Source organism: Mustela lutreola, chromosome 2 (assembly GCF_030435805.1).
Source record: "Mustela lutreola isolate mMusLut2 chromosome 2, mMusLut2.pri, whole genome shotgun sequence".
Classification (NCBI taxonomy): domain Eukaryota; kingdom Metazoa; phylum Chordata; class Mammalia; order Carnivora; family Mustelidae; genus Mustela; species Mustela lutreola.
The window spans coordinates 199,831,807-199,892,754 of NC_081291.1; the positions used below are offsets into that span (position 1 = coordinate 199,831,807).

At 37.1% G+C, this 60,948-nt stretch overlaps 1 protein-coding gene across 2 annotated transcripts; it reads left to right on the forward strand.

Annotated features, from left to right (window-relative positions):
* The first annotated feature begins 31,191 nt into the window (after window positions 1-31,191).
* CHODL (chondrolectin) lies at window positions 31,192-59,864 on the forward strand. Of its 2 annotated transcripts, XM_059165274.1 has the most exons (7): window positions 31,192-31,444; window positions 41,045-41,354; window positions 41,666-41,823; window positions 53,282-53,368; window positions 55,258-55,360; window positions 57,038-57,116; window positions 58,417-58,504. In XM_059165274.1, exons 1-7 carry the CDS (start codon window positions 31,366-31,368, stop codon window positions 58,417-58,419), a joined length of 819 nt encoding a protein of 272 aa, XP_059021257.1. In that variant the 5' UTR covers window positions 31,192-31,365; the 3' UTR covers window positions 58,420-58,504. The 2 variants fall into 2 exon arrangements, with proteins under 2 accessions (XP_059021257.1, XP_059021256.1); XM_059165273.1 differs by lacking the exon at window positions 57,038-57,116 and having other exon boundaries at window positions 58,417-59,864.
* The last annotated feature ends 1,084 nt before the right edge of the window (window positions 59,865-60,948 follow it).

Here is a 60,948-nt window from a genome sequence, read left to right on the forward strand (position 1 = left end):
CATCCATTTTGAATGTCAGTCTTGCTGGATAAAGTATCTTGGCTGCATGTTCTTCTCATTAGTGCCCTGAATACATCTTGCCAGCCCTTTCTGGCTTGCCATGTTTCTGCGGACATGTCTGAGATTATTCTGATGGGCTTTCCTCTGTACATAAGGAACTTCTTTGTCCTAGCTGCTTTCAAGAGGTCCTGTCCACAATTATGATTCATCATTCTCACTATCAGGTTTCTTGCTGTCTTTCTAGATTCAATAATCTTGGGAGGAGACCATTCTGCCTCTAGTATATGAATGCTGGTTCCATTTGCAAGATTAGGAAAATTTTCATGGAGAATTTGTTCAACTATATCTTCTAGTCTTCTTTCTTTCTCCTCCCCCTTAGGTATTCCAATAATTCTGACATTGGAATGTTTCATGGAGTCATTTATTTCCCTAATTTTGTTTTTGTGGCTTCTAAGTTGTTTGTTCCAGGCTTCCTCCTCATCCTTTCTCTCTGTTTGTTCTCCAGATCACTAATTCTATCTTCTGTCTCAGTTACCCTAGCTTTTAGAGAATTTAGATTAGATTGGAACTCATTGAGAACATTGTGAACATCATCCCTGGTGGCTTTCACTTCTGCCCTAATCATTTTGTCATCCATGGCTTTCTCCAACCTAGCTATTGCCTGGATAATTGTTAGCCTGAATTCCCTTTCCGACATATTGTCTATATCCATGGCCATTAGCTCTGTTGCAGAAGGCCCACCCTCTGAATTTTTCTTCTGTTGGGCATTCCTCCTCTTAGTCATGTTGGTGAGAGATGGCAGAATGGATGCAGCTGAATGTATCGACAATGGTGCAGGCAAGGTGCACCCTGGAATGCTTCTGGGCAACCAAGAGTCCCCTCCCAAATGAAAGAAAAAGAAAGTAAAATAAATTTAAATGAATGAATGAATGAATGAATGAATAAATAAAATAAAAAGAGAGAGAGAGACAAGAATAAAAAGAAAGATAAAATAAAAGAGAAGGCCTAGCCCAAACGGGCTAGGATAAGATTTGTGATGTGTACAAAGAAAAACAGACAAACAAAAAGATTGATAAAAGTAGATGACAAGAGAAAAAAAGAGATAAAAACAAAACAAAACAAAACAACAACAACAACAAAAAGAACCCCGTCAAAAAGAACTCCAAGTAAAGATTTATATACTACCAGGACAAAAACAAATGCACAGAAACACTGGTGGGAGAAAAAGATGGAAGAGTGGTTATAAATTCTCAGTGTGGGCAAGGAAGGTTATTTGATTCTTCCTGGATGTATCTTGATATCTTTGTTAAAGGACTCAACTTTCCTAAGATAAAGGGGGATTAAAAACTGGTTTACCTCTAGGGGTAGCATAGATCGGGGAAAGGGGATTACCTTGAAGTTTAACCCTATGTGAATATTAAAAAATAAAAATAAAAAAAGAATAAACTCAACTAAAATTAAATTAAAAAAATAAAATAATAGAAAAGCAAAGGAAAAACACAGGTGTATGTATCAAAAAGTTCATGTTAAAATGTTATTATGGAATTTGATGTACTGGATATCTCACTGTGATGGTAAATAGGTTAAAAAATGATTTATTAAAATAATGAACCAGAATAGTGGGAACAAATTAAAAATAAGAGTTGTATCTATGAAGTAGTGGTCATTGTTCTTTTGTCTTTTTGTTGTTGTTGTTTTTGTTGTTTGTGGTGATAGTTTTCTTGGGGAAGGGCCTGCCGTGTGGTTTTTCAGGCACTGTTTCCTGAGTTAAGTCCTCCTGCCCCCATCAAGGGCATGGACTCTGAGGAAACCAGTTTTTCAGGCTTTTGTTCTCTGGAGGGTTTTTTGTTTGTTTGTTCATTTGTTTTCTTTTGCCTTGGCAACTTTTGATGGGTTTTGGAGGTTTAGAGGAAAGCAAACTGCCTCCAGACCTCCCTCTAAGAGAGACGGTTCAGTCTGTTCCCCTCTGGGTGTTCCAGAGCACATAAATTCCCCCTCGGCTGCTGACAGAGCATGCTCCCAGTCAGGGTTTCTGGGGACACAGGAACTCCTGCTTGTACCCAAACCACAGTAGCTGTGGCTGTCTGAGCAGCTTCAGACTGCCAGAGAGGTTCAAAGCAGTGATAGCGCACTGAGATTTTCCTGCTGGCTCAGGCTGGGAGTGCTCAGACTCTCCCCGTTGGAAGCACCTTCACACATTTCTGCCAGGGTCGGGTGGGGGTGGGACTCAGACTCTGGTAGCATGGCACGGAGAGTGCAAAAGGCTGTGGTTCTGCCTGATGGCACCTGCATGCACCTCTCTCAAGGGGGGCGTGTGGGGCGTGACTCAGACTCTGGTTTGAGAGAGAGCAAGTAAACAGGAGGAAGAACGGGAGAGAATCTGAAGCAGACTCTATGTTGAATGCAGAGCCCTATGCAGGGCTCCATCCCACAACTGTGAGATCATGACTTGAGCCAAAAACAAGAGTTGGATCCTTACTGCACTGAGCCACCCAAGTGCTTCTCATCTGGAATCTTTGTAGAATTAAGGCACTGGAACAATAACTGAGCCTAGGCAGTGGGAAATGGGCCAGGTCAAAATGAACATATTCATCTTGGCAGGGTTCAGGCAGGGCAGTATTCCCACCCTGTAAATGGTGCACTGGACTGAGAAAGTTGGAAGAATAGAGAGGCCCACCATAACTGAGTTAGCTAGTTATTCCTTCTCCACTGGGAGGTTTCAAGCTAGAAATTCTCAATTTTATGGAGAGCTATGGCAAGTATCTCCTCAAAAAGGTCAAAGAGACTACTATTACTGAAATATTTTTTTCTGTCTGTGGAATCTAATAAATTTGTGATGCCAACTTTTTCATCACTTATTTTCTCTGCATATCCAATTTCTTAAAACTTTCACTGGTTTGAATTATAACTTGTATTATTACATTAGCCCAGCATTCTCCCTTCTTTGTCTCTGAAAGTCATATTTATCCATTAAGGGGATATTAAAAATCATCTCATTTTTAAAGGACTTTATGAGGTGTGTTCATCATAATGAATCACATCTTCTTCTGAACTTCCTGTTACTTTACCTCTGAGTAGTACTTTACTTCATACTCTGTTTCAGTTTGTTTCCACACTTTTCCAATTAGGTTGAATGCTTAGGGTGAATAGGAATAGTGTATTATCTATCTCTGTGGGTTCTAGAAGAATGGTTTGCAAATAGTAAGCATCTATAAATGTATATTCAATCAAGTTACATGATATTAATTCAAACTCTAAGCCCGACCTAATGAATCAGCTATTATTCTCCAGTAGGTTACTTAGCCTGTCATGCTCTTAGTTCTTTCAATTGTAAATGGAGGGGGACAATCTGCTCACTGAATTTGTAGATTAATTTTATAGTGAAGGAATTCCTATAAGAATCAGGAAAGACCATCATTGACTCAATGCATTTTTGCTGAATATCTAAGTTTGCCATGCACTCTTCTAGGCATCATTAATCTCTAGAGGAATCTCTGTAGGACCAATGCAGTGCAGAAAGTATCTGAACTTTGTCCTGTATCACACCTGAGACATGTACTATCTCTGATTTACAGAATAGACCAACCTCAGTTTTGTTTGACAGATACTTTATTTTTTAATTTTTTAATTTTACTTTTTCTATTTTACTTTGCTGTGAAGTTGTTTTTATTTTTTATTATGTTCTGTTATTCACCATACAGTACATCATTAATTTTTAATGTAGTGTTCCATGATTCATTGTTTGCATATGAAAATATGGAAATAGCAAAAATGTAAAATTATCAACCTATGTAACATAAGAGGTTAAAAAGTAGAATCCAAAAGGATAAAGAAGGTAAATTGAAATTATATTAAATAGGAGTGTCAGTTTGTTTAAGCATCTGACTCTTGGTTTCAGTTCAGCTCATGATCTTAGGGTTGTGAGATCAAGCCCTGCATTGTGCTCTGTGCTGGGCATGAGCACGCTTGTTTCTCTCTCTGCCGCTCTCTCTGCAACCTCCCCCCACACCCCACAGCCCCCCACACTTTCTCTTTCTCTCTCTTTCTTTCTCTCCCTCTTTCTCTCTCTCTCAAAAAAAAAAAAATCATATTTGGGCACCTGGGTGGCTCAGTTGATTAAGCGACTGCCTTCAGGTCAGGTCATGATCCCAGAGTCCTAGGATCGAGTCCCACATCCCAGCTCCATTGGAAGTCTGCTTCTCCCTCTGACCTCCCCTCTCATGCTTTCTCACTCTATCTGTCTCTCTCTCAAATAAATAAATAAATAAAATCTTTTTAAAAAATCATATTAAATAGGAACATATAAGCAAAGATAGTCATGATTAAACAACCACAATAAGCCCAAGAAAAATTAAACATAATTTTGACAAAGAAGGTGCTGTGTTCAGTCATTCTACAATAATTTTGCTCAGTTTAGGTAGGGCTTACCCTCCTACCTACCAACCTCCACCTTGGGGCAATTGGTCTTCACCAGCTCTTTTGCAGTAATAATCAGGATTTCAAGCACTTATATCATGTGAAAAGAAATGTCTGAGAATGAGGATGAGAAGAGAGGTATATAGAGTGGCATGGTCTTGATACACTTTGAATCCCTGCATCCAGCTGTGCTCTGAGTTAGTTCAATTACTTGACTTGCCAGTTATATTGCCTCTTGCCTTAAGTTAATCTGAGTTGATATATATGTGTATACAATGTATAAATATATATTGTATTTTATTTACAGCTGAGATAATCCAGTTTAATATGTTCTTTTTAGTGTAATATTTAGGATATTCAGTTTAGCCCCAAGTCAACTGCAATTCAGAGGCCAATTTAATTCTTGATTTTGCCCCCTGGTTTGGGTTTCTTCCTACAGGATTTGATTGGTTCTGGAATCTTGGAGTCCATACTATTTTTTTTTTTTAAGATTTTATTTATTTGAGAAAGATAGAGTGTATGCATGTGCATACAAGTAGGGAAGGGGCAGGGGTAGAGGGAGAGGAGAAGCAGCCTCCCCGCTGTGCAAAGATATCAATCACTGAGGCTCAATTCCAGGACCCTGGGATCATGACCTGAGCCAAAGGCCGAAGCTTAGCAACTGAGCCAACCAGGTGACCCCATGAACCCCCTACTGTTGTCAAACACTTGTTTATCAGGAATCCTCTGGATCAACACTGAAACAGAGCAAATAAGGTATCCTGTTGAATGTCTGAAAGAGAAAAATCCTGAAGAAGCAAACATCTAAAAAACTCACCATTTCTAGTCTACATGTATATACCCTCAAACATCTCTTGGAGTCTCAACTAAAGTAGTCTCTGCACAAGGAGGGAAGGGTAGTATTCTCATCGGGGGAAATTATTATTAAATTCCACTTAAGTAACTAACAATGAGATATTTTTAGTATTATTCAGCTTTGGAAATACAGTTAAATAATGAGTTTTGAATGCAACCAGGTAAGATGAAACTTTTGGGGACCCAATAAATACAGGGACATAAGGAGACTCAGTGCCATTAAAATTCTGTATTAGTGGTTTGGAACTATTATAATATTTTATTTGAAGAGGAATTAAAAAGAAAAAAATATTAAAAAGTAAAAAAAAAAAACCAGTGACTAGAAGGTATGTAAACCACATAAGAGGGAGAAAATGATCAGAAAAGACAGAATATTAATCAGTAATAACATGGAAATTTAGAATCAAAGTTGTTGGTTAGAAGAGCTCAATCAGTATATTTTCTGGACTGTTCTATCTCCAGCACCTATAAAGTTCTATCACTGTCACCAGAAGAAAATCTTAGGAAATATTTTTTTCTTGCATTATGAAATTAATTCAAATTGAAATATGTTTATTTTTTTAGAATGTTTTTTGAAAAAATTAAAACATGGTGTTTGTTTCAGTTTGCTTTGTTTTAGAACAGACGGTTATGTCCACGCCGGTATATCAACAACAATCCCTACCAGAAATACAACTTGTAAAAGGGCTTAGACACTTCCCAGAAGAAATAGCCAATGAAATTTGAGACTCAGAGTTGAACAACCAGAATGCAAAGAACAATACTCCAGAACAAGGAAAGGTAACAGGAATTTCTATAATTTCTGAAAAGTAAGCTGCATGTGTTGAGCAAATATGATTCACCAAATACCCATGTGTAGCATTATAGTTCTCAGCTTCCTTTGCAATTAGGATTTCAGCAGTGAAGTTCAGCCTAAGTCAGCCTAACTCCTAGGCTGAAGCAGTTCTCAGTAGGTGTGCTTCTTCCATTTCTCTGTCAGTGTTCCATGGTAACCACCAATGTCAGATGACATAACTAGACATTAAAGTCTACCCACATTAGAGTTTATGATCATAAAATAAACTTATTGTCTAAAGCCATTGAAATATACATATTAATATATTTGTATATTATTATTAATATAGTGATACAAGAAAGCGAGGAACTCTTTTCTCAGATAGGAGACAATATATCTCTGAGACTTGTGGGAATAATACTTCACTGGCAAGGCCAGTGGAACTAAAAGAAGCCTATCATTACCAAGAGGCCAGTGTTAGAGATTGACTGAGAGAATACTCATTGCTGGAAGAAAATGGCCTCAGATTTGGAGATTCTCTAAACTGTCCATGTTACTATGTTAGAGGGGATCACAGTGAAGGAGCTGAGGAAAGACCCAACACTAATATGAGAAATCTCCTTGGACTTTAAATGGTGACTGGACTCCAGGTCCCTGAGTGATTGTGTCTGGAGTCCTACTATAACCTGCTGTCTAATTGGCTGCAGTCCCTCATATGCTCCATTACTTATTGACAAGCTGATTCCTAGACTCTTTCAGAGACTCATTCTGAGTCATTGTGATGCTAGACATAGCCTGACTGGCTTTGACCCTGTCTCTCATACTTCCAAGCTGGATGACCCACTCTACCTTATTGTGATCACACTAGCTCCTCTCTAGTTTGCCCAACTTTAAAATGGGGGCAGTTATATTTACCTCTTGAGTTGTTATGAAGATTCAGTGAGATATTTATGTAAGGTGTTTAGAATAGTTTATATCACACTGAAACACTCAGTAATGGTTATCTTTCCACATTGTTATTAACACTGCTTGGATGACTAAAAGATGCTGAAAGCTGGTATGTACTAGAAACCCTCCATTTCGGATTTAATCTTTGATATTTCAATTTTAGACACAAATTCATATAGAGTTTATTATATTCTCTTGGGATTGGGAACTTGGACTTTTTTACCTTTTTTCAGAATGAAGCACTCTTTAAACTTGCATGTTTCTCTGATTTTTATAGCATTTGGTATGAAACCTGGGAGGGTAGGAGGGTATGGACAATGATATAGAGGAGTTATTATTTTCAGAAGCTTAATAATTTTTCTTCAACTTCTTCTTCTTCTTCTTCTTTTTTTTTCTTAAAGAGGAGAAAGAAGCAGAGGAAGAGAGAGAACCTTAAGCAGGCTCCACATGTAGGGTGGAGCCTGACTTGGGGTCCCATCTCATGACCCTGAGTTCATAACCTGAGCTGAAACCAAGAGTCAGTCACAACCAAATGGGCCACCCAGGTGCTTTTTTCTTCAGCTTCCCATAAGAGGTATCTGTTCTTCTGTTTTCAGTCTGGATAATAAGTCTCTATGCTCTTTTCATGGAGGGTGGCTTCAAGGATTCTGGTAAATATTCCATTTCTTTATTAGGATACTGGTTATTTAGGGGTGTTCACTTTGTGAAAATACATAGACTGGACATTTATGATCTGTGCATGTCTTAAATTTTACATTTAAAAATTATTGGTTAGAAGTTCAGTCTAGTGTTCTTTATATTCTGTTAGATGGAAAATTCTTACACACATGCTCCTTTTATGATTTGTGGCATTGCATAAAAAAGTTAATTCTGTAATAATCCTAAACACACAGTTATTAAGAAATGATATATTTCATTTGAGTCAAACACATATGTTCACTAAAAACACATTATTCTTTAGAAAATGGCTCTTTTGTTTACTTCTAAATGTGTATCTGATGTGTTTGATCTTGTATTGAAGGATAATGGCTTATTACCCTTTAAATGTTACCTTATAGACTCATAGTTGCCCACCAGTGGAAAAAAATCTGGTGACTGATTATGTAACTTGATTATGTATTATGATTCTCTTTAATTAAGTTACACTTAGAACCATACATTCTTATATTAGTATAAATCATATTTTAACAATTTAAAAGATGAATTTCCTATGTAGTTGAATGAATACAAAATTGTCAAAATACATTGTGAATTTTAAAAATAGGCAACATAAAAAGCATGTGTTTGTCATTTTACTATCTGAGTAGAAAACAATGAGGAAGAAGAGAGACTGTGTAATTATTTTTCTTATATATGCTTAAAATATACCTGAAAGAAAACAGGAGACTAATAAAAGTGACATTTTTGGTAAGATATGGGGCAACCAGGAAAATATGCAAAAAAAAAAAAAAGGAAATGAGAAGACACTTCATAGTAAATACCTTTATGATTTTAAGTTAATGAAAAATATAGATAACCTACACAAAATTAAATAAATGATATACAAGCATACAACTTTCCTAAGACAGTAATTATTTAGGTTTTAGGGCATTTATCCTCAAGACCCATATAAAACACACAGACATACACAGGCAATACACTCCATCTGGAGGGATGATACTCTTAACAAGAGATGCTAACACATTCTATAAAAGAGGCAAAAAGAGAGGAGAGGTAGGAAGAGTCTTGAGATGTGGGACAGGAGCCAAAGGTAAACTCTGCTGCCTTGTAAGGTAGGTCTTTTTAATGACTAGGAGGGCTGCCAACTTTCAGGGAAAATGAAGTACATCATTTTCACAAAGATTCTTCCCCTTCATGCTTGGAAAGATAAATTGCTCATTACTCCCAGACTTTCTTTAGATGAATTCATTATTTTAAGTGAAATGAGTAGAGATTGAAAGAAAATGTCCTGCATTTTATATACTAAATAGATGACACTGTTCCTGTCTCTTAGCAATACTCATTGAAGTGTTGCTATAATATCTTTTTTTAATATAAGTTGATTTTTTTATTACAGTCTTCTTGAATGTCTTATGCTTCCTGCCATTTATAATGAAACACATACATGGATTCACATATTTAAAGTCGTTGTTCAAAGTTTATTTTAAAGCAGTTAAACTTATCTTGCTGGAGAGAGAGGGAGAGAAAGTAGGTGAGAGAAGAAGAAATGATGGTTACTGCTCCATGAAAAATGTTCAAACCTTTTATACCTAAAACCTTTTAAAAATTCTTCGGTTAGTCAGTTTTTCTTATCTGCATCTTCCTGACAAACAGATTTCATGAAAAATAATTGATCTAAATAATGTGTTTTTTAAAAAATATTTAAATTCAATTAGTTAACATAATAGTGTATCATTACTTTCAGATGTAGAGTTCAGTTATTCATTTGTTGCCTATAACACCCAGTTCTCATTATATCATGTACCTTCCTTAATGCCCATCACCCAGTTCCCCATCTGCCACCCTCCTCCCCTCCAACAACCCTTAGTTTGTTTCTTATAGTTAAGAGTTCCTTGTGGTTTGTCTCCCTCTCTAATTTTGTCTTATTTTATTTTTCTCTCCCTTCCCCTATGATCCTCTGTTTTGTTTCTAAATTCCTCATATGAGTGGAATCATATGATAACTGTCTTTCTCTGATTGATTTATTTCCCTTAGCATAATACCCTCCAGTTCCAACCATGTCATAACAAATAGTAAGATTTTATCTCTTTTGATGGTTGATTAATATTCCATTTTAAATACACACACACACACACACACACACACATGCACGCATGCACACACACGCACACACACGCACACACATCATGTCTTCCTTATCCATTCATCTGTCGATGGACAACTGATTTCTTTCCATAATTTGGCTATTGTGGACATTGCTGCTATAAAAACTGGGGTCCAGTGCCCCTTTGGATCACAACATTTGTGTAAATACCTTTGGGTAAATACCTAGTAGTATAATTGTTAGGCTGTCAGGTAACTCTTTTTTTAACTTCTTGAGGAACCTCCATACTGTTTTACAGAGGCTGCACCAGCTTGGATTCCCATCAACAGTGTAAGAGGGTTCCCCTTTCTCTGCATCCTCACCAACATTTGTTGTTTCCTGACTTTTAATTTTAGCCATTCTGACCCATGTGAGGTCTTATCTCCTGGTGGTTTTGATTTGTATTTCCCTGATGCCAAGTGATCTTGAGGATTTTTTCACGTGTCTGTTAGCCATTTGTATGTTTTCTTTGGAGAAATGTCTGTTCACATCTTCTTCCCATTTCTTGACTGGATTATTTGTTCTTTGGGTATTGAGTTTGATAAGTTCTTAATAGATCTTGAATATTAGACCTTTATTTGATAAGACATTTGCAGATATCTTCTTCCATTCTGTCATTTGTATATTGGTTGTGTTGACTGTTTCCATTGCTTTGTGAAAGCTTTTTATCTTGATGAAATCACAATAGTTCATTTTTGCTTTTGTTTCCCTTGAACTTGGAGATGTGTCTAGCAAGATGTTACTACAGCTGAGGTCAGTCACAGAGGTTTCTCCTTGTGTTCTCCTCTAGGATTTTGATGGATTCTTGTCTCATATTTAGGTCTTTCATTATTTGTGAGTTATTTTTGTGTATGGCATAAGAAAATGTTCCAGTTTCATTGTTGTACCTTGGCTGTCCAATTTTCCCAACACCATTTGTTGGAAGACATTTTTAAAAAATATTTTACTTATTTTATTTGACAGACAGAGATCACAAGTAGCCAGAGAGGCAGGCAGAGAGAGGGGGGAAGAAGACTCCCTGCTGAGCAGAGAGCCCTATGCGGGGCTGAATGTGGTGCTCCATCCCAGGACCCTGCAGTTATGATCTGAGCTGGGATTATGACCTAAAACCGAAGAGGCTTTAATCCACTGAGCCAACCAGTCACTCAAAATTGTCTTTTTTCTATTGGATATTGTTTCCTGCTTTGTCAAAGATTAGTTGACCATAGAGTTGAGGGTCAGTTTCTGGGTTCACTGTTCTGTTCCACTGATCATCACTGATCTATGTGTCTGTTTTTGTGCCAGTACCATACTGTCTTGATGATTACAGCTTTGTAATAGAACTTGAAGTCTGGCATTGTGATGCCACCAGTTTGGTTTTGGTTTTCTTTTTCAACATTCCTCTTGCTATTCAGGATCTTTTCTGGCATACAAATTTTAAGATTATTTGTTATAGGAGGCGCCTGGGTGGCTCAGTGGGTTAAAGCCTCTGCCTTTGGCTTGGGTCATGATCCCAGGGTCCTGGGATCGACCCCCGCATCAGGCTTTCTGCTCAGCAGGGAGCCTGCTTCCCCCCTCTCTCTGTCTTCCTCTCTGCCTTCTTGTGATCGCTGTCTGTCAAATAAATAAATAAAATCTTTAAAAAAAATTATTTGTTATAACTCTGTGAAAAATGCCAATGCTATTTTTTTAAATTTAATTTAATTTTATTTTATTTTTCAGTATTGCAAGTTCATTGTTTATGCACCACACCCCGTCCTCCATACAATACATGCTCTCCTTAATACCCACCACCAGGGGGCGCCTGGGTGGCTCAGTGGGTTAGGCTCCGGTCATGATCTCAGGGTCCTGGAATCGAGCCCTACATCCAACTCTCTGCTCGGCGGGGGGGCCTGCTTCCTCCTCTCTCGCTGCCTGCCTCTCTGCCTGCTTGTGATCTCTCTCTGTCAAATGAATAAATAAAATCTTAAAAAAAAAAAAAAAAAACCCACCACAGGCTCACCCAACTCCTACCCCCACCACTCCAAAACCCTCAGTTTGTTTCTCAGAGACCACAGTCTCTCATGGTTCATCTCCCCCTCAGTTTTCCCCCAACTCACTTCTTTCCCACTCCCTATGTCCTTCGTGTTATTCTTTATGCTCTACAAGTAAGTGAAACCATATGATAATTGACTCTCTCTGCTTGACTTATTTCACTCAGCATAATCTCCTACAGTCCCATCCATGTTGATACTAGAGTGGGTATTCATCTTTTCTGATGGAGGCATAATATTTCATTGTATATATGGACCATATCTTCTTTATCCATTCATTTGCTGAAGGGCATCTTGGCTCTTTACACAGTTTGGCAACTGTGGCCATTGCTGCTATGAACACTGGGGTATACATGGCCCTTTTTTTCACCAAATATGTACACTGTTTGTGGGAATGCAATTTGGTGCAGCCACTTTGGAAAGTAGTGTGGAGATTCCTTAAGAAATTAAAAGTTGAGCTGCACTATGGCCCTGCAATTGCACTACTGGTCATTTACCTCAATGGTATTTTAATAGGGTTGCTCTGGGCAGCATAGACCTAAATATAAAATTTTCAAGTTGTGATAAATGTCAAAATAATTTTGCTATGAAATCAAAATTCTTCAAATGAAAATTGTGAGGATTTTCAGTGTCTGATATTTACTTTTAAAAATATTGTTAAAAATTATACAAGTGCACCTAGGTGGCAGAGTTGGTTAAGTGTCCAACTCTTGATTTTGACTTAGGTCATGATCTCAGGCATTGTGAGATCAAGCCCTGCGTTGGGCTCCACACTCAGCTTTGGAGTATTCATAAGATTCTCTTTTCCTCTCCCTCTGGCCCTCCCACTTGTGCTGACTCATTCTCTCTCTCTAAAATAAATAAATGAATCTTTAAAAAATAAAATTATATAGCATATTTGTAAGCTTTTGTCCTATCAATGTGTAATAATTACACGAAGAGGGAAAACAATAATTTAACTAGTATATAAAATCACTTTTTATGGCAAAGTCAATTTGATTTGTATTGAGAAAATCTAGTTTCAAGTCTAGACTCTTCTGATTATTAGCTGTGAAGTCGGGACATACTTCATTCCATGTCTTAAGTGTCTCATGGCTAAATGCAGATGGTAGTATATGATACATTGGGGGGCAAATAGAATCAAATATGAAATTGTATAAAAATATTTTCTAAATTTTGGTGACCTATAAAACATTGTTATTTCACCTATTTGAGAGAGAGCAAAAGAGAGAGAATGAAGTTGGGGAGGGTCAGAGGAAGAAGCAGACTCCCCGTCGAGCAGGGAGCCTGATGTCAGGCTCTATCCTGGGACTCCTGGAGCTGAGTGCAGACTATTAACCATCTGAATCACCCAGGTGCCCCTACACTTACAGAGTAACTGGAAAATTTATAAATGTCCACAATGCATCACTGTGCAGAGATAGATCTAAAAAGCAAAAGATAGTAACAACACCATATGAAAATATGACTTTGTTATAAAAGCAGATGTTTTCTCCAAGATCTAACTTTCTATAACTTTTCTGTTGAAGTCATTATTATAAGTATAATATGAATGATAAGTTGGCTGTGGCTGGTTTTTACTATTTTTTAGTTGTGTATCTTTTCATTTGCTAGAAACAAATTCAGCCATTCTGTATGGTAGTGCCATTTGTGCATGATTTTTGAAAACTATTGCTATTAATCCTTCTTCAAGCCTTCTTACACCTCAGATCAACATTTCACACTAGTAAGTTAATTTGATGGCTTCCTGCTCCCAATAGTTTAATTTCTCAAACTGTTGGGGTCACATACAGAATGTGTGGATGTTGTAACATAAGATAGCATTATGATAGTTTCTAATTTATGGAAGTGTACTCATTAGGGTGTGTCTGCTCATCAAAAACACCCTTATGTAAATTTCTTTCCGTGCCATGTTTTTTCCTTAATGCACATCTATAGTACAAAATGGTGGATGAATAAGCCAACAGATGGTTTATCTCAGTGGCTGCATCATGGGATGCATCATTAGTTTCATGTCTGTGCTACACTAGGAATGCTGGCTTTACTGTGGGCATCTGGCTGGCAGTTCCTACGGGGGTTGTCACACACACATAACCCAAGCATCCCAGCTGTGTTTTCAGCTCCCTGGTGTTTAGTCTGGCATGAAAAGGTGTTCATGAGCCAAACTAATCCCCTTGTTAATTCTGTGAGCAGTTAGAGGAGAGCTCTTAAATCCTAAACCCCTAATAGCTATCCTGACTTCCTTCATTAAAAATGGTTGATTTGTCAAAGTTGTTTTTTTTTTAAATTTTTTCCTTTAGCTTTGATCAATGAGATCAGGATTATTGCAAAACAGGTATTTCATTTCAACAAAAACATTAATATAATGAAATAAACATATAGGGCAATTAAACAATGAGACCACCACTAGATAAATTACAAAGGTTTTGTTATTTTGTGTTTAGCTCACCAAATAAAAGTAATGGTTAATGCAGTTTTTAGCAGGGCCTTTCTAATTTACCATACAAAACCAACCCTCTCAAATTAAATGTCTATTAAAATATATTTAGGAAAATAACAAGGTTGAGTTCATGATCTCAACAGTTTATTTATGAATCTCCTGAAGCTTCTTGAATGTCCTACAAAAGTATGGCTAAAAACCAGACATCAATGAAAAAGTATCTTTGTAATATGATGGAGCAGAACTGTAATTAAATAATATAAATTACACATATAAAATATATAAGAATGGGAGAAAGGGAGAAGGCAAGCAGGTGAAATACCACTTTTGCTTACTTAGGAATATAGATTGCTGGTTTGACCCACATTGTTATGAAATTTTATATTGGGTTTTTGGTGATAATACTTCAATGGCTTACCTTAGAAAGCATTTTCTCCCTACCCACAGGTCTACAAGTTAGCTGAGGGATCTCTTCTCCAGGTTCTGGGTGCATTTAAGTATTTTCATTATAAGGGCACCTGTGTGGCACAGTCAGTTGGGCATCCAACTCTTGGTTTCAACTCCGATCATGATCGCAGGGTCATGAGATAGAGCCTATGTTGTGCTCCATGCTGAGCACGGAGACTGCTTAGGATTCTTTCTCCCTCTCCCTCTGACCCTCCTGCTCATGCTCTCTCTCTCTTTCTCTCTCTAAAAATAAATAAATATTTTTAAAAAAGAAATACATGTGCTCATTTTAGCTGTCATTCGGAGATGTAAGCTGAGGAACATTAGCTAACAAGGGCATGTTCTTCTTATGGCAGCAAGGTATAGGTAAGAGGCCAAACCAAAACACAAAAGTGTGTTTAAAGCCTCTGTCTCAATAGCTTGTGTGTCATATCCCACCATATTTTGTTGATCAAGGTTATACAATTTAGGAATCCCAACATCGATAGAGTGAAAACATATTCTCCAGTGGTGGAGTAGGGAGAATAAATCTTTGTGGTGTAATTATACAATTTACACATAATTTATAATTTGGATCACAAATATTAAATTTCACTCACAGAATATATCCACTTTGATGCCAGTGAGGATTTCTTCCTCCCCTCAAAATTTTATGCTTTTATGGCATCAGATTTAAAGTTCAAAATCTTGTGATAATCTTTACATTATACCTGCCCTTCCCTTCAACCACCCCTCAGTGGTGGAGTTGGAGTAGAATAATCTCCAAAAATGTGTCTTGGCCACCCACATCTGGCTCCAAAGACAATGGCATGAATTTAATGTTTTTCTTCAGGCTTATTCCTGGTATCAGTTTCTAAATCACATTGCTTTTGCTGTATTGATGAGGTATAACAAGGAATCCAGCATGACAGTAATTTGCAACAACACACAATTTCCACAAATGGTCTTATGGTCTTGTGGGAGCTCTACTCCAGACTGTTGATGAGGATTGCATTGGTTCCATATGTCTGTTACCTTATGACCAAGGCCAAAGAAGTATTGCCAAATGGAAGAGATCTTTCTTTGTGGAGAGAGCTAAAGTGAGAGAGACCAAAACAAGGAACTCATGAGCATTTTAAGTTTTTCCTAGGTATGTGGCTTATGTCCCATTCTCACCCATTCTGTTGGTCAAAGTAAGTCACATGGACAAAATCATTATCTACGAAGTGGGGAATTTTACCCTTCCCCAAGAAAATGTAAAGGGAGAGTAAATATTTGTGAAAGTAGTACAATCTACCTCAAATAGTTAAGAAGGTTGTAGCCAAATAAAATGTAGTTGTGGATTTCAGGGGGAAATAGTTTCAGAACTTATCTAAGAGGAAAGTCTTAATAACCTTTAAAATAATCCTTCTTTGTTTCCTGGAATAATTTTCTCCATGCCATTCAGGGTCCTCTCAGTTCTGGTTGCAGACAAAATTTGCTTTGCTAGAACATTCCTTGTAGAGGAAAGAGCTAGGAAGAAGTAGAACAATGTAAATCACTGAAATTGTAGTCCACAGGTAGTTATTCTTTTATGACTTTGAAAAGATTATTTTCAATGAGGCAATCATGCATTTTGGGATTATAAAATAAGCATTATTAGTTCCTTGGGAGATTGTGACCTTTTAAATAGCTTTATATTTCTGTGATTACTAGAAAAGGGAAAGGAAACAAAAAATAAAATCTCAAGTATTTAGGTTTATGATTTCATTGAATCCACATAATATGGCTTTATGATTTATTATGAAATATTAAAAGACAAAGTAGGGGAAATAATCAAGTCCAAAGAAATTGACAAAGTTTGTCTAATATCATTTTATATATAAAAAGCTTGGTTAAAGAGAATTGTCTGGAGTTTAAGTGTGGGTTAATACGCCTCTCAATAGCAGCATTATACATTAAAATACTGTTCAAGAAGGTAAAGTATATGAATCATTGAATAAGCAGGGTTATAATCTTGGTGCAATTGTTGTCATTATTGACCAAACTTATTTTTATGAAAATAAATTTCTCAAAAGAAGATACATGCGAATTGCTAGAAATACAAATGCCCTTTTATTTTATGATTTTTCTTTCAGGCATCCTAAGAAGAGTCGCATTTACTCCTACCCAGGTGTTTCAACCTTTATAATGAGTTTAATTCAATTCAACAAACATCTATATAGTCTTACCCAAGGGCAAGACACCATGGAAATAGAAAGACAAAAATGCCCTTTTAATTGGTGATATTAATATTCATTGGGGAGAATATGCCTGTTGCAGTTTGTTTCTGAAGAAACAACTTCACCCAGCTTCTAACACTTAAAAAAGTGCTCATTAGTGTTACCATAAAGTAGCAGTGCTTCTATTTTTTTTTTCTTTTAAAGATTTTATTTATTTATTTGACAGAGAGAGATCACAAGTAGACAGAGAGGCAAGCAGAGAGAGAGAGGAGGAAGCAGACTCCCTGCTGAGCAGAGAACCCGATGTGGGACTCAATCCCAGGATCCTGAGATCATGACCTGAGCCGAAGGCAGAGGCTTAACCCACTGAACCTCCCAGGCGCCCAAGTAGCAGTGCTTCTAATAGAAATTCTGACAAGGTACGTGTCAGCTGCTTTCCCAGCCTGCCTCTGAAAGTGCTCAATATTTTTGGCTCCAACATCATGAGATGACAGTGCTTGGAGAGTTCCCTGCTTATTTTATAACCTATTCAGCAGAAATTATTTCCATGGCTGCCAGCCATTGGGCGTGTACTAACTCTGTGACTTGGCACAGAGGTGCTTCCTTCCATTTGATTTAATTTAAGCATCTTTTCCAGCTATATCTTCCAGTGAATGCCCGCACCTTTCTGAAAAGGGTGCTAGAAAGAGCATCAAATTGACCATTTGAATAGCCCAGTTGTAGCCCCAGGTGCGTGACCATGTGACTCTACTTTACTGTTTAATCTATTACAATCTATAGATTTGATCTATATCTTTTCAAGGACTCTTTCAACCTTATTTCTCCTCTGCATTTTGCTTCCCTCTTCAGTCTCTTCTGCACAGTACACAAGTCCTCCAGCTTCAGATGAAGGAAGTCTGACCCCACACTCTGCATACTTTGGGGTTTTGGTTTTCTTCTCTATTAAAAAGAAACAATGATACTCATTTTAGTTATTAGGAAAAGTGAACAAGCTAAAACCATTGCAGTGCTTAAGATGCTGCTTCGCACAGAGCAGGGACTTTCCCTGTCTGATTCCCAAAGGGTGCATTTTCCTGTTCCTTTCCATCTTATGCACGTTTACTTGTTTGTTCCTGGGGTCTCTATGAAAGAACCTGGCTAGGGGTGATGAGGATTGAAGAGACGTGAGACCCACTGGGCTCCACATGGGCTTTTGGTTGGAAAGGCCACAGCAGAACAATGGGTATGACTGCCTTGGTGCTTCTGCATTGTTGTGATGGAAGAAAAACTGAGATTTTATATAAGAAAATGGTGGGAAAGTCTAGCTACACTGGCACGGCTCAAATAACTCTGCCTTAGTTTTGCTGAGACATTCCAGGGCTGGTCTACTGGGATATTTAACTCTCTGAGATGAGTACTACTTAGGTTAATTTCAGCAAATCTCCATTGGTCACCTGCTGTCTTCAGTTTTTGCCCCATTTGTTTACCATCAGTCTTACAATTTTTTCACTTTAAAATGACCTAAATTTTCACTCTTTTATTCCATCTCATTCAAGCAGTACTATCTGTTTTGTTTTTGATGTGGTAATTATGTTTAACCTTTTGATTCCCCCTTCACTCATTCCCCCACCCATGTCTGGCAAGCATCAGTCTGTTCTTTACATGTATGAGCATTTTCTTCCAATTTTTTTTTGTAGATTCTACATATAATTGGGATCATATGGTATTTGTCCTTCTCTCACTCATTTCACTTGGCATTATGCTCTTGATGTCTATTATCTATGTTGTAGCAATGGCAAGATTTCATTCTTTTTAGAAAAAAAATTTTAAAAAGTTACATTCTTTTTATGGTGAATATTCATATATATATATATGCACACACATATATATATACATACACATACATATATACATACACATGTATGTACACAATTTCTTCATCCATTCATCCATCAATGGACACTCAGGTTGTTTGCGTATCTTGGCTATTGTAAATAATGCTGCAGGGAAGATGGAGATGCAGATATCTTTTCAAGCTAGTGTTTTCATTTTATTCTAATATATACCCAGAAGTAGAATTCCTAGATTATATGGTAGTTCTGTTTTTAGTATTTTGACAAACTTCCATACTATTTTCCATAGTGGCTGCACTAATTTCTATTTCCACCAACAGTGTATAAGTGTCCCTATGTTGATTTCTTAATACACATACAAGTAAATATATAACTATTAAAATCTATATTTCACTTAACATCCTCCCAAAGGGCCTTGGGAAACATTGGCTTAGTTTTGCATGGAGTTGGCCAATGGGAGGGAGTGATGGATGAAAAAGTAGGTATGTGAAGCAGGAGAAAAAAACATCTGCTTTTTTAGGAAATACTAGTTAGTGGAGGCTCTGTGTTTTCTACTTGAATAGCACAGGAGAGCATACTGAAGTGGCCTGATACTGTGTTTAAGAGTACAGAGTCTAGAGCTTGACTTCAAATTCCAGCTGTTCTCTTCTAGCCATGTGTGACCACAGCAAGTCACTTAGCATCTCTGTGCTGTAGTTTCCTTATCTTTAAGAAGGGAGAAAACAAGAGTGTCATAAAACTTTTGTGAGAATTTAAGGAGTTATGTATATAAACCTTTCAGAAGGTAGTGGTATGTAGTAACTATAAACTAATACTATTATTGTACTAGAAAAGAGAAGAGCAAATCAATCTCAGAATTTCCAATAACATCTAGTGGGAAGACCTGAGTTTACCTTCTAACAACCCAACTAATATTTTGCCCAAGCACCAGACCAAATATCTTAGATCTTTTCTTTTTTCAGTAATATAATTTGGTGTTAATTCATAATGGTTAGTCTGCTTCTGGTAAGACTTTATGCATTCCTTTTTCTCCTCCTTAATGTGCCAGTGTGAAGATTTCATATTCAAAATTGTGTTATTTATTACATGTATTATGACTTAAAACAATTAATCTATCAAGGTTTAAAAGTTCAAGTCAATAAAATACTGTCTATATTCCAACCACAACTTTAAAATAACTTGTTATGCCAAAAGCATGAAATTTTAATTCTTTGGTGATATATTAACGAACGATATTCCAAATTATATTATTCATACAATGAACCAAAGAGCTTAATTTTTTAAAATGTTGGAATTTAGAAAGGAATTTACTATGCTCAAAGCTCTTGGTTAATTCTGCACTTTAATATAAGGGCAGGAGAGCAAATCACAGCTTAGTTTTTTAAGCTTTAAAGACAATGAATAAGCCACTTTGTGTGAAAACTGATGTACATCCTTACTGAAATGCTCTACTTTACTTCGTGATTGTTTCAGAATTGTGAGGGGAGAGTAGATGTTGGCCAGATAAATGCAGACTCTTCTCCACAACAGGTTACCTGCTTAGGTACTCCTGTTCCTGGAAGGATATCAGGTGATTTCCTTAGGTGTGTCGGAGGAAAAACAAATGGAGTGTAGAGTATTTTCTTTTCTTTTCCTGGTCATGAAACTTCAAGACAGAGTAGCTGTTGGTTAAACAGGGAAGAAACACCTGCTTCTGGTGTTGCTTCCTGATTTTTTACCCCCTTTGCACAGCTATCCTTATGTGCACATTGTGAGTGTATGCTAAAGTCTCCTTTGATGGGCAACTCATGAAGTAACTGGGTTTTGTAGTATTTATGCAATAACATTTATACAACATTATGCAACATCGATGTGATATGCAAAATTATACAATATACAATTAGAGATGATAATACAATTAAAAGAAAAGGTAGGGGACAATACACTTCTTCATCCTTGATTCTCAAAAGTATTTGCATCTATGTTATATGGATGTAAAATGAATTGTCAACGTGTTACTGGAAGGCGGGAAGGGTCCAGAACATGAATTCTGCTCTGAAGACTTTTTTTAATTAAATGAAATCCATAACATTAATGTTGGGTAAAAAAAGATGTACTAGACATAGTTCTGTTTATGAATGAACTTACCTTCCACCTGAGAAGGTAAAATACATGCATGGAAACAGCTAAGTAATTTGGGGAAATTGATAGTATGAGACATTTTATATATTAGATTTTATTCAAGGGCCAAATAAGTTAAGTTTTATCCATTTGGGAAAGGAAATAGGGTGGCTCAAGATTTTTTTTTTTTTTTTTTTTGGTCTTTTTTTTTTTTGAGGAAAGGCGAGCCAATGTTTATGACAGATATAGTGAAAGAAGCATTGAAAGGTGGGGAAAATTGTGGAAGCGTATAGGAAGGTGAGAAAGCGTAGAGACTGTTGGTCACCTGGTTGGTTGGTTGTGCTGGCTGATTGATGAAAACAGAAGTGGAAATAAAGCTAGAAAGATAAAAAGGAGCAATTTTTGAGGGTCTAGAATGCTCAACAAAGAAGTTTAAACTTTATTCTATGGTCAAAATGTAATCGATAGCTTTTGAGTAGAAGAATATGTTAAAAAAAAAAAAGAACTTGGTTTTTTTCTGAATAGAAGTTTTTGAGGGTGGCATGCACAAATTTTTCTTCTAATTTTTGTATTATATTTTCTACAACTGTATTTATGTCAACAGTGGAAGCAAATTAAGAAAATAATAAACATATGAGAAGCTATATTTTAGGCAAAACAGAGTGGTGATGGTATATGGGATAATTGGATATACTGACGCTGGGGAAGGTAAAGCCTAAATCCCAGTCAACTCTTTGGATTAACTACAGACATGTCCGCATATTCTTGTTATTGCCTGTGAACCTTAAGATTTATTTCATGTTATAAAAGGGTTAAGAAGCAGTAGTCATAAAAAATAATATGATCACATAATTTTAAAAAAATTGAACAATCTGTCATACATGCAACCAACTGACTGTATTCCACTTATAATAAATTAGGTGTTCTAAACAGGTTTCTACCAAACTTATTGAAAATAGCATTTTGTTGCTATGACAACTGAGAACAGCAATTGGAAACTAGAACATTAAAGGTGAGACAGAAAAGACAGACAAATAGTTCATACTCAGCTAGGTGGTATTCCTTTTGAGTTTTTATAAATCCAGAGAAGAATTTGAAATTCTCAAATGTTCAAAAATGAATAGTATTTCTCCTTAAAATCATGTAGATTTAGAATGCCCAGTTATATTTGCATCATATGTTGGTTATTAAATGAAATGAGTCAACTCTCCTTTATTTCTTCTGAATCTCAAAAGCCTTCATCTATTTGAGCTATGATTGATTACTTTTAGTAGATTCTGTATGTTTCCACCCTTTGCTAGGACATACAGCTGCTTATTGATTGAAATTCTGATTTTCAAAGTGTACTTTATGCATCCTAAGGGTTTCATAAAATATCTCTAGAGTTTCTTTTGGAAAGACATATGATCGTTATGGCCACTTGATTTGGGTATTTTCTATTTCTTTAAGGTTTCACCTCAACACCACACTAAAAATGGCAATTGTAGAGCTCAGGAAAGGAGCAGGTAGCTTCATATTTCAGAAGGTTTGCAGCAATTTGACATACAAATTACAAGATTTTTTTTTTAAGTTTCATTTATTTGAGAGAGAGAGAGAGAAAGTGCACAAGAGCAGGGGAGGGGCAGAGGGAGAGAGAGAATCCCCAAGCAGACTCCACACTGGGCAGGGGGCCTGCTGAGGATTAGATCCCAGGACCCTGAGATCACAACCTGAGCTGAAATCAAAAGTTGGCTTCTTAACCAATGGAGCCACCCAGGCACTTATTCTGTAATTACTATTTGTACGCTTTTGAAAGATCTTAATTGATATCAGCATTTATTGAATTCCTAATATTAGGTCCTGGGATACGATATCATGGTAACATGGTATCTGCCCTAAAGGAGATTAATGTGTGTATGTAAAGAGACATAAAATACCTAACTAGTGGAGGAGAAGTATAATGTAATATTTTGAAAAATTAAAAATGTTTTAAATTTTTTAAAAATTAGCTTCATAAAAAATAGAGCATGAAAAAAATTAAAAAAATTTCTGGTTACTAAAAAATAAATTTTATTAAGGAGGTGATAGTTGACCATGTGGAAAATATCAAGGTGTAGATGGGCACTGTTTTGAGCAAATTGAAACTTTTTCAGGCACATTAGGAAGTGTTTGCTGTATTCACAGAAGATGCTACTGACAGAAGTATATAGCTGTGTGGAAGTAAAAAAACAAAATTTAGAATCTCTACCATTATCATCTGGGGATGTACATCTGAATTTTGGGCTCATGCACATCTTCTCATAAAAAATGAAGCTATTGTGAAGATGGTTCCATATTTCTGTAGAGTAGGAAGATACATTTAAACTAAACTAAGATTCGTAAATACAGTTGACATGGATTTCACTTGAAAATTTCCTGCCTTCCGAGTCTTTAGTATTAATAAAGGAAAGGGAGATTTGGAGGGTAGGAAGCCTTTTTTAAATCTCTGCCACAGGAGTAAGAAACTATGAAGGAGAGGAGGCTGTCCTTCTGTCCTTCTGTGCTGGATGAAGTTATCCAAGGTCCCTCCCCACCAGCCACCCTCATTCATGTAAGCGGGAAAAGAAAAGGGAGACGTTCCAAAACCTGGCTTCAGGTGAAGATTAAAAACTTAAATCAGAGATACATTCATTCTTTCATTTATTTATTTGGTAAATATTTATCAGGAACCTACTGGTGGGGGATAAAACCAGCCCCAAACTCATGATAGAGTGGGAAAAGACAAACATTAAACAAGTAAACAAGTGTACAACCAGTTGCAGCATTAAGTGTGATATGTGCCCACTAAATGCTTGTTGAATGAGTAACAGATGCTATCATAAATATAAATGGGGAATGGGATAAGCAGGGGAGGATTTGAATGATGTGGTCAGGGAAGGTCATTCTGCAGATCTAGGCAGAGGCCGAAGGATGGTGTCCTCTCTTCCATTCTGACATCCACCTGAATTATTAACTGGAGTTAGAGAAAACAATGCAGAGTGTGGGAGAAGATTCTAGGGTCCTAGTGGTCCTCAATAGGTTAGAATAAGCCATGTGGAGTAACATGTTTGGGGAGAGGTTGATATCTATGCGTGTGGGGGGGGTGATAAAGGGATTGAGATATTGAGGGTTCCATTTTATTCCTAGGATTTTTTCAAAAGCCATTAGAATTACATGCTAATGAGCCCCAGTGGAGATGAACCTGAATTCACAATGATTCTCCCAACCTCATTTGAAGAACTTTCTGTCATTCTGTAACTGTTATATTATTTGACTTCATAAATATTTGAAAATCTAATCCATTCTTCAATTTTTTTCATTTCGGATTAAATGACTCCTACCTGTTAGAGAAGATAGGAAGTACTTAGCTAATACATTCATGATGATTCTTGTCTCCCATCTTGAAAGCTCTTGAAAATTAAAGCTGCCTTATGAATCTTTGTGGCCATTCTCTAGAGAGCAATCATAAAGCATCCTTTTTTTATGGAGCATGGCTAGTTTATTTATTGTTAGTATAAGGGATTTGATAATAGAAATATACTTTTATTTTTTCCCCCTTTTTTTTTTTTAAAGATTTTATTTATTTATTTGAAATAGAGAGAGAGAGATCACAAGTAGGCAGAGAGGCAGGCAGAGAGAGGGAGAAGCAGACTCCCTGCTGAGCAGAGAGCCCGATGCGGGCCTCGATCCCAGGACCCTGAGATCATGACCTGAGCTGAAGGCAGAGACTTAACCCACTGAGCCACTGAGCCACTGAGCCACCCAGGTGCCCTTTTTCCCCCTTTCTGTTCAGGTTTATTTGAAAAGAGTTTCTTTGGAATGCAGAATATGTAGCCTTTATTATAAACAAATGATAACTTTTCTATATAAAAAAAAGTAAACCCAGAGGATAAAAAGACTTTTATGGATGCTGATATCTAGCAGTTTTCTGACAGTGTGTTCCTTGCTATTCCCCAAATTTACATTTTGCTGTGCTGCAGTATACACATACATTTGGCATGTAAGTCATTTACCCTGAGAAACAGTGTATGAATAAATAGCATAGTAACAGATGTACCTCCAGAAGGATATTTAAATTGATTTTTGTCCTAATACCTTTGTTTTCTTCCCCAAATTCCCTCTAACTTGGTATGTCATTCCACATAACCCACTTTATTGCTATTATGGTTGCTTTGACACCACTGTTTTTCAGTCATTTGATATTTGTGGAGAAACACTGAATATTTGTGAATGCATAAGGACATAGTTTATGTTTTCTAGGTCTTTAGTGATTCCTCTTTCTGACACCCTTTCCTTTTTAATAAAATAGAGCACTTTTATGGAAAAAAATCTTGGTTCATCAAATATTCATTCATGGTTTTATGGACTCTTCGTTGGATTTTCTTTCACTCGACACTCAGGTTTGTTTTGCTTTATTTGAATTTTCCATTTATGTGACATTTGTGATATGTTGATCTGTTGCTCAGAGGACTAAAGCAGATTTTCCAGGACTCCCAATTTCTGATCTATTTGGAAATCAAATAAGAGAGTGTCCCCATTCGTTATAAATTGTCATAGTCTTTTTTTTTTAAGATTTTATTTATTTATTTTTATTTTAGAGAGAGAGAATACAAGTGAAGGAAGGAGTGGAGAGAGAGGGAGAGAGAATCTTAAGCAGACTCCCTGTGAAGCGTGGAGCCCGACACTGGGCTCCATCCCAGGACCCTGAGATCATCATCTGAGCTGAAATCAAGTGTCTGATGCTCAACCAACTGAGCCACCCAGACACCCCTATAGTCTTTTTTTATAAAAAGAAAGGAAGGAAGGGTGGGGAGGAGGGAGGGGGGAAGGGGAAAGAAGAAAGAAAAGAAGGAGGGAAAGAAGGAAGGAGGGAAGAGTAAGAAGGAAAAAAAGGTAGAAAATTGTTAGTCTTTCTTAACTTTAAAGAAATAAGACTTCATATAAAACTGAAAAGGACTTTAGAAAAATTATAGTTTAGTGATTCCCAACTTCTTTGAGTATAAAGCTCTATTTTGAACATACGTATTTTTCCAGGAGCCCACATAAAAACAATTATTCTTTCAACTAAATATTAATAAATATGTGAATATGTGAATATGTTTTATGAATTTAGTGACATTTAAAAATTCAGTTTTCATCTATATACATTTGAAAAATTAGTGCATATATGTAGATAAGACTTATTCTGGCTGGAGATAATTTAGTACATATGAATATTAAGATTTGAAAAATTTGTGAAATAAGAGCATTTCTGGAGCAGAATGCCATCCGATCAGGAAGCACAAACTTCTCCAGCTCATTCTTTTTATATTTTGAAAGTGAAAAAAAAAAAAGGAAGAAACTTGCTCAAAATTAGATTAACTGAAAATTTAGGTTTATGATTCTGCCAGCTAAACCATTTTTCTGTATCACAATACCCAATGAGGACTTTGACTACTAAGTACCTAGATAATTCAGGCCAGACCCTTGAAGTAAAGATGACTTTAGTGTATTCTTTTTTTTTTTCTTTTGGTTTAATTATCTCACTTTTGTTTATATATAAACAAAATAAGTTTTGTTTATATATATATATATATATATATACACATATATATGTTATTTATATAAGTTGTGTTAATATATATTAAGACAAGATTCAGTAATTGAGCCAAGATTAAGAAGTATCGGTTCATGCTCGAATGATAGCCATGGTACCCAATTGCATTGCTTTAAATTAATACAGAAGTATTAAAAGGACAATTTAACTTATGGAGTTGATATTTAGCTAGACATTCACATAAATTCATATGATTTTTCAGATCTGTTAAGATATACTTCTAGTAACTTAATTTTACAAATATTTTAACTCCTCACCTGAATGGTCAGAGCATGTAACAGACTCAGTGGTTCTTAAATTTAAACGTCAAATGACAGGAAAGCATGTTTTTGTAGCGTTTGTAATTCTTTGTTATATTTCTAAGAGCACTGTGAACACTGACACTTTCTTAGAAGCCCTGTCAAGGCTAAGACTTCTACTGGAATTATAAAGAAGAGTCGAACAGGCTCCTGAATGAGGTAGGTCAGGCACTCTGTAACACAGACGTGTTTTGAAAGGAACAAATAAATCACAGGGGAGTTTGTCCAACTGCTCATTCTTGCCTTTGAGCCAATTACATGTGTGCACAGATGTCAAGGTGTCATTTCTGAAGAATAGGGGGGATAGGCCTTGGATTCAATGCTCTTTTCCTGGAAATGACAACTAACTATTAATTTAGAAAAAATAAACTGTTTTTGCCTAATGCTAGAATGGTTATGTTGTAAAGGTTTTATTAGTTCACTTTCAAATATTTGTTTTATGACATCATGGCAATCTTGTCGATAGTGTGCAGGAGACTTATCAACCATCATTAAATAAAGTGTAGTAGAATGAATAAATAGGTTAATATTGGACTTCAATAATATTTCAAATATATTAATTATAATAATTTTAAACACTGTAACAAATCCCCTTTGTAGACCATTGCAATGCACTGAATGTTTGTGACTCTTCTCCCCCAAATTCATATGTTGAAATCCTAACCCCCAATATGTGATGGTATTGGGAGATGGTGTCATTGGGAGACATTATGTCTGGAGAGTGGAGCCCTAGTACATGGGACTGTGCCCTCAGAGAGCTCTGTATTTCCCTTTTCATCATATAAGAATCTAACCAGAAGTTGGCAGTTCGCAACCCAGAAGAAGGCCCTCCCTGGAGCCCTATTGTGCTGGCACCCCGATCTCTGATTTGCAGCCTCAAGAACTTTAAGAAATAAAGTACTGTTGTTGGTAAGTCACCTGGTGTATGATATTTTATTATAGGAGCTTGCACTAAGACAACCCTATTTGTCATTTTTTGCTCTGGAACTCATCTGAATGAACCCAACTAGAGGCTAGAGCCACTGTGAGGAGTCACTGGAATTCAGACTGTCTGTCCTTGAGGCTTATTAATGGACACAAGAAACAGGTGCTTACGGGGGACTGCAGACATTTTCAAGGGAATAGAGACAGTGAAGGAGTAAGTTATATATTTGGGACAGACAGATTCCATAGCCCCCTATTAAGGGGCCTGATGTCACTTTTCAAAACTTTGGATTCCAAATATTGTGATGTTTCAGAGCCTCGGGAGTCTCGGTAGTTGAATCATGCTTGAGATTTCTTTGGGACCACTCTGAGATTACCTTTCTATTTTGGGTAGAGAAGAGCTACATTTTGGGGTTGTTGAGTCTGTGTTGAACTTTTTAGCTTAATCAGTCTGAAGCTCTTGTTTGATGTTGTTGTTTTTTTTTTTTTTTTTTAAACTGGGAAAAGAATCTTAACTTGCAACAGCCCTCTCCTGATGGCCAGTCATGTGGTTTTATCACGACTTCGTTTCAGGGAATCTGGAGGCCAGACTCTATACATGTGCAAACATTCCTCACATAACCTTCAGTTCTCTAGGTTGCCCTTCAGGGAACTCTTATCTCCTGATTGATTTGAAAGCAGTTCTTAAATTTCTGGGATGGAAATACGTTTGCTATAAGAAGGTCCCTTGTCTTTTATGGTACCTTGTGCATACTGACAAGGAAAAACAAAGTCATTTCTTAAAAAAAAAAAAAATGAGTATTTGTTGCTTTCCCCTAAATTCCAATAACTTCATAATATTTTTTAAAATGGAATTTTGTTAAAAACTTTTAATTTATGACTCCCATTTTGCCATATGAAAAAAAAAATTTATTGAAGGGAGATCTACCTCCCTCCTCCAGGCTCTCCAAAGAGAATATCAAATACCACTAAAATTCTATATTTATGACTACCCAAATGTGCTTTCTGAATTTAACGATGATCCAGCCAGATGTTTTGGGGTGATGGAGAAACAAAAAAGAAAAAAAAAGCGAGTTTTGTTAGCCAATCCCTTTTAAAAACATCACATATAAAAAAAACCTTTAATAATCTGTTGTGTTGCTAAATCAGACAACTACTAGGTTAACTGTTAAATTGCCTTAATTAATGGGAGCAGACACCCTGAACTGATGTAAACCTAGCCTGAAGAGAAGAAACCATATTTTAGAAGTCTGTGCAACCATATTAATTACTGTTATTTGGATTTTCTGGAGTACTAAAACCATGAAGCTCCCCCTTGCTGATTGGCTTCGAGGACTGGCTGGCTTTTTAGGTATCTGAGCCATTTGGGATAGTGGGGTATACTAATATGTAGGAAATTATATCCAGTGCTTAGATTATAACCCACTGGTATTCCTTCCCCAATAGGGAACTTGTCATGACAGCTATGGACCCATGTGTATCTGGAAATAAGATGCCACATAAGAGAAAGGAGCTCCCATTAAGAATCCCAGTTCTGCAGGCATCTGAGCACTTAGGTAATCATCCTCAACCTGGATTAAGGCTAGAGACTTCCTGCAAAAATACATAATTGCCCATTCCTCTACGCTAACCATGACACTGCATGCAGACTTGCCCTGTAACATTCAGACATTCAGTATTGACACACAATAAGTATTATATTTGTTTTTTCTTTTACATTTTTTTCTTTTCTTTTTTAAAATATTTTATTTATTTGACAGAGAGAGAGAGAAATCACAAGTAGGCAGAGAGACAGGCAGAGAGAGAGAGAGGGGAGGAAGCAGGCTCCCTGCAGAGCAGAGAGCCCGATGCGGGGCTCAATCCCAGGACCCTGGGATCATGACCCAAGCCGAAGGAAGAGGCTTTAACCCACTGAGCCACCCAGGGGCCCCACATTTTTTTTTTCTTTATAGTGGACTGTGAGCCCCTGGAACAACTCTCTGATGACAGCCTCACCCACTGACCCTTGGACATGATTTTCAGGGCTAGCTGTAGATACCTTCATTGCTTTGAGGATTTATATTTTCCTTCCATTCAAAAGCCCAGCAATGACTGTTTCTTTAGAATGTCGAGCTAGTGGTGAAACTCACAGGATCCATACCCTCTATAAAATGTATTAATTGCTCATTGCCCTGAAATAAATTAGTAATTTAATGGTAATACAAGGAAAAATAAAGTGATAGACATCATCATAATTATTGTGGAATTTTACTTCCCTGAGTAGGCTGGACTCTGTAATCCTTCAAGCCTAAGTGCTAGAATTCTTATTCTGCAAGACTTGTTCTTACTGAAGCAGGATTTACCTTCTTTTTCCCCAAGAAAACAGCCCAATAAATGTTCAGTGTGAACTTGTGGCTTGTGAAAACCAAAGACAAGGAGGTGTTCTAGGAAAATGTACCACCCATTAAAACCAAGTCAAGTTATGGAAAAACATCTTTGTAGGTTTTAGAATGCTTTCTTTCTTTCTTTTTAAACATTTTACTTATTTATTTGACAGAGATCACAAGTAGGCAGAGAGAGAGAGGAGGAAGCAGGCTCCTCGCTGAGCAGAAAGCCCTGGTATCATGACCTGAGCTGAAAGTGGAGGCTTTAACCCACTGAGCCACCCAGGCGCCCCTAGAATGCTTTATTTCTAATAGAAACTATAGATCACACATAGATGTTTGCAAAGAAATACATACACTTACATCCAGGAAATTCCCAATATTCAGAATATTTGTGCTGATGGTTTTCTCTGGAACTGCATTCTGAGATTAAAATCAGTTGGGAAAACCGTGCCTCAAATATTCTCTTCAATTTGCTTCTGTGGCAATTTAGTGAAGCAACCTGCTTGGAAGTAATCTATTTGCAGAACCTAGGTGGGGAAAAACCTGCCACATCCTATAATTCACGGAGCAGGTTTTGGCTCCCACTTCGCCAATCCATCTTGAATAGTGGCTGGTGCCCTGCATCTAGCAATACATATGATCAAGCAATTTAGCGCAAAAAGAGAAAGGCCCCACAACTTGGCATCCCCGTGGACATTAATCTTTGAGAAAACCAAATGGATCCAACTTTTGCCAGAGTTTAATAGCGAAGCTGTCACATTTTACACAAACGAGCATCAGGTCTGTTAGCGAATGGAAAGAGAGGACCAGGAGAAGCGGAGGGCAGGAGGTGGGGCTGCTGACTGCAGTCTTTTCAAAGCGGCTCCAGTTTTCATGGGAGGGGCCGGGTTGCGTCCCATAGCAGGAGAGAAGAAGTAGTTAAAAATTATTGCTAGCAAGGGGCCGGAACCTCGGGATGTGGGTATATAAGACCGCGCCTCCGGGCAGAGCTGCTGTTGCTGCTGCCGCCGCCCTGAGAGCCAGGACTAGCCACACCGGCTTAGCCCCTCACTAGCCAGAGGCCCGGGAGAGGAGCAAAGGGGTCGGGCGGGGTCCAACTCGGGTTTCCTGCTTCACCGCTGGGCCAGACACGGACCCTCTAACTTCTGTTTCCTCTCCTTAAACGCGCACCGGCGGGGTGGTGCGCTCTAGCTCCGGCGCGTCCGGCTCCAGGCCCTGCCAAAGGCGATGAGTGCCGGGCCCTGGCCAGCTGGGCTCCGGCGGCGGGAGTAGGGTCCGGCGGGCAGGCAGGGAGGCTCAGAGGTTCGAGCTCCCGCTGCGCGGCGGGCAGTGCTGTCTTCGCTGCACGCACACCTGCTGCTGTCGCCGCGCCGCGATGAGCCGCGTGGTCTCACTGCTGCTGGGCGCCGCGCTGCTCTGCGGCCACGGAGTTCTCTGCCGCCGGGTGGTCAGCGGTGAGTCAGGGGGCTGCCCGCCGAGCGGACAAGCAGGGAGAGGGGGCGCGGGGTGCGGGGGCAAGGGCGGTGCGCGGCGGTCTGTTCTGGGGTCAAGGCTCTCCAGGAGCTTGGAAACCTGTGAGGAGTAGGGCGTCGGGAGGATTGGGGGGCGTGGCAGCGAAGGGACTAGATTGTGGTCAGCTTTCTTCCCGGCCCCGCAAAAACACACGCAGAGAAAAGTTTAAATTTGGGGCGAGTGCCTGGTTCAGTAACTGCAAAGTGGGCTCTGCTACAGCGTTTGCCAAGACTGATTTTCACTCTCTTTTTAAGAGAGTAGGCCACCGGGCAGGGCTTGGCACCTGCAAAAGGGTGGGGTACCATGGATCAGGCAGAGGAAAGAAACCCAGAGCTTCAAGAACCGCTGCAGAAATGCCAGCCCCTGTTGTCCTGTCTTGACTTCGGTCTGCGCACTGTGTTCAGTCGGATAGTTTCTGGGACCAGACCTACTCTTTGTGGGTGGCTCTCAGTCTCCTGGGCATGCATGCGGCCTTTGTTCTCAGGGAGGGCTGACAAAGAACAGGGGACTTACTGGTCATTGTGTGCAGACGCCTTTCCTTTGCACACCTTATTCCAGGTTGGGGACTTTTCAGAAAAGGAAGTCCGGTCGAGTTGGGCTGAGGTGTCCACGGTAATGGCCACAGGTTCGTGCACACAGTAGGTGCCCAATTAGGTGGGCCGAGTCAGTGCCACGGAAGGGGATCAGAATTGGCAAGCTTCCAAGCATTTGCTCTGATTTTTCTTTTTCTTTGACTTTCAGGGTTCTTTTGTTAAGCAATTTATGTCTCATTCACCATCCCTTACTTTTGGGGAAGTTCTTTAAAAAAAAAAAAAAAAAAAAGATTCTCAAAAGCTTAGGATGAATGAATTGTGCCTTACATGAAAATTGAGTATAACAACCCCTACTGAAATTTCTTGCAATGTTAATTGAAGTGTTTCAATGAATATTTGTTGAATGTATGTGGGAAAGGGTTTTAAGTGTGGACTTTTTTTTTTTTAATGTAAAAAGCACAAATTCCTTTTCACATTCCATTCATCAGAATAACAGGTGTCACTAGAGGTAAGAGTAGATGAGAGATGACATCAACTTAATCCGTAGTGAAGCCAGACCTTTAGAAACTGGCATATTAAGCTTAATTGTTGCTGATCTTCCCCTCAGCAATATGTGATGTTCCACATCTTGAGACTATAATTCTTCAGTGTCTAGTTATCAATCACTCACCGCTGACTTTTTGGCCCTCTGGAGACATTGGAATTAAATACATGGTGAACTGTCATTTGGACATGTATGCTGCTTACATTTGGGGGGCAGGGAGAAAAAATCAGGGTCATTATTTTGATAAATTGAAAACTTTTCAGTACCAAGTTAGGATGTTACAGGAACCATATATTAGATCCCTTTCCCCTTAATACAGCTTTGAAGAAAAAGTTCGCTATATAGATCTGAGTGTTTGAATTACATATTTGGCTGCTTTGGGGTTTATGAGAATTACTCTTACAAGTGATTGAGCCCAGAGACCAAGCTTTTAGCATATGGTGTGTTTTTAGAAACACTTCATTGCCTTAAGTAGTATCTTTTTGGTATATTCTTGTTTGTATGCCATAAACTTTGCAAGAGAGATGAAAAATATGTAAAATAAAAACAGAACTTAAAAAATTGTCAATGAAAAGGTTTTTTTTTTTTTTGGTATTCTATTATTGCATAAATTGTTGCAAACCTTTTGTTGTGTTTTCCTGTGAAGTGTTTATAGGCATCTTGTAGATGACATCTGGAAAATTTCTAATTAACTGAACATGATCTATTTGATTTAGCATAAATGATGATGTTTACTTGATATCAAAACAATTACTTAGTTATGTTTTTCTTATGGATAATTTAATTACCCTTGGCCATAAAAATTCTCATTAAAATTTAACCATTCTAAGCTTGTGATTTTATCCTTTGACGACAATTTAAAAATATTTTAGCCACAATAGTATGAGTACAGAGAGTGTAAAACATGACATGTTGGAAGTAGTAGGTCTAATGTCTGATGGATCAATGTTAAGTTCTATGTGGTGCATCAACTTTTTCCTGCCACTGGGGACCAAAATTCTACTCAAATATCTGTCAAATGAAATCAGCTCTTTGGGGCTGTTATTAGGAACATACTTGTAACATATGGAACATATCAGTATAGCTATTTGTAATTTATATTTAGTGTACCAAAATAATTACTTTCTCTAGAAAAGAGACAGAAACCCACAAAATAATTCTTTATAGAAATTTTCTTCATTTTAGTACTTTAAAACATGCGATATTTCCCATACTTTTAAATACATCACTATTGTAAAAGTTGAGAAATAAAAGTATTTTCACAAGAAATAGGAAAGTATTTTTATAGGTTAGCAGTCATGTTTATTTTGATGCATAAATACATAGTAAAATATATAACCATGAGAGTAATTTAATATATTAGAGGATTTAATGAAAGAGTATTTAATGAATTTATGAGTTAATTTTGGAATTACTTTTAGGATCTCAGATTTGTACTGATTTGTTACTGACTACAGATATGTAGAGAATATTTGTGGGGAGTAAAATCATTTAATTCCGTGACTTGACTGGTAGATCATGACAGATTTAGGGCAAAGATAAGAGGATTTTACTTATGGGGACATGGATACAAATGAGAAAGAAGTGTTCAGGAGGCTCAGTTGGGTAGGTTTCCAACTTAGTTTAGGCTCAGGTTTCTCAGTCATGGCATCCATGCTAGGCATGAAGCTGACTTGAGATTCTCTCCCTCTGTTCCCTCACCCCCTGCCCTGCCACCTCTCTCCATCTCTCTCTTAATAAATAAATAAATCTTTAAAAGAAAGAAAGAAAAAAAGAAACAGAACTGTTCAAAATTCAGGTTTTTAAGGTAGAAAGATATGTCTGAAGAACATGTGGGTATTTTTAAACATTCCAGGTGTTTTTGAAATAATGTGTGTGTATGTTTTTTACTCTTGCTTTTTCTTTTTAGTGGGCACAGCAGTGATCCCTGACCTGTTACGCAGTAAAGGGCACTAAGTATTTTGCGTGGTACCTCCATATTTCTGCAGAAAATGTTAATATGTATTAATTTGAACTCATTGGAATTGGCCTGCATTTTATTTAAGATCCTGGGGGGATTTAGACACATCTCTTCTGTTGTGTAGCTTCCATAGAATTATGCAAATCTATGGGTTGTGACCAGTAGCTGTAGGTTATTGTAATAGCAAGGGTGATAGAAAAAAATCTGCTGAGCATGTCCCGTCCTGTGGTACTATTCCATGACATCATCAAAAGCATAAAGTGATGACAGTGCAATTTTCAAAGATGCAATTACTTTAAGTATCTCTTGGGCAGGAAAGGAACAAATTAATCTTATTACTAGTCATTTAATAAATTACACATCTATCATAGCCATTACTCCTTAACTGCTATTTTTCATCATTTTATAGTTTTGTTTTGAGAACTCTTCTTCCCGAGGATGGCAATAACTATTTCAATAATGTTAAAAATGAGGTGGTGTTGTGTAAAGGGGGCCAGAGTGGAAATCCAGCTGATGTTCACATTAACAATTTTTACTTTTATAACAGCTTTCTGTGCTGGGCACCTGGCGTACAGGTGGATGAATGTACACAATTGGCAGACGCTCTTGTAACATATTACTGGTAATAGAAAAGACCCGATGACTTGAATCCTGTTGCACTCCTTGTAATTGGGAAAAATTCATTTGGAGTTTGCTTTATATAGAAGATGTAAGGGCTGGATGAAAAATAAAAAAAAAAAACACTTAATGCTAGATATGGTTTGAAAATCTGATATAGATGTTACAATATTAATCCTGTGTCTAAATGTTCAGTAATAGAAAAACCAAAATCTGCTTAGAAAAACAAACTCTCAATGCATAAGCCCTTGCACATATCAGCAATAGTAATCCATTACAGATCAATGCTAATAATTTAAGATAGAAAACATGAATAAGGTATATGTTCATCAATCTCTTTATTTCATGAAATATTTTGCTTTAGAAAAAATATTACATTTGTCTAGGGAGACAGCATAGACATCTGGATGAAGGTGTGGACTATGGGGCCAGAGAGACAGCCTGGTTCTAAACCCTGACTACTGTGTTGTGTGAATCTGCAAAATATCTAACTTTTTAAAATAGGATGGGAGCTACATGATGCGACCTACAGCACAGGACTGTTGGAGGGTGAAGGGGTTTGAACAGATTTGTGCAGACTGGATCGTGCACAGGGAGTTTGTGCCAAGAAGCTGAGAGGGAGCTCAGCGTGCAGGTCCTGTACGCTGGAGCTAAGGCCACCTAGAAGAAAACAACTTTTTCTAGCTGAGCAGCCTATATCGCCAGGAGAACACATCTTTTCCTAATTTACCCAAAGGTGTGGCTGGTGCTAGCAGTGAGACCATCCATGCTTAACTATTCATAAATGTCTGACCATTATTATTACAATACTTCTTTAAAACTCCTTTTTAGAAAAAAAAAACAAAACTCCTTTTTAGGTGAGAAAATTCCATTTTAGGTGAGAAAACCAGGAAAGTTTTAAGTAATGCCCCCAAGCATACCCACAGTTCAAGTATACCTCTGGAATTCTCAGCAGCTCTTTTTGATTGAATGTTTTAACTTTTGAGTCACACAGTCACTTGGTTTACCATTTTCTATTTAGATCCCAATTTTTAAATATGCAAATTTAAAAAAATGAGTTCCATTCCCTTCTCAAAGCTTGTGGTATTTCCCAGTGAGAGAGGTAGGACTTGCAACTGCCACCACCGTCCACAAAATGACCCAGGACTACAGTTTTGAGTTTATCAATGCAAGAAAATATATTCTAACACCCTTTTACTAGCACATTATACATTTAATTGCACTATAAAAATCTCTGTTACAAAAAAGAAAACTTATTATAACAAAAGTGTTTTTTTTTTTTTTTTTTAATAAAAAATCATCCTTAAGTTGGTGGACTATTGAACACTTTAAGGAGCACACTGTTTGAAAGCATTTCATTTTAGTTTAGAAGGGCTGGCCTTGTATCAGAGATCATGGCACAGTGTATAATGTTGGATCAACCTATTTAGTTATGTGATTTGGGAGAGAGTAAGAAAGAATGATGAAAAGCCAATTATTTTGTGGGATTTTGGTAAAATGTCCAAAGTTCAGTCAGTCAGGTTTGGGGAAGACTTATCATGTAGATTCTCTTTTGTACATTTTTTTTTCTTTTTGTAACTAAAAGTAGATCAAGACAGAACCATAGAAATTCGTAAAATATCTTTTATGTCTTTATTGAAAATTATGATATAAATTCAATACTCAATATTAGTAATATATGCTTAGAGCATAAGGTATGAGAAAAGTGTTATTACTTTGCTCACAGAGGACTCAGCTGAAGAAAGTTAATAAATATAAGCAAAATAAAACTGAATCATAGATCCTTTCTATTAGGGAAGAAAAAAGTAAACTGCCATAATACTATGAGTTCGGCCCCACTTTTATATCAATGCCAAAAGCATTTACTGCCAATATTTAGTTCTAACGGACAAAACCATCTATTCATGGGAATAGTAGAACAGTAGAATCTTAGCAGTGACAGTGATAGGAATGTTTATGCTGTATGCATGTGTGTATAATATTCATAGGTGTAGAATCCTAGGTGGAAATCCTAGGTGACATTAAGTAAATTGTTAGTATGAAGCTTGCCTTAGTGTAATAAACACTGTTGCATGGTTGTCTGAATATTTATCTAAATATGTTATGGTTAGCAGAGGGTGGATGGAAGTAGATGTAGTAGGTGAAGTTTCGAATTCCTATCGTTCAAAATAGCCAATGGAAGATTTTATCTGAATGAAACATTTAAAGATCAGAGAAAAGGGAGTTCCCCATGCGATCTCACAGAAGGAGAAGAGAGATAGTTGTAATGGTTCTCTAGGAAGATTAGCCTTTACAGAAGTGGGAAAAGTGGCTTCCAGAAGATCTGTATTAATGGAACTTTTCTGGGAATTAGGGCAACATTTGTTTCCCAGCTGTTGGGAGTTCCCCGGCCATGACGGCCAAATTTCCATCAGCTGAAATGGTGGGGAGTGTTCAGCAGCTCCTTTTGCTTGATTTTGCTACTGCTTGGACTACATTTGCACAATAAGGCGGTAGTTGGGAGTGAAATAGAAATGGATGTCAAGAAATCCACAGTGTCAGCTTTAACTGATTGTATGTGAATGGTAATAAAACTGGGCCAGGTATCTGTAATTTTCAAACAGCCTTGCTAGATCTGAACTGCTAGTGACCTTTCAGTTCAAAATCTGAGGACACAACTGATATTCAGCAGATACTTTGGAGTTAATATCTACCTGTTTTAGTGGTAATTGGCCCCTATTTGGATCCCCTGACTATACCTCTGCTTTGCAGCCACTGCAATCTCTACCCCCTCTCCCATGACCCTGGACCATTCCATCACCCACAGCCAAGGTGAGAATGCCTGTCACAGAGAGTGCCATGGTCAGCTAGCATCTAGGATTCACGCACACATTTTAACTACTTTAAATAGAATCTCTGCCTTAGGTTTTCCTCTTATTAATATTATTTCTCTGTAGACTCACATAACAGTGTTAGGAATTTCCACATTGCATTAAAATTCTCTTAAACATTTCACTCAAAATGCTACCCTTAATTTTATAAATTAAACTGTAATTTCAGTGGAACTATTTCAGTGTCCTCACTGTAAAGAAATCTGTGTAGTGTTTATTTTTTAACATCAAAGAGAATGAGCAGGGACTTTTAGCATCTAAATTATATATAGGCACCCTCTGAATGAGTGCTGGCCTTGGTATATAAATAATTTTTACTCATTCAAGTTTCTGGTTAATTTATTTTTTAAATGGACTCCTTTTTGACATCTTGCAAAACAGTCTTGTTGGACAAGTTTAATATTTCAGAAGTGTTGGAGGCAAATCCAAGTCTGAGAGTTCTTGGAGTGAAAAACTGAGCCCGTTGAAGACTCAAGGGAATGCAGTTGAGATATATTTCGAGACAGAAATATGTAAAGACTGTAGAAGAAAGTGGAAATAGCTTGCTTTAAAAATACAGGCACAGAACTCACTGGGATTAATGGCATTTTTAGAATATTATCAGGAGCAACCATTTTAAACAATGAAGTCATCACAAAATCTAATAATAAATTAGGAGAAATTAAAATAAATAATCATATTAGAATTAGCCCCTGGGACTTTCATGATTATTTCTCAAGGATGATTTATTTCAGACTGATTTGTCCTCTTGAAATCTCTTTACTCCCATTTTCCTGCAGTCATTCATACTAACGTTTTATTTTTCATTAACAATTAGTTGGGGCTGTCCATTCATTTGTTTATATTATTCAGTGTGGTGCTCCTGGGTCCAGATCACAGTTAATGAGACAGAGAGGACAGCTGGCTGGCTGGCTTGCATTGCTACAACTACTTTATTAGATGGCAATTCTCAGCTTGGACCATAATATTGAATGCCTATCACTCAAACACTGTGGTAAGGTTAATGGCCTCCTGATATCGGCACCCTCCCGACTCTGAGTGTCATCATAGGTCATTAATTGCTGATTCTGGGGGAGAATGGATGTGATACCGATGTTGACTCAGTGTGATGTACTGTAATTAAGAGTACAAATCTTGAATGCAGTATTTTTTAGCCAGTGTTTAAGTATAGTAACACTCCCCTCTCTCCACTACTGACAAATTTTCTTGATCGGCTCCAAAACTAAATACCTGCTGAGAAAAGCCTTCAATCCCAACAAGAATAATGTTCATGCAGACAAATCTTAAGAAAGCTGTAGAGCTCTGCCTTAATTTCTTCACATAAAGTAATTTGACTTAATTTTACATAAAATACTTGGTAGTCTGTTTTCCGAGACCAAACCTAAGCTGAAATTGGAAGAAGGCAAAGAAACTAATAGAGGTTCTGGGCAGCAGATCGGGAAAAAGAAATAGTGACAGAGAGGGATGCATGATTTTTAATGTTTACAGAAGAGAATAGAAGTGAAACAAAGAAGCTAATCTGGAGATTATGTCTATAATTTGGCATACTTGCCTGGTGGTATAAGGGAGCAGAAGTAAATCAAGAGTCTATATGTTGAACCACCCAAGTGGCCCTAAATTAGGGAAAGTTGAAAAGAAAGGCAGTGTTACCACTTTCAAACTCATAAAGGAAGTAATTGCAACTAGTCTAATAAAGCATCTTTTAGGTTAAATTTGAAGAAGTCATTTTATTTAATATGTCTCCATTTAATACATAAATGGAGATTCTAATGCTGAAAAACAATTTGTTCTCACACACAATACCTAAGTTGTTTTTAATTTAATGGTCTTTGAAAGACACGTTTGGCCAAATTTTAGTTTACCGAGATCTCTATCCAAGTTATCAGAGATTGACAATAATCAGCAATAGATGAGATTTTAAAAGCACCTTTATTACCTGATGTATTTATTTGTTTCATATTTAAAAAGCCTTTCTTTTTTGTTTGTTTGTTTTTAGTATTTGATTCTCTGAGTTCAGGGGAGCCTGAGTGGCTCAGTCTGTTGAACGTCCAACTCTTGGTTTCAGCTGGGATGGTGACCTCGGTGTTGTGAGATCCAGTGTGACCCCTGCTCGTGGCTTCTGGAGTCTGCTTGAGATTCTTTCCCCTCCTCCCTTCCCCTTGCCCTCTATACCCTCTCCCCATGCCCCTCATGTGCACTCGTTTTCTTCCATTCTCTCTCTCTCTCTCTCTCTGAAATAGATAAAATCTTGATTCTCTAAGTTCAAATTTGGGACATTCTACTTGGAGTTTATAACTCATTTGAGATGTCTGTGTAGAAACAGAGAAGTCATTGGCTGAGAGACTGGAGACCACACATGGAGATCACCTATCAAACCAGAAAATATTCAGAGAATTGAGAATGAGAATTTTCTCAAAGATTACTCTATACCACTCTAGAAATCTATCCTGTCACTTTTAATGCTGTATTTTATTAATAAATTATTACTAGAGTTACTTTCATTTTGACCTCTATTAACTTTCAATGTAATGTATTTAATGTATATACAATAAAAGCAAATATTTATGCCTCAAATTTCCCACCTTTTATAAAGGTTTTTCATACCTTCTAAACATTGCTTTTAAAAATTTTATTTGTTTTTTTAAATTAAATTATTTTATGAATTGTTTTTCTTTCATAGTTTTGGCCTTTTAGCTCTCCATATACCTGAAATTTCTTTAGCTACCTTCATATGCTGTGATAATTAGTTTATATCTAAGCCAGAAGAATCATGAGTTCCCTTTACAGAAATTTTCTTTAAGTAAAGTGTTTTGAAGTTTGTGTTAGAAGTCTACTTAGGGAATCAATTTGCTTTTATAAATTGAAAGTAATAATTTAAAAAATAAACCTTATAAAATGATGCAATGGAACAATCATTCTTGGGAGAGTGCATCCTGTGTTGATTGGCTCTTTAACCTTAATTCATAATAGGTTATGAATATAGCTCGGGTAATCAATACATAGCATCTTTTTTTCAGGCCAGAAGGTGTGTTTTGCTGACCTCAAGCATCCCTGCTACAAAATGGCCTACTTCCATGAACTGTCGAGCCGAGTGAGCTTCCAGGAGGCACGCCTTGCTTGTGAGAGTGAGGGGGGAGCCCTTCTCAGCCTGGAGAATGAGGCAGAACAGAAGTTAATAGAAAGTATGTTGCAAAACCTGACAAAACCAGGAACGGGAATTTCTGATGGTGATTTCTGGATAGGGCTTTGGCGAAATGGAGAGGGGCAGACATCTGGTGCCTGCCCAGATCTCTACCAGTGGTCTGATGGAAGTGCTTCCCAGTACCGGTGAGTAGGTGTCCTGAAAAGTTGGATGTTCTCTGGGGGACTCAAAAGAGAGAAGGGAGATTTCTGTTCACCTGTAGAGGATGTCAGAATGGAAGAAGCCAAGTGGGTGTTGGGTATTAAGGAGGGCACTTGTTGTGATGAGTACTGGGTGTCGTATGTAAGTGATGAATCACTAAATTCTACTTCTGAAACTAATATTTCACTCAACGTTCACTAACTGGAATTTAAATAAAAACTCAAAACAAAAAGCAGAACAAAAAGAATAGAATGGGTGAAATCACTTCGAGGTGTTCCTATTGCTCTGTTTACAGAAACTGGTATACTGATGAACCTTCCTGTGGAAGTGAGAAATGTGTTGTGATGTATCATCAACCAACGGCCAATCCAGGCCTTGGGGGTCCCTACCTTTACCAGTGGAATGATGACAGGTGCAACATGAAGCACAATTACATCTGCAAGTATGAACCAGGTAGGAAATACCATAAATAGGGATAACGGATTTTGTCATATTTGGTTATATTTTGATCTTCACTATTTATATTTAGGCTTTACTGCCTTTGACTCTTTGTGTTTCTCTGCTGTGAAACCCAGACTTTCTCTACAGCTTGTCATAGAGCTCAGTGTCCTGAAAAATACTTTATGCTATAGAACAAATTGCCCAGTCAGTTAAGCAGAAGGGGTAACTGGACACATTTGGAGACCTGTATTTAAGGGAAAATAACATTTCTTTTTCTTTTTTCTTTTTTTTTTTCTTTATTAACATATAATGTATTAGCCCCAGGGATACAGGTCTGTGAATCGCCAGGTTTACATACTTCACAGCACTCACCATAACACATACCCTCCCCAATGTCCATAACCCCACCACCCTCTCCTGCCCCCCTCCCCCCAGCAACCCTAAGTTTGTTTTGTGAGATTAAAAGTCTCTTATGGTTTGTCTCCCTCCCGATCCCATCTTGTTTCATTTATTCTTTTCCTACCCCCCAACATCCCCCAACGTTGCATCTCCAATTCCTCATATCAGGGAGATCATATGATAGCTGTCTTTCTCTGCTTGACTTATTTCACTAAGCATAATACCCTCTAATTCCATCCACGTCGTCGCAAATGGCAAGATTTAATTTCTTTTGATGGCCGCATAGTATTCCATTGTGTATATATATCCCACCTCTTCTTTATCCATTCATCTGTTGATGGACATCTAGGTTCTTTCTATAGTTTGGCTACTGTGGACATTGCTGCTATAAACATTTGGGTGTACATGCCTTTTCAGATCACTGCATCTGTATCTTTAGGGTAAATACCCACTAGTGCAATTGCTGGGTCATAGGGTAGCTCTATTTTCAACTTTTTGAGGAACCTCCATGCTGTTTTCCAGAGTGGTTGCCCCAGCTTGCATTCCCACCAACAGTGTAGGAGGGTTCCCCTTTCTCTGCATCCTCACCAGCATCTGTCATTTCCTGACTTGTTAATTTTAGCCATTCTGACTGGTGTCAGGTGATATCTCATTGTGGTTTTGATTTGTATTTCCCTGATGGCGAGTGATGTGGAGCACTTTTTCATGTGTCTGTTGGCCATCTGGGTGTCTTCTTTGCAGAAGTGTCTGTTCATGTCCTCTGCCCATTTCTGGATTGTATTATTTGTTCTTTGGGTGTTGAGTTTGCTGAGACCTTTGTGGATTTTGGATACTAACCCTTCATCTGATATGGCATTTGCAAATATCTTCTCCCATTCTGTCAGTTGTCTTTTGGTTTTGTTAACTCTTTCCTTTGCTGTGCAAAAGCTTTTGATCTTGATGAAGTCCCAATAGTTCATTTTTGCCCTTGCTTCCCTTGACTTTGGCATGTTACTAGGAAGAAGTTTCTGCAGCTGAGGTCGAAGAGGTTGCTGCCTGTGTTCTCCTCAAGGATTTTGATGGATTCCTTTTGAGGTCCTTCATCCATTTTGAGTCTATTTTAGTGTGTGGTGTAAGGAAATGGTCCAATTTCATTTTCTGCATGTGGCTGTCCAATTTTCCCAACCCCATTTGTTGAAGAGACTATCTTTATTCCACTGGACATTCTTTCCTGCTTTGTCGAAGATTAGTTGACCATAGAGTTGAGGGTCTATTTCTGGGCTCTCTATTCTGTTACATTGATCTATGTGTCTGTTTTTGTGGCAGTACCATACTGTCTTGATGTTGACAGCTTTGTAATAGAGCTTGAAGTCTGGAATTGTGATGCCACCAACTTTGGATTTCTTTTTCAATATTCCTCTGGCTATTTGAGTTCTTTTCTGGTTCCATATAAATTTTAGGATTATTTGTTCCATTTCTTTGAAATAAATTGATGGGATTTTGATAGGGATAGCATTAAACATATAGATTGCTTTAGGTAGCATAGACATTTTCACAATATTTGTTCTTCTAATCCATGAGCATGGAACATTTTTCCATTTCTTTGGGTCTTCCTCAATTTCTTTCATGAGTACTTTATAGTTTTCCGAGTATACATTCTTCGCCTCTTTGGTTAGGTTTATTCCTAGGTATCTTATGGTTTTGGTTGCAATTATAAATGGGGTTGACTCCTCAATTTCTCTTTCTTCTGTCTTGTTGTTGGTGTAAAGAAATGCAACTGATTTCTGTGTATTGATTTTATATTCTGACACTTTACTGAATTCCTGTATAAGTTCTAGCAGATTTGGAGTGGAGTCTTTTGGGTTTTCCACATATAGTATCATATCATCTGCAAAGGCTGAGAGTTTCACTTCTTTGCCAATTTGGATGCCTTTAATTTATTTTTGTTTTCTGATTGCTGAGGCTAGGACTTCTAGTACTATGCTGAATAGCAGTGGTGATCATGGACAATCCTGCCATGTTTCTGACCTTAGTGGAAAAGCTCTCAGTTTTTCTCCATTGAGAATTATATTTGTAGTGGGTTTTTCATAGATGGCTTTGATGATATTGAGGTATGTACCCTCCATCCCTACACTCTGCAGAGTTTGGATCAGAAAAAGATGCTGTACTTTGTCAAATGCTTTTTCAGGGGGTTTCTGGGTGGCTCAATTTGTTAAGCAGCTGCTTTCGGCTCAGGTCATGATCCTGGAGTCTCGGGATGGAGTCCTGCATCGGGCTCCCAGCTCCATGGGGAGTCTGCTTCTCTCTCTGACCTTCTCCCTGCTCATACTCTCTCTCACTCAAATAAATAAAAATTTAAAAAATATATTAAAAAATGCTTTTTCAGCATCTATTGAGAGTATTATATGGTTCTTGTTCTTTCTTTTATTAATGTATCACATTGATTGATGTATAGATGTTGAACCAATCTTGCAGCCCTGGAATAAATTCCACTTGGTCATGGTGAATAATCCTTTTAATATACTGTTGGATTCTACTGGCTAATATTTTGGTGAGAATTTTTGCATCTGTGTTCATCAAGGATATTTGTCTGTAATTATCTTTTTTGATGGGATCTGTGTATGGTTTTGGGATCAAGGTAATGCTGACCTCATAAAATGAGTTTGAAAGTTTTCCTTCCATATCTATTTTTTGGAATAGTTTCAGAAGAATATGAATTAATTTTTTTCCTTAAATGTTTGATAGAATTCCCCTGGGAAGCCATCTGGCTCTAGGCTCTTGTTTGTTGGGAGTTTTTTTTTTTTTTAAAGATTTTATTTATTTATTTGACAGAGAGAAATTACAAGTACACTGAGAGGCAGGCAGAGAGAGAGAGAGAAGGAAGCAGGCTCCCTGCTGAGCAGAGAGCCCGATGCGGGTCTCGATCCCAGGACCCTGAGATCATGACCTGAGCCAAAGGCAGCTGAGCCACCCAGGCACCCCCTGTTGGGAGATTTTTGATGACTGCTTCAGTCTCCTTACTGGTTATGGGTCTGTTCAGGCTTTCTATTTCTTCCTGGTTCAGTTTTGGTAGTTTATATGTCTCTAGGAATGCATCCATTTCTTCCAGATTTTCAAATTTGCTGACATATAGTTGCTCATAATATGTTCTTATAATTGTTTATATTTCTTTGGTGTTGGTTGTGATCTCTCCTCTTTCATTCATGATTTTATTAATTTGGGTCCTTTTTCATTTCTTTTTGATAAGTCTGGCCAGGGCTTTATTACTCTTATTAATTCTTTCAAAGAACCAGCTCCTAGTTTCATTGATTTGTTCCTTTTTTTTTTTTTTTTTTGGTTTCTATTTCATTGATTTCTGCTCTGATCTTTATTATTTCTCTTCTGCTGGGTTTAGGCTTTCTTTGTTGTTCTTTCTCCAGCTCCTTCAAGTGTAGGGTTAGGTTGTGTATTTGAGACTTTTCTTGTTTCTTGAGAAAGGCTTGAATCGCTATATATTTTCCTCTCAGGACTGCCTTTGCTGTGTCTCACATATTTTGAACTGTTGTATTTTTGTTATCATTTGTTACTATGAATTTTTTCAATTCTTCTTTAATTTCTTGGTTGACCCATTCATTCATTAGAAGGGTGATCTTTACTCTCCATGTATTTGGATTCTTTCCAAATTTCATCTTGTGATTGAGTTCTAACTTCAGAGCATTGTGGTCTGAAAATGTGCAGGGAATGTTCCCAGTCTTTTGATATCAGTTGAGTCCTGATTTATGACCCAGGATGTGATCTATTCCGGAGAATGTTCCATGTACTCTAGAGAAAAATATATATCCTGTTGCTTTGGGATGGAATGTTCTGAATATATTTGTGATGCCCATCTCATCCAGTGTGCCATTTAAGGCCTTTACTTCCTTGTTGATTTTTGCTTAGATAATCTGTCTATTTCAGTGAGGGGAGAGTTAAAGTCCCCTACTATTATTATATTACTGTTGATGTGTTTCTTTGATTTTATTATTAATTGGTTTATATAGTTGGCTGCTCCCATGTTAGGGGCATAGATATTTAAAATTGTTAGATCTTCTTGTTGGACAGACCCTTTGAGTATGATATAGTGTCCTTCCTTATCTTTTGTTATAGTCTTTGGCTTAAAGTCCAATTGATCTGATAGAAGGATTGCCATCCCAGCTTTCTTCTGATGTCCATTAGCATGGTAAATTCTTTTCCACCCCCTCACTTTATTTTTTTTTTTATTTTTTTATTTTTAATTTTTATTTTTTATAAACATATATTTTTATCCCCAGGGGTACAGGTCTGTGAATCACCAGGTTTACACACTTCACAGCACACACCAAATCACATACCCTCCCCAATGTCCATAATCCCACCCCCTTCTCCCAAACCCCCTCCCCCCGGCAACCCTCAGTTTGTTTTGTGAGATTAAGAGTCACTTATGGTTTGTCTCCCTCCCAATCCCATCTTGTTTCATTTATTCTTGGGTTAAAGCCTCTGCCTTCGGCTCAGGTCATGATCCCGGGATCCTGGGATCGAGCCCTGAATCAGGCTCTCTGTTCAGTGGGGAGCCTGCTTCCTCCTCTCTCTTTGCCTGCCTCTCTGCCTACTTGTGATCTTTGTCAATTAAATAAATAAAACCTTAACAGAAAAAGAAGAAGCAGGACCAGGTAGCAAAGAGCTGGGGTTGCCAGATGACCACATAAGAGGCACCTAGGTAGCTCCACCCCCTCACTTTAAATCTGGAGGTGTCTTTGGGTCTAAAATAACTTTCTTGTAGGCAGCATATTGATGGGTTTTATTTTTTTATCCATTCTGATACCCTGTGTCTTTTGATTGGGGCATTTAGCCCATTAACATTCAGGGTAACTATTGAGAGATATGAATTTAGTTCCATTGTATTGCCTGTAAGGTGACTGTTGCTGTATATTGTCTCTGTTCCTTTCTGATCTACTATTTTTAGGGTCTTTCTTTGCTTAGAGGACCCCTTTCAAGATTTCCTGTAGAGCTGGTTTAGTGTTTGCAAATTCTTTCAGTTTTTGTTTGTCCTGGAAGCTTTTTATCTCTCCTCCTATTTTCAATGATAGCCTAGCTGGATATATTATTCTTGGATGAATGTTTTTTCTTGTTTAGTGCTCTGAATATATCATGCCAGTTCTTTCTGGCCTGCCAGGTGTCTGTGGATAAGTCTGTTGCCAATATAATACTTTTACCATTGTATGTTACAGACTTCTTGTCCCAGGCTGCTTTCAGGATTTTCTCGCTAAGACTTGTAAATTTTACTATTAGGTGATGGGGTGTGGACCTATTCTTATTGATTTTGAGGGGGGTTCTCTGTGCCTCCTGGATTTTGATGCTTGTTCCCTTTGCCATATTAGGGAAATTCTCTACAATAATTCTTTCCAATATACCTTCTGCTCCCCTCTTTCTTCTTCTTCTGGAATCCCAATTACTCTAATGTTGTTTTGTCTTATGGTATCACTTATCTTTTGAAATCCCCCCTCATGGTCCAGTGGTTGTTTGTTTCTCTTTTGCTTCACTTCTTTATTCTCTGTCATTTGGTCTTCTATATCACTAATTCCCTCTTCTGCCTCATTTATCCTAGCAGTAAGAGCCTCCATTTTTTTATTGCACCTCATTGATAGCTTTTTTGATTTCAACTTGGTTAGACTTTAGTTATTTTATTTCTCCAGAAATAAATTTATTTTTGTTTCTCTAATATCTTCCATGCCTTTTTTGAGCCCAGCTGGCACCTTGAGAATCATCATTCTGAATTCTAGATCTGATATATTATCAATGTCCGTATTGATTAGGTCCCTGGTCTTTGGTACTGTCTCTTTTTCTTTTTTTTTTTTTGTGTGTGTGTGTGTGGTGAGTTTTTCTGCCTTGTCATTTTACTCAGATAAGAATATATGAAGGAGCAAATAAAATACTAAAAGGGTTGAAAAAACCCCAGGAAAATGTGCTTTAACCAAATCAGACGACACCCCAAATTGTGGAGGGGGAGAAAGGGGGTAAAAAGACGTTCAGAAAAAATAAATAAAAGAAGAAAAAATAAAGAAAGAAAAAATATTAAAAAGAAAAACTATATATATATAAGACTGGTGAATAGAACAGGATCACCCACTTAATTTTGGAGTTTTGGTCTTTTAGAAGAAACTACCTCCCAATATTTTAAAGAATGAAAAACATATATAAGGGTAAACATGATGAAGGGATAGAATATGAGTATAAAGATGATTTTTTTTTTAAATTTCTAAAAAAGGAGTTGATAAGTTGGTTGGGAGAATAAAGAAAAAAAAGTGGAGGGAATTCCTCAGGCTGGAGACTAGAACAAAGCCCTGTGATAGATTTAGGGTATATTTTGATCTATTAGAAGAAGTTGTATCCTAATTTTTTTTAGAAGAAAAAACCCTATGTGTATACAAAAAATAAAGTTAGATACAATGAAGGATAAAATATGACTATAATAATGATTTTTTGAAAGGTATTATTTATATAAACTAGTTAAAGAATGTTAAAAGAGGAAAGGGTAAAAGTTAAGAAAAATAGCAGAAGAAAAACATAAAATTAAAAAAAATTAATTAACTTTGCAAGACTGAAGAATCATGGGGAGAAAGCCATGAATTCCATTCTTTGCTTTCTCCTCCTCTGGAATTCAGCTATTCTCCTTGGTAAGTGAACTTGGTTATGGCTGGATTTCTTACTGATCTCCTTGGGGAGGGGCCTGTTGTGGTGATTCTCAAGTGTCTTTGTCCCAGGCAGAATTGCACAGCCCTTACCAGGGGCCAGGATAAGTAACCCGCTCGGGTTAGCTTTCAGGAGCTTTTGTTCCCTGAACACTTTCCGCAGAGTTCTGGAGGTCAGTAATGAAAATGGTAGCCTCCCAATCTCTGGCCTGGAGGAGCCGAGAGCTTGGGGCCCCACTCCTCAGTGCGCCCTCAGAGAAAAATGCTCAATCACTCCCATCTCCCTGGCCTCTGGCAACACTCCGAGCTCACCCAGCCTGTGACCAAGCTTCTCTGTCTCTGGCACACAGCCCCACATGTAGTCTCTGAACCCCACCTGAGCTCTTCCAGGGGGGATCTCTTGGATCTGGTGGGGTCCTCACTCACAGACCAGTGGTCTGTGCCATGGATCACAATTTAAGGTAATCCTGAGTTGAGAACTCACTCCTTGGCTTTGTCTCTGTAGCTGGCTTCCCTGCTTTAATACCTGTGAGCTCTGCAACACTCAGACACCCTCGATCCTTCTGTGACCCCATGGGACCTGAGACCACACTGTCCCCAAGTGGGCTTCACCCCGGTTTAGCCTCTGGAGTGATGTCCCTCAGTGGAGCAGATTTTTAAAAGTTCTGATTTTGTGCTCCATTGCTCCGCCGCTTGCCAGGAGCCAGCCCCTCCCCCCGCAGTCTGTCGTCCCGTTGCTTTGGATTTACTTATCGCCAGTCCTACCTTTCAGAAAGTGGTCATTTTCTGTTTCTAGAATTGCTGCTCTTCTTCTCTTCGATCTCCTGTTGGATTTGTAGGTGTTCAGAATGGTTTGATAAGCTATCTAGCTAATCTCCTGCTACCTGATGTCATCTCAGCCTGCTACTCCTCTGATATCTTTACTCAAGGCCGGGAGAATAACATTTCCAATGTTTAGGTCAAATTGTGTTTTTGTAAACAGATTTTTATGAAGAATAAATGTCTATTTTTAAATATTTTAAATATGTAGTGTAAAGTTTTTGAAGTTGGTATAAATCATCAATGCAATGAAAGCACCTAGGGATTTACACATGTGAGTGACAGATCATTGGATGATTATCCAATGCATTTAAGGGAAAAAAATGACTTTCCTCTGGGAACATTAGCATCTCTTTTGTTGACATTGCCACTTCACATGTGCTCCTCATTGGAAGTCAGACTGATTCTAGCTCACTGAGGCATAGTGGAAAAAGATTAGGGGCTTGTGCCATGGTCTTCCTTTTTGTCATTCTTTGGAATCTACCCCATTGATAGCTTTGGTTTGAAGTCTCTGACTTCTTGTCATGGGAAGCATGGGAAGATTGTCTTGTCCTGAGCTACACTGGTGGGGTTTCCTGTGGACATAGTAAATTTAAATTACCTTTAAGAGGGCAGTTCCACTAAATTAATATTTGACAAAAAATAGAGACTAACCAAAATTACATGAACTAATTTTTTTAATCACCTGAGAAAGTCAAGCTAGACACCTAGGCTTTGAGAGATTTTTTATGTTTTTCTCCTTCTCAGTGCTGGGAAGTGCCATTTGAAGTCTTCTGAGGGGCTGTCTACTTGACCTCAAAATGTGTTCATGGAAGGCAATTAGAATCAAGTACTGCTATTTCTATTATTCTCTTGAAATTACATGATTCCTTTCTCATAAGACCTTAAAGCACCAGAGATTATTTGGATTAGATTCACCCTTCTCTTTATATTTATCCTGCTCTTCAGTGTATTAGCCAGCTTTCTTTATCCCCGGTAAGTTTATTCTTTAAAGCCCTAAATCCATCATTACCCTCTTAGAAGCCTTTGCAAAGCCAAATCTGTTATGCACTTATGTTCTTTGTCTTAATTTTTTTTTCTTAGAAAAATATAAAGTTAAAGTTCTCTGATACTTTCCATTGGTGATACTGTGTACTATTGAATGAAACAAAGTATGTTATAGAGTATCCTTACTATTTCTTTCTCCTTTCTTTGGACTTTTAGGTAAACTATTTGACCCTTCATACATTTATTTTATTTTTATTTTGCATTCCTACTTACCAAATTATTGAGGACACTGCCAAGCCCAGAATCTTCTTTACTTGTTCTGTGTAGGTAATCTAGGTTCATATTACGCATGGAGGAGCACTTAAGATAAAAAAATATATATATATATATATTTCTCTATCTTCTATATTCTACCTAAATGTTCAAATAATTCACAAATATACTTTGTGAATAAGATTCCTTTATGTATTTTTTTTTTTGTTTTTGGTGCACATGTGCAGTGTTATTGTTATAAATGTATAGCTATATTTAGAGTCTTATTAATATAGTTAGAATTTTTATTCTTTATTCTAATAGTCTAAATATGTATTTCTTTATTTTATTTTAAATATTTGTCTTCTACTTGCTAACCTTCCTTAGGCTGAGTGTTTTATTTATGGAGGAGGCTAATTTGATTAAATTTCTTGTTTCTATAGTCAATGCTCTTTTAGTGGAGAATGATTAGTTTTTAATGGTGAGGGGGTTGGAGGAGTAAGCAGTGGGATTTATTAAAATGCATGAATTAGGACACCAATTATTTTGAACTTTATTCTCCAGCTCCCCGAAGCACTGTGTGGTTTGAACTTAGTCTCCTCTTTCTGCCCCCTACACACCATCTAAAATATGACTAATGATATCTGAAGTAGTAAATAATTAACCTAGTTATGAAGACTTGGAATAACTCACTAATTGATTTTCTTACTCTCTTCTCAATTTTTTGTTATTGCCTTGTGAGTTACATATCTATTTTCTGTGTCTATCAGTGTTATCTTAAGAAATTTTCATGGGGATCCTTCTGAATCTAATGTTCACACTTATTAAAATTACATTATGCCCTCTTTTTCTTAGACATTAAAAATAGTGTTTACGTTAAGTTTCTAAAATGTTGTTAATGAGAAATTATATTGATCTAAAGATTATTAAGATTATTTTTTAAAAATAACCAGTTCTATATTGGTAAATTGTATTAAATCTGTATATTTGTGCAGCAAACCCCATTAAAGCAGCAGCTGGCATAGAGGGCCCAAGTTATGTAGAAAAATGTGTAGGATAGAACTGTATCTAAAACTTATAGGAGGATATTGAAGTGTTAGGGTGAAATATGTGTGGAAGAATAATAAATGTTATTACAGTACAGTGTATGATAAATGTCCAATAAAGAAAGACTATGTGGCTAAATTAGAGTAGCCAATCTAATATTAAAAATGATTTAACATGCTGAACTAATATAGAATGCTGCCTGTGTTTTATTTTTTTCTTTTCCATCAGTTATCAAACATAAACAGAATTATATTTTTGAAACAAATGAAGACAAGTTATCGGTTTTTTTGTTCTCATTGATTCAACTTACTTTCACTGAACTATTAATTTACCAAACAGTGCCTTACATTAAAAAAAAGATAGCAGAACAATACCAGATCATGTAAGAAATTTTGACATTTTTTTTAAAGATTTTATTTATTTATTTGTCAGACAGAGAGGGAGAGAGAGCAAGCGAGCACAGGCAGGCAGAGAGGCAGGCAGAGGCAGAAGGAGAAGCAGGCTCCCCGCCGAGCAAGGAGCCGTATGTGGGACTCGATCCCAGGACCCCGGGATCATGACCTGAGCTGAAGGCAGCTGCTTAACCAACTGAGCCACCCAGGGGTCCCAAATTTTGACATTTTTAAATTGTATAACCATTAAAGACATCTTATCTTGTAAAACCAGGAAAAGAAATAACTTGCAAGCCTTAATTTATTATTATTAATATTTTTAAAGAAATAGATGCTACTGAAAGCACATCTAAGTATGGCATTGTTTTTCTAGGACAGAAATGTGCTTTAGAACATCGCTATTTGAATCACCTATTCCAAATGCATCCATGTACAGTCGTCTGCTGATTTTATTGCACGGAGAAACCTAGATATTGCACTGATATTAATGAAGAAGCCATCTAGGCTTGTCTTGGAATGGCACTTAGTGTCTCACATTCTTAGACTCCCAATTCTTGCTTCTTGTTGCCTTTCTTTCTACTTGTTGGGTCATGATTGGCTGTAGCAGGCTGTTGTCAGTATAGACATGGTATTGATTGCTAAAGGCAGTTTGGGGGTTGCAAGGACCCAGTCGATCTGAGTCACAAAGATTTATCAACTGGTTACTTTATTCAAAGGTAAAGAAATGATGACTTCACAGTTGAGTAATTTCATGTAAATTTAAATTCAAGATATAATTTTTAATCCATAAAGTATTCAGAAATTGAAACTCTGGTGTTTACATTGTTTTATTATAAAGTTTTATTTTCATCTGTGTTTGTATTTCTCTTCTTTATCATTATATATGATGCCTGTACCAATTATTTACAGAGATTAATCCAACTTCTCCTGTAGAAAAGACTTATTTTACAAATCAACCAGGAGACACCCATCAAAATGTGGTCGTTACTGAAGCAGGTAATGAATTCACCTGTTTTTAACCGCCCCCTAACAAGAGCAGAAACTATAATTGTAAGCTCTGCTTCATGCTGGCCCTAAATTTTCTTGTTGTTTGGTGATATGGTTCACTGAATTTGGCCCATGGGAGTTTACCTTTGAACTAATAATGCTGAGCTAGTTTTTGAGCAGAAGAATCTATTTGTTTCCTTCCTATTTTTTCACTTCAAGTCAACATATCTAGTAATAAACTAAGTAATCCACATGAAAACCTGGACTCACAACTTTTCACATAACACGTAGGCATTATGATGTAAATGGGCACATTCAGCAGGTTGCAAACCATGGTGTGCTGGTAAATGTTTAGTGAGTGGCTGATGTGGGAGTGGGTATAAAAGCAAAAGCCTGATTTGTATCCTTTGCAGATTCCCATGGTAAGTGTTCTCCTATCTTGGCTGGTTTCAGGATATGGAGGGGATATCACTGGTGAGCAGGGTGGACAGAATGTGTACAAAGAGCTCCCAACCCAGAAGCCCCTGGCACAACCTACTCTGCCAAAGAAACAATGAAATCCCAGTGCAAGTTGCACATTCCATGATTGGAATTATAAATCCCAATCAGAAACTTCTCCTAAGATTAGTTAGTTAGGCGCTCTTTTAGCATGGGCCTGTGATGACCAGACAGAAATCTTAAGCAATCCTTAAGATTAAGAAATCAGAAAGCAATCCTAGTTGCTTTGTGAAGATTGAGCCAAAGGCCCAAAGTCTCAGAGTCTTTCCCCAGGTGATCCAAAATCCATGAAAGAGTAGGAAATACTTTCTCTTCTTCTTGACTGTTACAGATAAGGGTTCATGATGGTTATTTGGAAAAAGAACAAAAATGTTTCCTGAATCCTTAAAGTCCTTGAAGTTGTGTGTTGGGAGCTCAAGATTAAAGGAAAGCATAGCAAGTTACCCCCAAAATACCCCATCACTAGACCTCAGTTAATACATCTTTTATTAACAAAGGACATGATGTACAGTTATGTGGATAGTTTGATCTAAGTCTGGTCTACTTTGACTAGAATTATTTAGATTGCTAATGCTGACAGTTTTCGATTTACTAGCAAAACACATAGTTTTTCCATTTTCATTTCTTACATGTACATGATATTAAACCTTAGTGCTTTTTATTTTTCAGGTGCCTGATTTTAAAGCCAGTCAGAACATCTAGACCTAATTAAAAATGCTAATAAATAATTACATGAGGAATATTTTCCCTCTTATGACCTTGAAGAAATGTTTAATGCAGTGATTTTAATTTATATGGGGCTTAAGTGTGGCAGTGTTTTATTTTACCAAGGATACCTAACATTATTAAGTGTGATGGAACAGGATTAAAAAAAATGATTCATTTTAGAATTTAATTAAGATCAAGTCCTTATGCGTCTGGAATCTTGCATCTCTGGGTTATGCCTGTGTCATTAGTTAATATTTACTAATATTTAGTATTTTGATTTAACCCCAGAGAGTCTTGCATATCATTGTGGCATTGACCTTACTGGTTAAGATGATTATATAACCAATAAATCAACAATTATTTTAATAATCAGTGCTTATTACTTAAAGTAATAATGGAGAAGGATTAATGAAGTGAGATAGCTAAGATTATTAGTATGTCATGAAAACTAGTCCCTATCAAAATGGCAGATTTAATAATAGTTTTAGAAATATGGACATTGAACTGGAGAATGGCAAACAAACAAATGTATTTCACTAGATTATTCAATATTAGAGAAGAAACTTTCTCAGAATTCATTTATTTATAATAAATCTATTTTACCTTAAAGTTTTGGAAAATGTTTATATAGTTTCAGTGTTAGAATTCTGCCTCAGACATCTTTTTATACTAAGACTGTTTTGCTTTTGTAGGCATAATTCCCAATCTAATTTATGTTGTTATACCAACAATCCCACTGCTTTTATTGATACTGGTCGCTTTTGGAACCTGCTGTTTCCAGATGCTGCATAAAAGGTAAATAATTCATATATGTAGAGACAACTTGAAAAGTTTTCTATAGGTTTTCCAGAGCTCATTTGAAAAGTATAGAATTATATTTTTAATTTGCCTTAAGAAAGTTCTGATTTTAGTTCTGTCAGTACAAATCCAGAATATACAACCTAATAAGATAGGCCTTGATTATAGGATTCATGAATTATTTCACTTAATATTCACAAGTCGTAGGAAGTGGATACTCTTTTGTTTCGGTTTTTCAGTTGAGGATATGGTGGCTTACATGAGTTATACAGTTTGCCTTGGGTTTCTTAGCTAGTGTGTGTGGCAGATTTGAAATTTGAATCCTTGCAAGCTGACAACATACACAACTATACTATACTCTCTTGTTTATTATATATAAGCATTAATGCTAAACCTTTCCAACTTGACCCCAAGTTGTATGTAAGACTTGGTTTTGGGTACACTCTATAGTACCTTTTTTAAAATTTTAAGTCATAGGTTTTTATTTCCAAAGGATCTTTTGAATATAGGAAATAAAGTACAAATGTAAAAATAGGTCACTTTTAGGAGGCAGTTTCCATCAAAATGATATGTCTTAATAGCAACATTCTTGGGGGTATTCTTTTATATCTATTTAATCCTACCCTTGAGTTAAAGATGAAATTTTTTCATGTGTGTCAATTTATCAGTTAAAAATTAATACATGAAATATAGATACATGTTAAAATAAAAAGGTATTGTGTTTAAATGAGAGCATATTTGCTAGAATAAACTTGCCATCTTTGTCAGTATTTTATTTTATTTTACTTTAATTTAGTTTAATTTTTTTTTCTTATTTTATTTTTTGTTTTCTTAAAAGGAACCTTTATCAGTATTTTAAACAAAAACAAGTGCCTTCATCAGGGAAGGACCTGCAAATGAAGTCATATTTTTCTTTTGATTAGAGTTCATCTTCATCTGTTTCTGAAATAAACCATAAAGATCCACTAAGTTAAAAAAAAAAAAGCCCCAGAAAAACAAAACAAAAATGTTAAATAGATGTAAACTCTAAATGGTTCACATAAATTGTTTTAAGGGACACAAAGTGTGATGTACAGGCTCCTTAAATAAGATATTTTGAATAATGATAAGTTAAGCCTGGAAAATTAATACTATATTGTGCCTTTGGGTTTTCCAACATATCTGGGAAACAAAGTTAAAATTTTAGGGTAGTATTTTGTACAGAAGAAAGACAGTAGTAAATATTTCATTTATTCCCTTAATACCTAAGGCTATAGATGGAAAGATGATTAGTCATTTTGAAAACCAGAGAAGTAGAGAGAGGATGTGACATAAATTTCCCCTTAATCCAGCAAACTGTTAAGGAAGAGCTATAAATAACAAATAAGATTGAAAAATAATTTTTAAAAATATTATACAGACATTGTCATTCCTAAAATAAAAATTACTCAAGTGCCAGTAACTGAGATTTCTCTAAAGTTTGTTTTTCTTCTTCCAAATAATATATTATTGTGGAGATTCTATTCATATAAAAGTCTTCCAAGTTTTTATACCTTTGAAGATCTGAGGAGTTTTCACTTGTTTCAAATTCTGCGAGTGAGAAAATAAACCAAAATCGAGTACCTCCAGATGCCGGAATTAGCTGTAGTGCTTATTTCATTCGTTCTTAGATCCTCCCCTTTTCCTTTCTTCCAGGAAAGCAAGGAGAAACTTCACCAAAGACTCAACTCCATTATCATCTGAGTGCCTTGCAGAAAGTTTAAATTCCAATCTGGTACACATAATGGTTTATATCATTCCATGTCATATTCAAAGCAATAACTCGTTTCCTTAACTGGTAGTAACTCTTAAATGAAATACTAATGCTACACAAAATTTAAGTTACATTAATAACTTAACCATCTTTTATTTACTATTTGAAAAAAATTTCTTGTTTTTCATAAACTTTGCTTGGTTTATTTTTCATTCATGTTAGATGACTTCATAGATAAAAGATGTATTGTTCGTACTTTTTTGGAAGCAAATCTCCAAAACGTTTAATTTGGTCACAGTATTTTATTAGTAACAAATTCAGTTACATTGAAGTCAATGAAGTAGTATTATAGAATTGTATTGATCAGGCTTGTTAGGAAGAATTCTTTTCTGTATCGGATGGAGTTCTGCCATATGTGGTAGACTGAGAGTAGATGGAATGGGTTACCTGTGGGCTGTGGAGCAGATGTCCGTGAAGAGACTGTCTGTGGGAGGCAGGAAGTGCAGGGCCCAAGTTACAGGAACCAGAAGTGGTTAAGTGATCCAGGTGAGGGTTCTTTCTCAGGAAATGAGAGCCAGGAACCTAGATTTTGGTAAGTAGCCTGGTAGAGGATGATTTTCAGAGCTAAACTCAGGAACAGGCAATTATGCAGGAAACTGAGAAGTGGCCATTTTATGAAAAAGAGAGTGAGAAGATAGCCAGCCCACTATGGGGGGATGGAAGTGTGGGCTTGGATTCTATATCTGACAGGAGGGAAGTTCTGTCTCAGATCTCAAGGTAGGAAGTTATTAAGGCCTGAATCTACTTTGAACTGCATTGGTTGCAGAGACTGAAGCAAAGCCAAACTTTCGGGGATTAAGTGACTTAACTATAAAACAGGAAAACAGAGGGGAAGAGGGGTTTAGGAAGGTACTTATGATTTGGCATCAAATACAGCCCATATGAACAGAAGAATATCCAAAAAGCAAAATTTCAAAAATCAGTGATCAAATAAATTGAAAATTTATGAGTGATTATAATGAAACTTTTTGGTATTATGTCAGACACTTTTGTGTGTGTGTGTGTGTGTGTGTGTGTGTGTTTGAATGTGTCTGAATTCTAAACTAAGAAGGGTCAGAGATCAATTTTGTTTTTTCCACCATTTCACATGACCTGTTTACCATCTTCACATACTGGAATAATCTAGAATCTTTTATAGATATGCTGGTGAGAGAAGAAAGACCATTTTATAAGGGTCTGAAATATCTCCATTTGGACCAAAACATGTCTATTTCAATAAAAAGTCCCAAACGTTGAATTTATATCTTCTTATGTTTTTCAGTAAAGGAAGAACAAAAACTAGCCCAACTCAGTCCACACTATGGATTTCAAAAAGCACCAGAAAAGAAAGTGGCATGGAAGTATAATATTCACTGACTTGGCTCCAAAAGAGAAAATAAAATTGTCTAATTCTGGATCTGCATCAGGAATGGCATCAGAACATTAGCTTGGAATGGCTTGAAATCTCAAAGGACCTGCAAGATGAACTGTAAGCTCCCTCTTGAGGCAAATATTAAAATAATTTTTATATATCTATTATTTCATTTACAAAATACGCTGTGCTAATAATGGAGTGAGACATGCTTATTTCGCTAAAGGATGCACCCAAATGTCAAGCAAATGGAATGGACCGTGCAGATAAAATTGCTGTCAACACATCAGAGAAGTGTATGTGTTGGAAGCAGGTATTTTTGTTTCTGTCAATTTTCATAAGTTATAACCTAGTTAATGTAATGTAAATTGTACTAAAATTTACAGTGTGCAAAAATATTTTACCTTTACATAAGTGTTTGATAAAAATGAACTGTTCTAGTATTTATTTTTATGGTGTTTCATTTTTCAATACATGCTGTTTTGATCAAAGAAATGTATCACTGTTTTCAACTGACTCCTCACACACATAGATCTATTACCATAGAAAAAGTTTCTTTTATAGAAGTGGTTCATCTTCTTTCAGTTTCTCTGTTCTGGGGTCAATGTTTAGGAAATCTCTTCAGAAATAAGAAGCTATTTCAGTAACTGTGATGTAAATTTACTCAAATATTTTACTTAGAGGCAAGAATTGTCTAATTTCAATTGTGCAAGACATGTGCCTTACAGTTGTTTTTAGTTTAAAATTCAACAGATTTTGTAATAACTTTGTTAATAGCCGTATCAACAATATTACACTCAGTCTAGAGCAAAACAAAAGTGGCATACACAATATAAATCATGTCTTCACATGTTGCCTATATAACCACAAGTAGTTCTCTGAGGGTTCTGGAATCAGTTTGGTCCCTCCCTTGCCGACAAAACAAAGATGGTTGTTGGAGGGTGGGGATTAACACTGGAAGCAGATGGCTGTGGAGTATGCTTAAGGTTTTCCCATAGCTCTGCTCAGCCTCTATCAGCTGTAAAATAGTCTCATCTGTTTGGTGAGACCAGGTGCATTGTCACCATCAGTGTCGGGGTAAGCACAGCACACAGATAATTCACCAAGGAGAGAAACTATGAATTACTGTGAACATGGGTTGGAGGGCATTGGCGATTCTGGGTTCGTGTTGAGGGTTTGCCTGAGAGAGTGAACTGTGGCTCCTCTTGTCTTATCTTCTCTAGTTTCTTCAATGCTTGTGGCTTCTTGAGACTTGTAACTCTCGGGTCTTCAAATGTTCCTGTGTTCCTTTTAAGTAAATAAAAAGTTCTTGTTTCTGAAGAATGACCATGGATATTGTCTAAATCTTTTAAGTGAACAAAATAGAGGTTTTTCATCTGTACATGAAGAGGAAGACAAACGACTATTGAAGAAGGGTATGAATGGAAGTTGGGGTTATAGAGCGTTTTAAACCTCAACTTTCCCCTGGTTAGCCATTTAAACTGGAAAATAAAGAGCTTTTATTAAGGCAATTCACAACTAAAGTTGGTTGGCAAAACTTCGAGACAAATAGAAATGAGTGGGTGCTGGCACCCTTTCACCTGCTTAGAGACTGAAGGAGGCAGCAGCTGCATTCTAAGGTCCAATCTGACACATGTAGCACTTCCTTTCCCTACTTGGTTTCCCATCATTGCTGGGATCTCCATCTTCCCTCCAAGGTCCTACCATGTGTTTCTTCCTTCAGTTGGGTCTTAAGGGACAGGAGACAGTGCTTTCCCCGTAGTCTGGCCACCCATGACTATACCACAACAGCTGCATGGCCGGAGAGGCAAGGCAATGGGGGAGGGCCGTGGTTTTGCCTGTTGTCTTGATCCACGCCTGTAAAACTCTTCTGGTATCTGTTTCTAAACCCATACAGTCAACTTCCCTTTTGTGAGACGGTGACAGTGAGACTGTCCTTAAGGTTTCTTAAACTTTTTGCTGACCTCTGAAAAATGAAAAGAAGTACTTGGTACCTTGTGTATCTGGTGTGTTTGTATATTCACATGTGTGTGTCTGGAAATGCAGGTGAATCGTGGACAATATCCAGGTAGTAAAATCAAACAATACATCCTAACTACTTTGTTCATCCTTTCTAACTACTCTTAAGATCAAATCATTGGAAAGGTCTTAAAAAGAGTAGTGCATTCGAGGACTCCTAATTTTTGTCCAAGACTAAATACCACAAATGTTTACCAGGATTTTGTAGTGCCCAATTATCTGGCCACACTTTCTTATATGATATTGTTTTCCCTTTCTCTGTTCCCCAGAGAGAGAGACTTTTGGTACAGCAACATGTGATTATCTACTATCCTCAATCCCTGAACTTCCCTGAACCCCTACCCCTGGTCCTCATGCCTCTTCAATACATCAATCATAGTCATTCCTTTCAGATGTAGCCCAAATTATGTGGCTTCTTCCATA

Bases quoted from the DNA above. Each gene is read 5' to 3' on its own strand.
- CHODL (XM_059165273.1), top strand. From the start codon at position 31,366: ATGAGCCGCGTGGTCTCACTGCTGCTGGGCGCCGCGCTGCTCTGCGGC. The intron at 53,369-55,257 runs GTAATGAATTCA...TTGCTTTTGTAG, and splicing joins TGTGGTCGTTACTGAAGCAG to GCATAATTCCCAATCTAATT. The intron at 55,361-58,416 runs GTAAATAATTCA...TATGTTTTTCAG, and splicing joins TTCCAGATGCTGCATAAAAG to TAAAGGAAGAACAAAAACTA.